Source organism: Ursus maritimus, unplaced genomic scaffold, assembly GCF_017311325.1.
Source record: "Ursus maritimus isolate PB19 unplaced genomic scaffold, ASM1731132v1 scaffold_19, whole genome shotgun sequence".
NCBI lineage: Eukaryota > Metazoa > Chordata > Mammalia > Carnivora > Ursidae > Ursus > Ursus maritimus.
Genome location: NW_024424341.1, coordinates 27,212,514 through 27,267,760, shown reverse-complemented (window position 1 = coordinate 27,267,760; position 55,247 = coordinate 27,212,514). Strand labels below are relative to the sequence as shown.

Sequence of the window (55,247 nt, the reverse complement as noted above, 5' to 3'; positions counted from 1 at the left end):
AAGGGGGGGGGGGGGGGGGGGGGGGGTGGGAATGTGGGTGGGTTTTCTTCTTTTTGTTTAGCAACATTTACTACAGTGAATATAAATTATTTTTATGAAGAGAAAGTTTACACACACACACACACACACACACACACACACACACACAAAAGCCCAGAAGGCTTCCTGGCTGCTAGAATCACGTGCGGGTTGGAGACCCTTATAAAGGAAGCAGCTCCCTGGCCTGCGCCAGAAAATTCGGGGCCTACTGACAGCCTCCGCCTCACTTCCCCACAAAGACCTCAGGGATTCGGGGCTGGGGGGAGGGCCCCAAGCCTCGGCCACGCCGCACGCCGCGGGGGTGCCAGAGCATCGGGGTAATTAACGCTCATCCTGTCAAAGGGCCTGGTGCTATTTTTAAAATCTTTCCAACACGTAGGTTTCGCAAAGGATTCCAGGAGTCCTTCTCAGTGCACCAGTGCTTGAGGAAGGCAAATGAACAGACTGATAATTCAGCGGCCAGAACTTTAGGGAGGGGTGCGTCCCTGCAACCCCGCCCCAAGCACACATTTGCCAGTCTTTCTTCGGGAGGTGGAAGGGAGTGAAGCCAACAAGAACTTTCTCCCCTGCCACTCCTTTTTCTTACCTCCCTGTTAGACTCCCGGAGCCGTTCGCTTACTAGACCTCGGCTGCAGGGACCAGCTCCACAGGCCCTGCCTCTGTGTGACCCGCACGCGACACTGGACAGGCTACTTAGCTTCTCTGTACCTCAATTTTCTCATCTGCAAGGATGGGACAGAGGACTAAGCTTCTAGGGCTGTTGTCTTTAGCCAGAGCTGAGCAAACCATGGTCCCCAGACTAAATTTGGCCCCCCTCCTCTTGCTGTCAGTAAAGTTTTATTGGAACACAGCCATGCCTATTCATTTACATATTGTCTATGGCTGCTTTCCTGTTACAATGGCAGAGTTGAGTACTTAGGACAGAGACTATCTGGCCCACGAAGCCTGAAATATTTATGAAATGTTTATTATCTGGCCCTTTGCAGGAAAAGTTTGCCAACCCCGTCTTGTATCAGACTCTCCCAGAAGCAGAACTTGAGACAAGGATTTGGGGGCACGTGATTTACCAAGGAAATGCTGCCACAGGAGGAACAAGGAAAGGGGCAGAGGGAGCAGGACAGAGGGGAAGGAGGCCAAGCCAGGGTGTGACATCAAGTAAAGTCTTGGCCTCTGCCTGACCCTATATGAGCACTTCCTGTTCCCTTGCAGGTGAAGCAGCTCAGGGGACCCTGAAGAAGGGAGCAGGTGTGAGCTGGGAGAAGCAAAGCCTGTAGAACGGGATGAACCGCCCCTCTCCCACTGGGACTGCCCTTCGATCCAGGCCCACGTCACTGTGCCCGCACTTCAGGTACATTATAATATTTACTACTCGCTGCAGAATTAGAAGCTGGAAAGTGCAGGATGCCCGCTTTACAGTTGGAAGGTAAATGAGATCATGCAGATGAAGACTCAGCCCAGCACTGAGCTCCGACAACCCACTCACCAAGAGGAGCCACGCATATCACGGGTCTGGCCGCGTGTGAGTTCCAGGGCCACTGAGATCCATGAGGAGCAGATTTTGTCCTCCAGGAGCACCTGGACTGGCCGCTGGGGAATCCGGCCCTGGAACATCCATCAGAGCCCCACCTGGCATTCCCCTCGGGGAGGCCGGAAGAGGAGGTGCACCGGGAAGGAATCTTGAAGGAGGGAGGGATTTGCCCGGTTGGGGAAAGAGCTTTCCAACACAAGGCACAGCATATGATAGAGAGTCAAGGATTTTAGACAGAGAGGTAAGCTGGTGTCTGTCTTCTGGGGCTGCCATAAGCTATATTGCTTCAACAACAGAAATTTACTTTCACACAATCCAGAGGCTGGAAGTCCAAGATCAAGGTGTCAGCAGGGTTGGTTTCCCTCTGACACCTCTCTCAGGCTTGCAAGTGGGGACCCTCTCACTCCATGTGTACACCCCGGTATCTCTCTAGGGGTTTCCACTCCTCAGGACACCAGATTGGATTAGGGCTCACCCCAACAGCCTCATTGTCACTTAATGACATCTTTAAAGGACCTATCCCCAAACACAGTCATACCTGACTTCAACATATGAGCTTGTGGGGGACACAATCCAGCCCACAACAGCTGGCATTTCAGAACCCTCGCCCTGGTTCTGGTAAGGGAGGGCAAGTTGGAGAATGCACAGCAGGGGAGGCAGGCCGGGCAGAACCCCACTGCAGCCATCCAGCCAATGAGAGCCTGCAGTCAGGAGGCTCAGGCCGCAGTCGGCGGGATGGCCGAGCAGCAGTAGGCCAGCTGACCCGCCCTCTCGCACTGGGACTGCCCTTCAGATCCAGGCCACGAGGAGAAGAGAAGTGCCGCACAAAGGCACACCAAAGGCCTGCAGAGCAAGTGTGGAGGCCAACAAAGGCACAAAGCCAGCTCTCACCTGTCCCCTGGCCAAGCCATCGGGGGTTGAATTCCTGGGCAAAGCCTGGGGGGATAGGTGATAACCCCATTGTCCCAACTTGTTCTCAGATTCCACGTCCTCCCAGCTCCTCTGGCCTTCAAAGGAGCCTTGAACTAGGCAGGTTTAGAGCTCACATCAGAAGAGGCCGCACCTGCTCTAACCTGGCCTCCGAGGGTCCCGGAGCTGCTAACATGAGCTCCTCCTGCTCGTTCCCAGGAGGTTCATTCCCAAAGAATCTCTTTGGCCATTTCCTTTGGGCCAGGACTCAGCGGCTTCTACCCTCTNCGCACGCGCGCGCACACACACACACACACACACACACACACGCAGCCCACAGTTCCCAAAATTCCACCACACCAACATGTATTCCTTTAGTCCAATCTCCTGGGAAAGGAAGGGTGCAAGGCATTAAGTCACCAACACCTTAGTGTGAGTTAGTCAGTTCCTTCGCTCTGCATCAGCCAGGCGTTAGGAAAGCACGAGCATTGGAAGGGAAAGGTTACTGAAGAGAGGAAGCAAAGGAAAATCAAATGTGAGCAGGGGAGAAGCAGCGTACTTTCCGCTTCTCTTACTTTCTGACCTTTCGGGATCAGCCTGGTGCTCTAAGTCAGGGCCCGGCCAGCTTGTCCTGGGAAGGGCCCGACAGCAAGCGTTTTCGGCTTTGCAGGCCACAGGGGCTCTGTGGGAGCGCTGCACTGTACCATCGCCGCACGTAAGCAGCCACAGACAGCGATGAAAACTACTGTGAAGCTACTATGGACAATGAAATGGGAACTTCACATAATTTTCATAAAAATATTATTTTTCTTTGCACTGTTTCCAAGCCCTTACGAATGAAAAAGGCCACCGTTGGCTTGCAGGCCTTGCAGACACAGGAGGTGGCTGGATGCGCCTGAAAGCCACCCTTCGCGGACCCCCGCTCCTCGTGAGAGGCAGAACTAGCACCTTTCCCACCAAACCGTCCTCTCTGCAAGAACAAGCCCTTGGTCACCCTTTGCTATTCGCCATCCTTGCTTCTCCTTCTCCAGACCTAGAGAAGAAAGTGGCTCCTTGTTCTGCGTGCTCGGCCCACAATCCCCGGGAATTTGCTCTCAAGTGTGGAGGAGATGACGGGGTGATGAATGGGCTGGCATGCAGAACCATGGCCTCGGGGTTCGTGGGCTGACTGAGAAGTCAGCCAGGAGGGGTTCTATCCACCTATCCTTCCCAGCCCACACCCCATGCATCAGGCCCCAAGGGTCCCACGTGCCACACTCTGAGGAGATAAGGTCTTGGTCCAAGTTCAAGCAGCTAATGAGTGGTGGTGCTAGAGCTCTGTGTTAGAACCAATGACACACCGAGATTCTGGAAACCACCTTGCCCTCACGTGAAAACGCACATTTCTAGACACCGTCAGAAACTGGGGTCCTGACGGCGGAGCTGGGCTTCCCAGCAAATGGAAGAGAGATTTTAGTCTGAGACTATGTCTTAGGTTCGATCTGAGAGCAGAGCCCGAGACTGGGATTCTTATGCAGGTGAGTTATTGAGGGAGGGGGGACGGGGCCCAGGAGGAACCTGGAAGGAGCAAGGAGGAAGGACGGGACAAGGGGAAAAGCCAGGCAATGGTGCAGGTTCAGCGGGTCTGGTCTTGCCAGATCCCACAGGGAGTTCTGGAGCATGAATGGTACCTCAGTGTTCTCTCACCTAGAGGCAAGGGGCCAGCCCATGATGCCATCAGTCATGGGCTGTGGCTCGTCTCATGCGGGGTTGTGGGGAGCATCTCTGGACGAGGTGGCAATTCTCCAGAGGACGATGCCCTAGCAGTCAACACTCACAGCTGCTGGAGAATGCTGTCCCGTTGTTAGAAGGACCTTGGCAGGGCGCCATTGGCATCTACTATAAGCGGGTGACCCTGGAGGCCCAGACCTCACTAACTGGCTCTGCAACTTCTGGAAAACCACATTCCCTTCTCTAACCTTCTCCCTCTCTTCCTCTCTTCCTTCTGGACCTCTTCCTTTGTCACCCTCCAGCCCCAGCTGGGCTGGGCTTGGCCTGGGCTTCTGGCACCTGTCTCAGATCATTGGCAATCCCAGCCGGAGCTGAAGGTTCCAGGAAGTGTCCCACTGTGGTCTCTTCCAGCCTAGACCTGCTCCCCACAAGCCCCATCCTGTGGCCTGCCTCTGAGGGGATTCCCAGTGATGTGATCAGGAAGGGAGGGCAGGGCAAGAGCCCTGAGCCAGGCCTGGGGATTAGTGAATGAGGGGAGAGGCTGAGAGCCAGCCCGCTCCTCCCCACCAGCCGGTGCTGCAGCCCCCAGCAGGGCGAGCAGCTGCCCTGGCCCTTGATTGCCAGGAGTGGAACTGGCCAGGTCAGTGCCTGGGGTCATTTCTAGAGCCTCCAGAGGGTCCTGATTCTATACACAGAAACACTCTGTGTTTCTTCCACTCTGCTGCCCCTCATTCATTCATTCATTCATTCATTCATTCATTCATTCATTCCACAATTATTTACTGAGTGCCTATGAGAGCTGGGAAAATAGGAACAAAACAGACGGCTCCCTACTTCCATTTCAGTGGGGGTGACAAAGAACTGAGTGTAGCAGGGTCCCAGATCAGTCAGACAGATGCACAAGGAATATGCAGGTTTTTTGTTTCCCACACTTGATGTAATCACCCTCCAGTTGCTCCCGCCCTGCTGGGAAGCAGGGTCAGGAGTGGCAGAACACAATTTAAACCTGCCCATTTCTGGCACCACCATGCCATTTTGCTTAGAAGGAAACTTTTGGAGGAGCTAGTTTCTTTGGGATAAATGCTGTCTCTTCCATCTTTTTCTTGCCTCTGTCTCCAGGACAGTGTCTGAGGGTGAGGGAGGGCAGGGACTACCAGATAACTAGTGGTGGAGTGGGGGGTGGAGGTCACCTGGAGAAACACTGGGTCCCCCCCACTGGCCACTGGCCCACGATGACTGGCCTTGCCTCTTCCCACCTGGACCGCCCAGGTGCTTCCGGTCATCTCAGGGGCAGCAACTATCGCTGGACACCCCCATCCCCTTCCCTGGCCACGGGTCCCACCTCGGTGTGGATGAGTTAAATCTGAAATGAACTCATTCATGAATGGAATGCAGCCCTTATCTTTGAACACTTCATTCCAACATCTCTGCAGCATCCTGGGAAATCCTGGAAGTGGGACACTGCTCCTTCAGGGACCCTTTTCCCAGCCTTGGTGAAACGTTCCAAAGCCCTGGCCACCAGGAAGTCCCACGCTGGCAGGAAACAGAGCAGGTTTGTTTGCAAATGGAGCCCAGGGCTCCCTGCCAGTTTCCTGAGCAGAGGCCAAGCCAGCCTCTCATGGAGGCCACACAGATCTGGATTCATCGCAGCCATACTTGCTCTTGCCCTCCTTGCCTGAGTCTTGCCTTTCTCCAGTTCCTCCCACCCTTTCTTTAGTAATCTCGTTCCACCTTCTGAAAAGAGGAGATGACCAGCTCCTAGCTCGGCCCAGAGAATAAGAAGGGACTCTTCTAGATTCACAGAGCAAACTGGTGGATCTACAATCCAGTTATTCTGCAATCCCAGCCCACGATAAAGAGAATGAAAGCAGCCCTATCTATCACTCTCTGCCAAACACTGGGCTAAATAATTTCCATATGTCATTTTACTGATGTGTTACAATGGTCCTTCTACACAGGTTCTACTACGGTCCCTAGTTCATAGAAGAAACTGAGACTTGGAGAGGTTAGAGAGAGCCTAGAACTCTTTCTACTAGATCAGACATCAGTAAACTATGTCTCATTGGCCAAATCCAGCTCACCACATGTTTCTGTAAATAAAGTTTTATTGAAACAGAGTGATGTTCATTTGTTTGCATATTGTCTGTAGCTGCTTTCGTGCTACAATGGCAGAGTTGAGTAGTTGAGACAGAGACCTCCCTGCCCTGTCCTGGCTCCCTGCCCCCAGCCACAGCTGACTGGATCATGGGGTGGGTGCCACGCACAGCAGGACAGCAACCTAGGATCCGAATGGCCCGACACAAAAAGATGACCTACACCAATCACATTCTTCCCTTGGGAATTTGAAATAGGGGAACAGAGAGGCCAAGGCTGTGGGGAGAAATGGAAGCTATGACTCTGGAGGACAAAATGACGCTGGGTGGCTATGGGTAGGGAGGAAAAGGCAGGGTTTGAGGACACTTGCTGTGTAAGAGAAGAAAATGGATGAAGGATCCAGATGGAGACAGAATCTATGAAAGAGGAGCCATGCTACCCCAAGAAAACAGGAAAGAGAGCAGCCTTGATTCCAAAAGGTTTCCCAAGTCCAGCTTCCATTAGAACAACTGCCCTCTTCTTGGGCTAGGAGTTAGAACTTTGGTTGCCAATGAAACAAAATCCAACATAAACAGACTTAAACACTAATGGGTATATATTGATTCATATAACAGAGAAGTCCAAAGGTACTTCAGGCTTGGCTTGATCCAACAGCTCAAATGATGTCAAAGGCCAGAGAAATTTAAAAATATTAATTAAAATCTCCTTACAACTTGCAGCCCATTGACAGGTACTTCCGACAGGCAGAGTGACCTCCCTCAAGGAACTCAACTGCCTTAATATTAATACTTTGCTAGATGCAAAAAGCAGCCTTACCTTGACATTAGCCTGACCTCCAGGATCCTGTAAGTCTTCTTTGAAAATCCCTTTAGAGGGGCACCTGGGTGGCTCAGTCGGTTAACCATCTGACTCTTGATTTTGGCTCAGGTCATGATCTCAGGGTCTGAGATCGAGCCCAGTATTGGGCTCCACACTCAGCAGGGAGTCTGCTTGAGATTCTCTCTCTCCTTCTCCCTAAAAAAAATTTAAAATAAAAATAAATTAATTAATTAATAAATAAATATCCCTTTGGAAATTTCCCTTATCTCTACCCCCCCCAAGATATATGTTAGCAATCACCCTCCAAACACATGGCCCACAGATATACATCTGAAGGGTCTCATGAATCTTATTTAACAGTGGCTAGCCCCTCAAGGTCCTGGAAGCCTTGCTCCAAATTCCTTAGAGACTTACGCTTACCCTAATCCCCAATAACTAAAAATTACATAATTAGTCACTCCTCACATCCCAGTACAGCTCTTCTTGTCCATGACTCCTGTCCCTGTGCTATAATAAAACCACCTTTTTTGTACCAAAAATGTCTTAAGAATTCTTTCTTGACTATTGCTCCGGGACCCCAATATCACATCAACCCAATTTCTTACAGTCTCTCTGCCCCACCTTTTGCAATATGGGCTTCATCCTCAGTGTCTACTCTGTGCCCTTCCCCATCTTAGGCCACTCTAGAGTCTTCACTCATGGTGTCAAGATGGCTGCAGCAATGCCAGACCTCACAGCTTCATTCTAGAACATCTGCAAGTGGAGAGGAGCCCTTTCTGTAGCTCCTTCACATTCTGAAATACAATCTCTCATTACCTATCCCTGAACCCATCGTGTTGGCCAGGGGGATGGACTACACGGATTGGATAAGACTTATCAACTGCCATCAGTTTCCCCATCTATAATAACATTTGAGTGCTTATGATGTTCCAGGACCTACCTCACCCTTTACATGTGTTACCATGTTTAACCCTCACAAAAGCCATACAAGGAAGTTACTAGAATTATCCTCATTTTACCAATGAGAAAATGAAAGCTCAGAGAGGGTAGACACCTTGCCCAGGGTCACACAGCCATCACTTGGCAGAACTGCTGATTAGCAGCAGAAGCAAAAGCTGAAAGGGACCTATGGGATTCCGGAGCCTAAGCTCTCAGCCCCCTGCCCTCCCTGTAGGGGGAGGGCATCACTCACCAGCCCCAGCTATTGTCATTCCACATCCCATTGCTATCCTGGTGACCCAAATCCCTTCCTCAGAGGCAACTATTTTGTCCATAGATTCTCAGGCTTCAGACCGAGTTTACTCAAAAGTCCTGCTCCCACCTCTGGGTTCCTCTCGACTCTATTCTCCTCCACCTGATCCGTTTCCATGGAAACTGCTGGGCTCCTGCATCCCTTTTAGCCTCCATCCCAGGAAGTAAGGCCAGCTTTCTGGCACCCGGGTAGCCAGGCCTGACCATTATAAAGACTAAAGAAGCAATATCTGGAAGAAATAGTTCCAGGCAGAGGGAGGAACCGGATAGGGCTTCTGGTTTTCTCTTTGATGTGCTCCAAACTAACACCAGGTGCTCTGAGGAGCCCTGCCAATTATCCGGGCCCAGTGGGTGCTGGCTGCAAAGTTGTCATCTGCTCTCCAGCCTCTCACCACCTCACCGGCAGCAGGCCCCCCTCCCTTCGGGAAGCGACTCTGGGCTCCGAGGCAGAGGGCAAGTCGGGCAAGCCTCCTTGCCGATCCTTGGCATCGGGTTGCAGCACTCGGGGTGCAGCTGGTGGGCTGGGGGAGCAAAAAGGAGAATGGCACCCAATTTCCCCCTCCTGGGGAAGGGGGGAGCCAGCCAGCAGCTTGAACTCATAGGCATCCTGGAAACAGTGGACATGGCATCACTCCTGCGTTGCACACACTTGGGGGGGTGGGAGGCTTAGCACCTGGTCCCCAAGGACTCCATATACCCTGGGAACTGGAAACCACGGGAGCCAGAGTGTTGTTGGTATCCCACCCCTGCTGGGTCTTGCTTGGGTTGGGTGTTAATCTCTCTGAGCTTTGGTAGCCTTATCTTTAAAATGGGCATTGCTCAGCTGATAGGCTAGTTGTGAGGCCTAAAAGAAACAAGACACATCAAAGCCTTCTGTAAAAGCATTTATGGGTATCCTCAGGGTCATCATCCTTATTAGTGTTATAAAATGTGAGAGGGAGGTCCTGGGAGAGTAGCAAAATCTCAGACATCTGAATGAATGACAAGAATCTCCACGCGTGGAGATACAGGCAGCATCACTGCTTTCAAATACGCTCCTCAAATCTCTTTCCCACCCCTTAGCGATTTCCTGTACTGAGTCCACGGGTTTCTCCTCATGTTTAGTTATTTAAACTTGGACCAGTCCAGCCTAAAACTCCAGTCTTTTCTCTGATTCAATGCTTCCCATTCCCCCCACTGCAGCCAGACAAGGGCCTCAGCTCCTGCCTGGGCTAAGCGTGACGGGGAGGTGGGGAGCTGGCTCTGAGACACCCCCTCCCCGGGAGAGGAAGGGGAGGAGGAGCTCCTCTCACCTATCTGGTGCCATGGGCTGGAAGAGCTGGTCTGTGGGGAGTCAGGGGGTCCAGCACAGCGGAGTGAAGCTTTTCCTAGAGCAGTTTTCAGCTCCCACCCTGACTTCCTTCAACAGCAAAGGCTGACCAGCAGTTCTGGCTTCTGCTCCCCACCTTAAACTCCATATACCTTTCTAGGCGCCGGGTGGGACAGTGTGGGCCTTCAGACAACTCTAAGTCCAAAACAGCACCACTTCTGTCTTCACATGGGGCCAAGACTCCAGAATTCTGCTGCCGGACTGGCTGGGCTGGTCAGAGTCCCCTCACGGCAGGCATTCCCTCATGACCTGCAAAGGTCTTCTGGAGACACCTCAACAAAATTTGGCTTCAGAGGAGCTGCACTCCCCAAAGGCTAACTCTCCCTCCATATACCCCCACCCCCACCCCACAGCCTTCTCTCTATCCAGCCATGGCCTTGGTTGGAAGCGAAGGGCAGGCTTCGTGAGCCCGCAGACAGGAGGTGCCCGGCTTCTGTGGAGCAGCTTTACAAGTGAGGTACTTGGCCCCTTTGCAGAACAAGAAAAACTCCCCCTAACATCTTATGTTCGTATAATAATGACATTTTAGGGGCGGCTGAGTGGCTCAGTCATTAGCGGCTGCCTTCAGCTCGGGTCATGATCCCAGGGTCTTGAGATCAAGCCTCGCATCGGGCTCCTTGCTCAGTGGAGAGCCTGCTTCTCCCTCTCCCTCTGCCTGCTGCTCCCCCTACTTGTGCCCTCTCTGTCAAATAAATAAATACAATCTTAAAAAAAAAAAAACCAACAAACTACGTTTTAATTAAGCACATACTACTGCCAGGATTCTTGCTGGCTAACTCCTGAACTACGTTATGTTTGGTCCTTACACTGACTTTGTGTGACCAATATGACTTCTATTACCTCTATTTTTTCCTACGGGTCAAAGAGGTTAAAGAGGCTGCTCACGGCCTCAAAACTACTACGTGGGTTTTGAACCTGCAGTTTTCCGACCCCTGAGCAGAGTTTGTAACTCCTGAACACGCCTGCTTCTGCAGCGTTTGGCTTGGGGATAAAGGACAAAGGGATGTGCTCGGGCTCTGCGGCCCTCTGTGTCTGAGACGGGCCCAGGGTCGGGCCTCCCAGAAAGACCCCAATCGCACATCTAAAACGAACGCTGCAAGGTTGTCCGAAGGCAGAGTTGGAGGTCACTGTGGCCACACTGCAATCATACCCAGGACCTCCCCCAGGCAAGCCAACATCTCCCCCCACACACATCCAACCCCCATCTCAGCAGCTCTGGAAAGTAGGAAGCAGCAGCTTGACTCTCTCTTCCTCACTAGGAAAACCAAAGCAGCAAGGAAGTACTGGCTTCGGTCCTTGGAGAACCAGGGATGAGCTCAGTGGCCCCACAGATCTGGGCCAGGGGAGGGGCAGGAGGTGAGACAGAGGAGCCCAGATGACAGTGTCAGAGCTGGAAGGGGCTGAGCCTGGCCCCTGAGGGGCTCCGCAGCACTTCGGTGAAGAGCTTGTGTTTAGACTTCCCTTTGGCCTCCCTCTGGGATGGGCCCCTTCGGGAGCCATCGCTACCCCGGGGGGATGGAGGCTGGCCAAGGAATCACTTGCCAAGCTAATCACTGCTGATCTCTGGCTCCATGAAGGGCAGTGGGAACATCAATTCATTTAAACCTCAGAACAATCGTAAGAGATAAATACCCATGTTCCCATTTTGCAGAAGAGAACATTGGAGACACAGATAGGTTATATAATCTGCCCAAGGTCACACAGCTTATTCTGGGATTCAAACCTGATTCTTGACTGTCCACCCTTAACCACTGAGCAATGCATTCTGCTCCCCCAGAGGCAGTGCAAGAGAAACCCGGCAGCTCCAGCTCTGGTGAATTTCCCAGCCCAGGGCTCTCCTCTGGCACAAGGGGGAGGGGAATGAATTCGGGCTTCTGGCTTTTTAGGATTCCTTCTCTCCCCTAGTGTGTTCCTGCCAGAACCTCTAAACACATTTGCTCTAAGCAAAATCAAGTGGTTTTGGAGCCTTCGCTCTGTACTGCCCCTTTGAGTCTCACTCTAGGCTCGTCCCTCCCTCTGAGGGACAACCTTCCCCCTCTGTCTCCTGCCGGCTCTTCTGCCCCAGCGACCTTCTTTTGATTCTCACTTACCTCCTTCCCTTTCACTCTCCCTTCAGAAGGCAGTTCAGCTAACACTCATTAGCACGTGTTAATGAGCATCAATTCGTTTCTCAGCCGCTCCGCAGGAGAGGGGAGAAAGGAGGGCTGCTCCTGGGGTAATGGGTGCACATGGCCTGGAGCTCCTGGAGAGAATGGGGAGGGAGCCCAGAGCCCAGTTTGGGGAGGGCAGTCTGCTGTCCTCAGGACTGTGCCCTCAGTGGCTACTTCTGTTTTCTCTGAGACCACCACCGAACATTCCTAGGTCAGCGGTGGATGTTCTCTGACCACTGGCGGAAACAGATTCCCATGATGTTCTTCAGTGGGTGCGGTTAAGCCCGGGTAGGGGAGGTAGTTCAGGCACTCCTTGAACAACTGTCTAAAAGCCCCCAGAGCCCAACCAGGGGGAGGCAGGTAACGAGACCACAGAGGGACATAGTCAGGGGAGGGCAACAACCAAGACCCAAGGGGACCGTGGAAGCCCCTCCTCCACTCCATCTGGACCCTCCCCGGGTGTCTCTGATACCAGCCGCACCCACCCCCCAACAAAGCCTGGAGAACTCTTGGCTTCTCCCCAAGTATGGGCTGCACTGAGGGACCATGAGAGCATGGGGAAGAGCTGGGTTCAAATCCTAGCTCTGCCCCTCTTTGCTGGGCTAGTCAAGTCATCATTTGAAATCTCAAGTCCCCTCCTCAGAAAAGTGGTCCCTGCTCTTCCTGCTGTGGAAGGCTCAGACGAGAGGAGGCCTGAGAGGGACCTAGTGAACCACGAAGTACAGGTGCTAACTACCTATCAAGCTCGTATTATTACTACTATTCCTGGCGTTGCCGTTACTAGTGTTATTACTACTGCCCCTGCTAGTAACAATACCGGGTGGCTGCACTCACGAAGGTCAGAGAGAGGCAAGAGCAGCCTCCCGCCATCTCCGCACCCAGGGGCGTCTGCTTCCCTGCCCGCGCGCCAAGCGGTCTCCGTGCCCATGTGTGCCCCCCCTCCCCGGCGCCCCCTGGTCGAAAGCCCGCGCGGCCGCCGCCGCCCAGCCGAGACCCGGGCTGATTCCCTGAGCGCGCGCGCCCCCTGCCGGCGGCTGGGCGCCGGCGCAGCCTCCGGACCGTATATAAAGGCAGCGTGGCGCGCAGGACCTGGCCGAGTGCGGGAGCCGAGCTGGGCGCAGGGACAACGCTGTGCGCCTGAGGTCCTCGAGCCGCTCGCCATGGCTAGCTCACAGCAGCAGCCCCCTTACCTGCACCTGGCCGAGCTGACGGCGTCCCAGTTCCTGGAAATCTGGAAGCACTTTGACGCAGACGGTCAGTAGATCTCTCAACTTCTGTGCCTGTTCGCCCCTAGGGAACCTGCGGTGGAGGGGAAGGGGACAGCGCTGATAGGCAGGTGTACGTTTGCCCCAGGGGGTGTTGGGGTCACAAAGCCTGGCGAGGTCGGGGTCTGGAGTTTGGGAGACACCCGGCTGCTCAGGTGACAACTGTCAGCAACTTTTCTTCTCTGACATAGACGGCAGAAGCCCGCCAGCTTTTGCAGCCTCATTCTGGGCAAGTTGGAGCTTTCCCAGAGAGGAGGCCTGGGCGGGCAAGGCTCCCCATGATTCCCCCTGCCATCTTACCTTCCCCACCTTTCTCTTCAAGGTAGTGGCCTGCTTTCAGCTGCAGCAGCCACAGGTCTTCTTTCTTGGGGTTCTCCTTTTGTTTAAAACCAGCTTAGCCCCCCCCCTCCACTGTCCTGGAGTTTGGGGCAAGCTGGGGGATACTGAAGGGAAAGCCTGGGCCTCCCCAGATGAATTGGCTGGGAGCGGGAGTGGAGTGTGACCCCGGGGCCCTGAACACCCCTTGGGCTTCCTTCGCCCATTTCCCATCCTCCCTAGGTAAATGGGTCCCATACACAGCAGCGGTGGGTGTGGTGGGGGCAGGGTTGGGGGACCAGCCTGACATATTCCCTCACAGTGATAGTCCTGGGTGCTTTGGGTGACATCTCTGGGTGGAGGGAGGCGCAATCTTAAATGCCTACTGAGACACTGACTCACCCAAAAATCGAGGGTCGGACTGAGTGACCTTAGGAGGTGTCTCCCAATACTGGCATTCCAAGAGTCTACGATGGTCTGAATCAGGCATAAAGGGAGGCCCCCCTTTAGGAGCTTCTGATATCGTTCGAGACGTTTTCCCCACCCCTCCAAAAAAAACAAAGTGCTCTGATTCCCTTCTCTGAGGTCCTGGCTGGGATGGGCATCTCAAATGTTCGGGCATCTCAGACCACTGGCAGGGTGATGGCTTCGGGTGTTTATCCTGGGATTGACAGTGAGGGGGATGGGAACCAGAGGGAGCATCAGGGGTGGCTCACTTAATTCTTCTCTCCTCCTTTCCTCACCTCCTCAGGGCATGCAAGTGGCTAAACAGAGGCCCTCTGCCCAGAGTGCTTGGAGAGGCAAGGGTTAATGTCCAGTAAAGTTAATGAGTCAAGTTTTGTTCCCTTGGAGCCACCTGAGAAAGCTGGGTTGGGAGCCAGGCAGAGGACTGGGCAGGTAACCCCCGGGCTGGGACAGTGATCTGCCTGTGAATTACTGAAGGAGGTGGGTAGGTTGTTAAATCTGTAAAATGGGGCTAAGGAGGGGTTGTACTGCCGATCCCCAGCTTGTGCCATGAAACTGCCTTGGTGAAAAGGGCCGTAAGGTGCAGCCTCTTAGCATTCCAGATGACGTGCACATTCCCTAAGGATGCTTCTGCCCGTTTATCTGCACCAGAGACTTGCAGGATTCAAGGAAAGTTACCAAGTGGCCAAGGTTATACCACCGGCCTCCTGCCAGATGAGTCAGCTATAATAAACAGAGGACTCCATAGTTTCTGCTTTCCCCCTGTCCTCGTGGGGACAACCAAGAGCACTCTCAATAATCATGCAAATCCTTACATTTATCTGAGACCACATGCTGTTCCAAACACAATCACACCTTCTAGAGTCCCTGTGAGGCTGCTGGGCAGGCCAGCTGCTCCTTGCGCAGATGAGGACAGAGGCCCAAGCGGCGAGTTCTCTGAGGCTGTAGAGCACGGTAGTAGTGGAGCTGGTTCCTGGCCAGTGTTTATTCCCTGGTTTGGAGACATACGTTTGGGTTGGAAGAGGGGTTTTTCCGTGATGATTGGCACCATTTTCCCTCCCACTTGCCCACAGAAGAGCCTCTACCAGCCCCAGCATTGGAGGTGATGAGCCGTTCCTTTAATCTCAGAAAGGGGTCCTTGTGTTGGCTGGAGCACAGCTAAGCTAGCACTAGACTCAAGAGTCCAAAAAGCACCCCTGAAGCCATTGTGCCCCTGGCTCCCTCCTGCTCTCATGTGAAAGAGGAGCTGAATGCTTGCTCCTTGGTTCCTTGTCTACCAGATACCCCGTTGCCCTCTCTGGCCAATGCCTCAAGGAGGTCCTAAGGTCCTAAGACCTAACAGAGAAAGAAGACAAAGGGGCTTAACGATGCCAGAGATGGCACAGAGGCGATTTAGGAAAATGAGGATACAGACAAACTGGAACTCGATTGAAGGACCCGGAATTAGGCTGTGGACTGTCTTGCTCTGTACGTTCCCTACCCAACCCCTCCCACACACCCAAAGGCTGCTGGGGAGCTCACCCCTCTCCCCTGAGGCACTCCCTGCCCTACTGGGCCTCCCCCTTACTAACTCTGGCTTCTGTGTTCATCTGGGGGATTTCTTCCAGATACAGAGGCCCCCTGCCGCCTACAAATTTAAAGAGCTCTGGGAGGACTCTCCTTTGCAGCCCTCCAGGTCCCTGGAGCCCAGTTAGGCACAGCCCCCTGGGGAGGGAGCCACTGCCCCACTCCTCCTGGACACTCTAGGAAATAAAGACAAGGCAACCTTAGGAGAAGCTGGATGCCAAAGAGAGTGAAGATGGGACCGGGGTGGGGGTGGGGGGCTCTGATCCTTGTTCAGCCTGTTCCTAACCAGGAGGAAGAGTCATCCCGGTGACTTTGCCCTAAGAGTTAGATTCTTTTCAAAAATCCTCATCAGTCTTGTGGAGAAAGGAAAAAGTGGGGGTTTGGAGAGAGAGAAACTGCGACTCAGAGAGGCAAAGTTCTTTTGACAAGATCACACAGCAAAATGGGAGGGGGGGCACCCAGGAATCCTATCTCCTAGTGCCCTGTTCCATCCCTGGACTCTCCCTCAGCAGTGAGCGGAGGTCACACATCTGGGAGGGTTCAGATGTCATCTCTCAAAGGCAGAGGTAGGGAAGACAGGAGCCAAGCCCATGCTATGACCCACGTACCACCTCCATGCTCGGAGTGACCCTTGCATGGCTCTCCATGTCTGAGTCTGCTGTCCAGTGTTGCCTGGTCACTTCTGTCTCAGGAATGTCCTCACTCTGCAAGACCTGAGCAGCTGAGGGATGCCCAGCTCAGAGCCCACACTGGCCTGTCCGTGTGGTTCTGATCAGACGGGCCACCAGGCTCCTGTCCCACTGACGACCAGTAGGAATTTCCGTGGAGAGCCAAGGTGTGGCTCAAAAGGGAAAAAAACACCTTAGCCTTTAGAAGCCACTGAAATCACAGGTATAAGATGGGTTCTCTCCCAGAGGCCAGCAGACATTCTGGATCCAAACAGGGAATGCCACTCACCCCCAGAATCTATCTGACATACGTATGCCCTTACGTGTACAAAAAGTTAGATGAACAAGGGCGTCTATTACCGAGTTCTTGGGAATACTGAATATTTGAAGGGAAACATGCTTCACCAGGCAGGAGAAAAATGAATTGTACCAATCTCTCCAGGGGAATATTACACAACCAAGCAGAGTGAGGTGGAGCTTTTCCACTAATGTGGGAAAATATCCAAGATGTACTATTAAGATATTTTTTTAAATGGTACCAGCACACTATTACCGTACGAACCCATTTTCATTATTCACAAAGAGCGTACGCTGGAAGATATTTGAAAGAATACCACATGTTATAGGGAATAGACAATGGTGGTTCTCTCTACAGAGGGGATGAGGTAAAAATTAAAAGGTATTTGCTTTGACTAAGTTAATTCCTGGAGTGTTTGAAAATTTTATAAGAGCTTATGTTTCTTGGGTGAATCTGCAAAACAGTAAAGATGTGAAAAGATGTATATCTCCAGGTGTGGGAATCTGCACAGACTCTTCTGGGCATTTACCTGCCTCCAGATGGCCCTGGTGACGTGGGGGGTTCTCAAAGCCTCTTGCAGGGAGTGAGCCTCTTTCCCTATCCATAGCGGGCCTCGAGACCTTTGAAAGTTAGTGAGAAGAAGGCCCCGCCCTGTCTTCCCTCGTCTGTCCTCCTACACCCGATGGTAGTAACAGAAGCATCCCCCCAACCCTCGCACGATGAACACCTGCCAGACCTGAGCACCCAGGCAGGCCTGCCAGGGCCTCACTGCTAAGTCCGTGTGCCTGCAGGGAGAGGGGAGGAGAGCAAAGCCATAGGGCCTCTCCAAGGTGGAGAGACATCCGGGCAGCTTGCACTGGGATCCTATGTGAAGGCTCTTGGAACAGGAAAAAAGACTTTCCCAAACAGGGTCACAGAATACCTGGTGTATATTAAGTATTTACACAAACACTACAACATGCACAATGCACTATCACTGTGCTAGTCCCTAAGATGATTATAGGACTCCTAAAAACAATCACTTCTTGGCACAAGAAAGTCCGAGGGGTCCGGTGCGGGTAGTCGAGGTCAGAGCTGTCTTTTAACGTTGTCAGTGAGTCTCTGTGCGGTCTGTGTGTCTCATCTGGGACAGCAAGGGATGGGCTTGGGGGTCGTGATGGCAGGATGTGGGGTTCTTGGGGAGAAGCCTCCTGCCCCACCCAGGGTGAGCCCTAGGAATCAGTCCCTCCACTCCGTGTTCACCCCTAAACCCCCAGATGCTTTGCTAATGGTGCCCTTTGGTGTGGTGTGTCTGCAGCGTGCTGGGTGGCCCTGCGCCGGTAGCCTGCGTGTGCGCCCTGGGCCCCGCAGCCTGCCTCTGGGGGGATTGCACCAGCCAGGGAGGCGCTGTGTCTGTGAGGAGCTGGGGCTCCCCAGGGAGGCAGCCCTGGGACCAGTTTTCACAAACAAGACGCGTATGCCCGCCTCACCAGGGCAGCCACCAGCCCAGGGAGCCGACCTCCCTCCCCTCTCACCTTGTTTGTTCCCCTCCAGACATGAGCGGCTGTCCTGGCTGAACCCCGGAGGGAGGTTTCCAAGGCTAGGAAGACCCCTCAGGGAAATCTCTTCCAACACCTGGGGAGCCCGGATTACTAGAGCAGGCGTGAGGCTCTTCAAAAATAGTGCCTCTCCTGGCAGCTCTCCTGGCCCGTGGCATCCCATGCCCGCCTTGGCCCAGCCGGGCCCATCTGGGGCCTCTGGCCTTGCTTGGCCCTCCCCCGCTCCTCCTGGGCTCTCTGCTGTCCAATCTGCCCCAGCCTTCTGGCCTCCCCCAAGCCTGGGAACCGGCCCAGCGTTGGGCTGCCAGATGTCCACAGGCCCAGGGCCACAACCACTGTGTCTGAAGCAGCATGGCCCAGAAACACAGACTAAAAGTCAGGTTTGAACATTCTGTGTTTTTTCAGCCCTGGAAGCCACTGGGAGAAGAGTGTGCAGGAGTGTGTGTGTGTGTGTGTGTTCATATGACTGACAAAGAGAGCCACGACAAATGCAGGTGTGGGCAGAGGTCAGCCATGGGATGAACAGGACACCAGGCTGTGGGCTGTGCCTAATCTCTTTTCCCCTCAAACTCCTCCTCTCCAGCATCCTCACCGGTCTGCTTACCTGACCAAGTCCTGGAGACCAGATGGGGTGGGGAGGGGACGCTCCTTGTAAACGGTGCGTACCCCGGAAAGTAATATGAATATCAGGGCGGCAATCTGAGGAAGCCAATTTCTTGCCCCAGAGGGTGGGGTTTGACTGTCCAGAACAGCGCTCAGCCTTGGGGGGTAGAGGGCTATTCACCTTTCCATACATTTGAACTCGGATAGACAACTAGGTGGCTTGGTCTCAGGAACACTTTCTTAACGAGAAGTCTGAAACCTGGCAACTCCTGTCCTGGATTTCTCTAACCTGTGCATCGCGGGGAAACACGGACTGCTGTGTGCTACTGCGGCGAGGCCCATAGTTCTCAAACTTGAACGTGTAGGAGGCCTTCTGAAAACACAGACTTCAGGGTCTCACTCCCAGCGCTTCTGCCTCGGGAGTTCTTGGGTAAGGGCTGGGATTCTGCATTTCTAGCAAGCTCCCAGGTAATTCCAATGCTGCTGTTCCACAGACCACGCTTGAAACAGCAAGCCCTTATCCTCCAGACCTACTAAATTAGACTCTCCACTTTAATAAGATCCCCAGGTAATTCTTGGACACCTTAACACTTGAGACTCACCATAAAACGGTCCTTAACCCTGACTGCACGTTAGAATCACCTAGAGAGCTTTGAAAACAGGCCCACAAGAAGTCCCCACCCCATCAATTAAATCAGAAGTTCTAAGGGTGGGGCCCAGGCAATGGTGTTCTAAAAGCTTCCAGGTGCCCCTCGTAGACAGGCTGGGCTGAACACCAGTGCTCTCTACTCTTTGAGCTGAAGAGTTTACAGCCACGGACTGGGTCAGAGGACAGAGGTTAAAAATGATGCTTTCCATTCATGTGAGTTCTACATTTTCCAGAATGTTCTTACAACATTACCTCGTGTGGCTCTCACAACAGCTCCATAAAGTAGAAAGGGCATAAACGGTTTTCCCATTTTAGAGGTCAAGAAATAGAGGCTCAGAGAGATTGACTTGCTAGCAGAATTATACCTCTTACTCAGGTTTCTCTTACCTGCTCAATTGTCAGAAAATCTGTACACACGAATCTCAGTGTCTCCAGCGGGGGTGGGGGTGGGGGGCAGAGCATCCTTCGATCAAGGCTTTCCAGGTGCCTGTGATCAGCAGACTTCCCGCTAAGCTTGCACAAAGAAGATAGACAAAGGGCTCAATTCCAGGACCCTAAGATCCTGACCTGAGCCAAAATCAGACACTTAACCAACTGAGCCACCTGGGCACCCGCAAGAAGTGTTGTCTCAGTTTCAACTGAGGGAAACTGAGGCACAGTGGTGGTGAAGAATGGTAGCAAGAGTACAATAAGGAAAGACACAGGGTCCCTGACTCCCACCCAGCCCCCTCTTCCTAATGTTCTCAGGATGTGGTTTGATAGGAAGGTAAGGAGTGGTGGTTGCTATGGTAACCACATTCTTATCAGTGCCCGTCCACAGGAGATTTGCTTGGTGGCCAGTCACCCCACGCCCTGATACAAGGGTCAGAGAAAAAGCAATCCATTTGTCTAGTGCTGAAGTCCGCTCTGGAAGGATGTAGGTCAACCCATCCTCCACCCCAGACGGGGATAGCAGCTACTGCCTGGGGGATGGATGGGGTGGCTCTGAGGGAGACCAAGTAGCAACGGCCTTTCCCCCCAGTGATGGAGAATGCCTTTTCTGGGCCCCACAGCCCCTGGCTCCCTATCCGATCTCTGCCCCTCTCCCTCTGCCTTCAGCCGGTAGCTCCCGGTAATTCTTGTTAGGCTGCTGTGCCCCACTAGACCATGAAATGCTCCTGGGGAATAAGCCCACATCTAGGACTTGTCTATCGCTCCCCGAGCACCGGGCACAGAGTCGAACTGTTGTTTACTTCCAACAGTATAGGTCTGTTGAATTGAGCCACCTTTTGTCTCTTTGTTGGGAGCACGGAGAGGAAGTGGTGGTGGGATTCCTAGCAGGGTGCGAGGGGCTTGCCTGCCTCTGGGATGCTCCCACTGTCTAGGCTGTGCAAGGTGGGTTCAGGGAGGGGAACTCTTTCTACCGTGGCACCCTCCTTGCTCCTCCCCTCCCCCCGCCCCCCTGCTATTCATTCCTCCCTTTCTGCTCCTCTGCCCAGTAGCTGGGGCTTCTCAGAGAGGCCTTCCCTGCCCACCCCATCCCCACCCAATTAGAACATAAGCCCCATCCTGGCAGACCTTGTCTAGCTCACTTTTACACCCCTGGTGCCTAGCATAGCATAGAGCAAAGTGGATGCTCAAGAAATGTTGAGTGAATAAACGAATGAATGAATGAAACCTACATCAGGAATTAGGATACTCCAATTCTGGTCCTGCCTTGCTGTGTGTTCCTGAATCGATTGCTTACCTTCTCTGTGCCTCAAGTTTCTTTGTCACAGGAAGAGGATTCTCCTCTGCCCTGTTGTGATCCTGTGTGTCTGGAAGGATTGTGACAACTTGGAAGACGGGAGCTCGATCTTGTACGTTGTCATATCCCCCCTCCGTGGCAACCTACACAGGGCCTGACACATAGCTTTCAAATTATCGCCTGAAACAAAGAAAGAAGCAAATATGCTTTGAAAAATTGAAAGTGTTGTATCTGTGAGCCGCTACTGATGTTCACAAGTGTCCATGCTCTCCTGCTGGGCAAGGCGCTGGCTGATTGTCTGGTTTGGGAGGTTATTAAACCACCTTAAAACCCTTCTAGAACAAGAATAAACATAAATACGTTTATTCTTTGTAAGTTTCAGAGAAACCCCAAGGAAAAGTTGGGTCATACAGGTCTGTACTTTTCTCCTTTTCCTCTTCCTGTTCATATTGCTGGGGCATGGCTCAGTGCTGGCCTCACCTGCTTTGGCCTCCTTCTGCACCCCACATCTTCCCGGCCTAAGGCAAGCAGCTCAAGGCCAAGGTGTTCCCCGGCCTGGGCGGCCGGCAGAAACACCAGCCATGGTGGTAATGACCGCTGGCATTTTGGAGGCTCACCGTGGGCCAGCACAGTCCATGTGTTCTTACCCCCATGGAGTCTTCACTGCCAACCATAGGAGGAAGGCACCCTCATTATCCCTGTTTCATAGGTGAGGAAACAGTTCCAGAGAGGTGACATCCCAGAGCGAAGCAGTGAGTAATAGAGGCAGGAGAGGAACTGGGTGTGGGTGCCTCTGCAAGAACTGTGGGTAGCCCGCCCCCACCCCCCTCCATAGCAGGTGCCAGAGCTGGTGGGGAAGTGGCAGAGCAGGGCCGGCTCTGAGGGTGGGGAGCGGGGACGGTCAGAGCTGAGTGCTGGCCTGCTCCCTCGAACCCATCCTCCCAGATCACTGCAGGGAGTGACGAGGAAGAGAAAAAGCACTTGTTCCTTCAACTCAGAGGCATCATCAACTAGACTGCCTTCTGCCTAGAAAGCCCTTGGCGCTTCCCCTCACGCCCCCTCTCCAGCTGACCTCACAGGCCATTAGACACACGCTCGTGAAATTCCAACGATCCCAAGAATGGTGACCACCCTATGCCAGGGAAAAAAGGGGAGCTCAAGTCCCCTTTCCCCGTCCCCTAAATATAAGCACATCTTTTACCTGCAGACAAAAATACATCATTTATCTCACGGGCGTCTCGCCATGCAATGTTTATTGTCGCATCTTCTCCACTAGGGGGCGCCTGTGCGGTTGTTTATTGGGAATCTAAATTCTCAGGGGGTGCTGGGGGAGAGGGTGGGAAAAACCCCCACCCCATCCCACCCCCAAAGGCCCCGATAAATGCTCCTTTTTTATTTTCTTTGTTTCGTTTGTAATTCCATTTGCCCTTGAAGGAAGCTACCAGTTGACTAGTCTCTACAGCAGCCTTGCTCAATCATTTTAAATCAGATTTGAAACTTGACTTTAGGCCAGTGGTTTCCAAACAGGCTGCACATGGAAATCACCTGGGGAGATTAAAAAAAAAAAAAAAATCATGACGTTTAGTTCACACCCCAAACCAATTACATCAGCGTGTCTGGGGGTGGGAGCCAGACATCCATCTTTTTTTTTTTTTTTTTTAAAGATCCCAGGAGATTCTAGTTTGGGGGAGCACTGCCTTCGGCCTGTCTGATTTCCCACCCACAAATGCCTCCTCTCAATCACAGCAGGGACCAGTGACCTTGGCCATGGGCTCAGCTCACCCAGTCTCTAGGCCTTCTGGGTTCAAGACTTGAGAACTTAAAGGCCCTCTCACCACTTATGTGATCTTCAGAGTCAGGCACTGGCCTTGGGGCCCGGTCCTGATCATTGCAGTTTTCATGCGGATTCATTCCATCTTCTACACAGGTTCTGGTCAATGAACTGGAAACAACAGCCACATTTACGGTCCACTCATAATGGGCGCGACGTGGTGAGCTTTACATACAAAGTCCCATTTAAGTGTCTAACTCATTTTGCAGCTGACACAGGTTAAATGACTTTCCCAAAGTCCTACAGGCGGTGAGTGAGCAGAACAGGGTTTTACTCTGCGTTCACAGACCTCGCCTCCTCTGTTCATGGCCACGAAGCAGGTCACCTCCCTTCCTCATAATCCCGTGACCGACACTCGCAGGTGCCCCCAGACCGAAGGACAGACACCCTGCCTTTATCTTCCCACTCTTCCCTTCTGTTAGTTTCCCAGAGCTGCTCTAAGTGCCACAGACCGGGTAGCTTAGAACAACAGAGGTTTTTCTCTTACTGTTCTGGAGGCTGGAAGTCCAAAACTAAGGTAGCATTGCTTCCTTCCGGAGGCTCTCGGGGACAGTCCTTCCGGGTCTCTCTGCTAGCTCCTAGCGGTTGCCAGCAGTGCATGGCATTCCTTAGCTTGGAGATACATCACTCCAATCTTTCTCTTTACATCGTCTTCTCCCCTATGTGTCTCTCTGTGTCTCCACGTGGCCTTCTTACAAGGACACAAGTCATTGGATTAGGGCCTTCCCTAATCTCATATGGCCTCATCTTAACTAATTACTCTATTTCCAAGTGAGGTCACATCCTGAGGTTCTAGGTGGACATGGACGGGGGAGCCGGGGGGACACTCTTTTTTTTTTTTTTTTAAAGATTTTATTTATTTATGTGACAGAGAGACAGCCAGCGACGAGAGAGGGAACACAGCAGGGGAGTGGGAGAGGAAGAAGCAGGCTCCCAGCGGAGGAGCCCGATGTGGGACTCGATCCTGGAACGCCGGGATCACGCCCTGAGCCGAAGGCAGACGCTTTAACGACTGCGCTACCCAGGAGCCCGGGGGGACACTCTTAACTCAATATACTCTCCCACTCCAGAGACCCAAATTCTGTCTCGGGCCTCATTCGCTCCTGTGACCAGGGCCTGCCACCTGCTGGCAAGCCCGGATGCTGATGACGTGTTGCCCCCTGTTGCATTTCAGCTCCTGCTCCTTGCCCAGCCAGTTGCGGACAGTTCCGGCTCTGCCCACTTCTACCAGCTTGGCCCAGATGCTGGTCCCTCCCAGTGTTCTGACTACTGAAAGCATACCCCAAAGACATGCGGTTACTAATCTCGCAGCTATACAGTTGCAAACACCCTGACAGCAGGACCCACATCCCTAACACTGCACGGTCCGAGGCCAACCCACACACCTGCTTGTTGACCAGTGAGGAGAAGTTCTCCATAAAGCCCCTGACTTCCCCGTCCCCTCCCCCCCCAATCAGTCTTACTATTCAGCTCTGAGGTCAATTTTTTTTTTTTTTTTTTTTTTTTTTTTTTTTTTTTTGCTTTGCTTTCTTCACAGGAAATGGGTATATTGAAGGTAAAGAGCTAGAAAACTTTTTCCAAGAGCTGGAGAAGGCAAGAAAAGGCTCTGGCATGGTAAGCCCAGTACTCTGTCCCATTGTTTGCTTTTTCTATCATCCTGATCATGGCTTTCGTCAACATTGTCTGTCCCAAGCTGTGCGTCTCCTAAGCTAGCCTGACATCTCTGGTCTTGACCTTCGAAGTTTTTCTTTTACTCGTAAGGATTTTTTTAGTTGGACTAATCCCTTAAAAAGAGAACCTTCCTGCAATATCTTTGGGTGTCTGGGATTGAGAGGAGTTCACGAATGGATACCAGGGGTGACTGAACCCCCCCAAACTACAAAGCTTTGTGTCTGTGTATATGCATATAAAAGCTTTTTTTTTTTTTCCCTAAGGAATAGTCCAGAGCCTATCTAAGATTCTCAGGGGGTCATGACTCAATTGGATGCCTCAGGGGTTTGAAGTGTCTTTACCCTAGACCAAAGTTTCTCAGCCTTGGCACTTTTGACAGGGCTGGATAATTCTTTGTTGCTGCGGGGCTGTCCTGCGCGTTATAGGATGCATACCAACACCACTGGCTAAATGTCTCGAGAAATTACCAAACGTCTCCTGTGGGGGGGCACAGAATAATCCCCATCAGAGAACCACTGTTCTAGACCAACTGAGTCTGGAATCCTTAGCGAGGACCCAGAGGAAAACAGGATTGCTCCAAACCAACATCTGAACCAGATGGCACGGACTGGCCTCATTCATGGGGGTGTCAGACTGCCTTTCTTAGCCTGCCTGAAGCAACTCCAAATCACGTCCCAGCCCCTTGATGGCAGGGTCCCTGTGGGGCCTGTAGTCACAAGCTGGCACTATTAAGTTCACTAAAGCCTGGGGAGGACTGTCTGAAATACTGAAAAGCTGAGGTAAAATTGGAGCCAGTTTACTGGGATTCCCACGTCTGGTTCTCAGATACACACAGTCACCCATTATCTTCCCCCAGCTCCCGCTGGTCCTCTGGGGGTCTCCCCACTCTCCCCTGCCGTGTGTCTCTTGGCCAATCCACTGCTTCTTAGCAAGTCCTCGTGGGGCAGTTTGGGAGATGAGTCACAAATCCACTGGCGAGCTCCTGGTCCAGAGCCCCGCAGAGCGCCCCAGCGAGCAGGAGGTCCAACCATGGGCTTAGGCGATGGTGGTGATTCATGGGTTTGTTTATCAACTGTGCCCCCATCACCCCTCATTACTAGGGTAATGAAGCCTGCATCACAGAAAACACAGGCTTCAAAACTGATTCTGGGATCAGGGGGTAGGCGGAGGAATGTGTTTTTATGAAGTGCTTCTAGTCTGAAATTTTAGTCACTCCCTTCCTCAGACGGCATCAGGGGTGATTCTCAAGTCTGTCAACAACAATCTCAACTGACACCATCCAGGATGGGTGTTCAGAGCAGCTGTTATAGGGCAGAAGGAATATTGGCCTTGGAAGCCGAGCCACGAGTTCCAGTTCTAGCTACACCAGCGGGTGACCTCGGGAGAAGACACTTCACCTCAGCCTGCATTGGTGTGTAGAATGGACAGGCCACACACCTCACGGGGGCTGTTGTGAAAGCTACATCGGCTGACCCCATTTGTGATAGGGGCCTAGGATCATTCCGTGCGCACTTGTTAATGTCAGGCAATAAATACTGATGAATCAATCCTGGCAAACTGAAACCGGTTCCCAGGTAGAAAGCAATAGAAGGTATACAGAAAAGACTCCTAACCTGAAGACTTGGTAGAATTGTCCTGGGCCCAGTCCGAGGAAGCGTCCAGCCCACCCAGAAGCCATCAGAGAAGGCAAGAAGAGGCATCAGCGGCTCGAGCAGGCTGACCGTCGGTTAGGGATGAGGAAGAGCGCATTAATGCACAGAGTCATTTAGCAACCCCCAAACAGGCCAAGATTGGAGAATTTCAGAGAGCCTTAGATTTAAGGTAGGCAGTGATGGGCTAAAGGAACTCTTGAACTTCTCTGCCTTTGGAGTAGTCACAATAATCTAACGGATCATTTAAATTACCCCTCAGCTATACGAACACTTTCTCCTCACCTTCCTCCCGGCATAAAATCAGAGTGAAAAATGTCACGAACTGCCTTTAGACCTGAAAGAAGAAAATGTGCAATTTACCTTGCTCGGGGGCAGTGCTAGAACCTACTGGGGGGTCCTGGAATAAGTCAGGTTGTATGAGAAGCTGCCTTGGTAAAATGTTGGGGCCTCAATTCTCGCATCTGAGTGATGGGGATAAGTCCTTGCCGTTCTGATAAGAGCTCTGGTTTATCCCATCTCAAAGGCAGAGGGGCAGTTTAAACGCATGAATTACATGGGAAGGGGGGATATGTCTTCATGTGACCGAGCCTCAAAGGAGAGATCGCTTGGACTTGGAGGGATCTTGGGAAGGAGAAGAGAGCAGCCCTGACCACTCCGAGCGTCGGCGGCCCGGTTCTGTGGCAGCAGATTTGGGGTGCAGAATGATTCGAGCCGCTGGCGCACCGAGTGGGTGAGGGATCTGTGGCTCCCATGGGGCCCGGCAGCACAGTCAGCCCCCCTCTGTCTTTCCCCAGATGTCAAAGAGTGACAACTTTGGGGAGAAGATGAAGGAGTTCATGCAGAAGTATGATGAGAACTCGGACGGCAAAATCGAGATGGCGGAGGTGAGCCCCCGTCCCAGCCAAGAGCTCTTGGTGGGGGGGGTAATCTGTCGTGTCTACTCCACCAAGCACAAGTGTCCTTCTAGGCCTCTAAATGGGGGGTGGTCTGGAAGCCCCACCCCACCTCCAGCACTGAGGCTGACCGACGAGAACAGGTGGGACTTTCTCTTTGTCCCACAAGGAAAGAAGCGACAAACACTGGCCTAAGACAAGGATGGAGACCTTACGTGCTCTCAGGGTCCCAGCAGCTACTGCGAGGCTGGAGAACAGGAGTTTTCATGCCCCCCGAAAGGCATTCCAAAGGCAACAGTTTTACTTACCTGCTTAATGTTTAAACGTGTAATTTACATATATAGCATGTATCATTTATATGAAATATATATACACATACTCATACACTTATATTTGCATAAATACACATTGCTAAGACAGAAATTGAGACATATTAAAAATGTAAAGAGTGTATCTGAGCAAAAATTGATACAAATGGGGCAGTGCCAAACCAGAAGCGGTTAGGAACACCCCGCCAACAGTAGCTGGGGAAAGACTCTTACAGAGAAGAGGCGGGAGCAGAGCAAGGAGATTATTTGATTGGCTATAGTTCAAGCGGTTGCGTTATGTGGGAACGCCTCGTTGGCTGTTCTGACCGCTTCAGCTTGGGTTTGTTCACATAGGCTACTAAGGTATTAGGGCCACCTCTGTTTAATGGCTTCCTGGTTTAATTAAACAACTTATGTATATACACATACACACACATACATTCATACGTACACAGTACATACACGTGTGTGCCAGCCTAACCAAACGCCTCTGGCCATCGGTGTGTGGTGTGTGGTCCAGGGCTCACAAATAACAATAGCAGCCCAGGAATGAGGGCATAGCCCCTCCCAGGGTGGGATGCTGCCTTAGGTCAGTGCCCCGGAAGCAGAGACTGAGACAGAGATTCAAGTGGATGGGGTCTCTTGAAAGAGAACTCTCAGAGAAAGAGAAGAGCGCAGCAGGAAAAGGCAGAGGAAGGAGCTAAAGGAAGGATGTGGTCTGAGCTGGAGCCGGGTCTTGGCCTGATCTCACCAGGAGCTCTGGGGTGTGAATTGTGCCACAGTTGGTCTCACCTTGGGGCAAGGGATGGGGTGGTCCTTTGTACCCCCAGTTCAGTCAGTCATTAGACACAGGCTGCCCCCTCCAGGTCGGGGAGGTGGAGATGGGGGACTGGGGCAGCGGGGGTTTGTTGGAGGGCAGCTCTGAGCCATTAGCAGACATCCTTCACAGCGTCAGGGATGGCCCACCAGCCTAGCTAAGGGGCATCTGGGAAGGGCACCAAGAGCATAGATGTCTAAGCTGCAAATCTCAGAAAATCCTGACTCAAATGGGCTTAAACCAGGGGTCACCAGACTTTTTTCTGGAAAGATCCCGATTATGGTAAATGTTCTAGGATTTGTAGGCCATATAGTTTCTGTCACAATTCTTTCAACTCTACCACGGTGGCACAAAAGCAGCCACAAACGGTATGTGAATGAATGGGCATGGCCATGTTCCAAGACAAGTTCATTTATAGAAACAGGCACTGGGCCAGATTTGGCTCATGGGCCATTGTTTACCTACTCCTGGCTTAATCCATGAGAGGCTCCTAATGAGACAAGCCATGGGAAGGGATGGTTCCAGATGAAGGAGGCCAGGTCCCCAGCCCTGCTTCTCTGGAGTTCTCTACCCACCCACACCCACCCCCCCCTGCCGCCCCAAAACAGCTTCATCCTCGGGCTGGTCTACTGTTCCCTCCATCACATCTGGATACACCCATGTCCTGATGCAGAAAGGATGCACAGCATTTGGCCCCTCCTGGGAGCAAGGAAACCTGGAGTACTTTGAGCAGACCTCCCCTCACATCTCAGTAGCCAGAACTCGATCACATGTGTGCTCGTAAGCCAGTCCTGGGCAAGGGAAATGGGATTAGCACATTTGGCTGACTCAGACCAATCAGGATTTGCCTGTGACCCAAGGAAGCGGGAGGGAGCAAAAGAAGTGGGGGACAGCCAGCAGTGTTTGCTGAACAAGGGTATTTTTGCATTTTCTAAAAATCAGATTTGTTGAGGTGTAATTTACATACAGCAAGCCGCGTTGATTGGAAGAGCAGAGTTCTGTGAGATTAGATGTTGTGCACAGCCATGTAATTACCACCACGATCGAGATACAGCATTTCTTATCACCGTTAGGAATCCCCGGCAACCACTCATCTCAGATTAGTTTGCATTTTTTAGAATTTTATATAAATGGAATCACCTGTTAAGTATTCTTTTGAAGACTGGGTACTTGTATTTTTAAAGTGGCATCACTGTCTGTCCCTCCAGCGGCTCACACCTAAGATGTGGGGCGACCCAGATGCCCTTCTCAGAACATCCTTCTCCCCTTTTGAAGGGCTGTTCCGAGGAAGAAAAGCAAAATGCAGCTCCCACGCTGCCTTGCCGCTGGCCATCCACCACCCTCCCTCTAGGCAAGTCTGCCCCGCTCCCAGGCGGGCCGTCTGTAACGTCTCTGTCACTCTCTGGCCCCCACAGCTGGCGCAGATCCTGCCGACTGAGGAAAACTTCCTTCTGTGCTTTAGGCAGCATGTGGGCTCCAGCACCGAGTTTATGGAGGTGAGGCCAAGGCGCTGCCTTTCTCCCGTATTCGGAGCCAGGTCCATCCCCTCCCACCCCCCCCACCCCCCGCAAATGCCTGGGAGTGGTCCCCTGGGCGATGCTAAACCCCTTAGAGCTCCACTACTCAGTGTGGTCCCTGAGTGCGTGTGAGAAACAAAAAGTCCCTGACCCCCTGACGCACAATCTACACGTCAGCAAGATCTCCAAATGATACGTGCATGTGAGATTGTCCAGGATACGGTGAGAAGTAAGTATGGGCAAGTACACGCTTATCTCCCCTTTGGGAATTGGTCATGGGCATTACATCTTACGTTCTCTGAGAAATCCTGCAGCGAAGAGACCTGTTTCATGTCATTTGGCTTCCAGATCTCACATACTTTGTTCTCAATAACATTGGTGTCCCCTGAAGTCAGGGTTGCAAGGAGCATGTGTGGGGAGCGTGGATTTATGTGCCATCCCAAAACTGGAAAAGCCCGGGGTGGGTGGGGGGACTTCAAGTTTGCAGATTCTTGACTGTGGTCTACATGTCAGTTGCCCCCCCTTTAAAATAGATCTTTGCAACAGAAATTCTTTGAAATCTTCAAGTGAAGGAGACCATCCAAACTCACGTTTCTTTTTTTGAGTAATATTCAACCGATAGATGAAACCATGTGAAATTATTGATATCTGACAATTTTTGATTTACAAAAGTTGGGAATTCCATATGGTTCAACCAAATACATTACTAATCCTGATGCCCAGCAAACTAAATTATTTCTTGGTATTTTTCTGGACTCTGCACCCTAGCTGGTCAATATTATGTGTCCCTCAGAGTGAAACTCAACCCATACCCGCCACACACTGCCTGCTATGATAATGACTGGCCTTCAACTTGACTCGAGTTGCCTGTCCTCCTGTTAAATCCATGTCGAGACACCGGTAATCCCTTCCCCGTGATTTACTGCCTAAAACGAATGGAGAGTTAGCCCAGAACCCCACACGGCTTGGAGTTCCCCACATGGGTAGAAAGTTGGTTAGAAAACCGATTCTCAGGGCAGAAAAGTCATTTTTTAAGTGGCAGCTTGCCTAAGCATCAGATATGGATTTAATTTTATGATGCTTTAAAGGATTTTCTCCAGTTTTTCCCAGATGGCAAGATTCCACAAGCTGGTCATCGACATTCTGGATTCTGTTCTTACTCCTTCTCTTGCCTGTCTGGGGGAAGTCTGCATCTCCTTGTCAGACTGCCGCTTTTGTGAGCCTTGATTTTTCTGTCTGTAGAAAAGGGAGCATTATGCCTGATGGTCCCCACCGTGATGGGGACGGAGGCAGCCAAAGATTGGCCGCTNNCCTCTGATCTGGAAAATAGGGATGACGATAGTTTGTGGGGGTGAGGCAGCTGGAAATGCTTAAAGAGAAGCAAAAAATACCTTTCTCTGTCTCTGTCCCCCTCTCTCCAAGTCATTAGTGGTTTCTCTCTGCGTTGTTGGCATGATTCCACATTCTTATCTGTCTTTATCCTTTAATCCACAGTATAACTGCTGGGCCAACACCCCCATCTGAGTTTCCCGGGACCCCACCATCCCACAGCACCACCCTCCTGGGGTTGGCCATTTGTTCCATTTTTATGAGCTGGAAACATGAATTGGTCCCTCTGCCGCCCTAGAAGGCTAGTGCGGGCAGATAGCTCCATCCCACTGCTAAGCACAACATTGTAATTTCTAATTTTAGTGACGCCTCAGGATTTCTTTGAGATTTCACAAAGCCCAGGTCCCTTGAACTCTTTTCCTTGAATGGGAAGAGAATGACCCACTGATGCAGGAGCACAAAGTGCTGGAGGGAAGAGAAGTGAGCAACGAGAGCCTGGGGTGGGGGTGGGGCCAGGGAGGGCGGGAGGTCAGACCGGCTGGGAGGATCTCTGCCCCCCAAAAAAAGCAAAAAGCAAAGCGATGCTTTGCTCTGAGTGAGGACTGGGGTCCCTTCAGGTTACCCTCCTTTTTAAAAATATATATATTTTATTTATTTGTCAGAAAGAGAGAGCACAAGCAGGGGTACAGCAGGCAGAGGGAGAAGCAGACTTCCAGCTAAGCAAGGAGCCCAGTGCGGGGATGGATCCCAGGACCCTGGGATCATGACTTGAGCCGAAGGCAGACACTCTATGGAGCCACCCAGGCGCCCCAGGTTACCCCCCTTTTAGGCAACTTAGGGAGTATCTGCCTTTTTTCCCAGTCAAGACTCAGATGAACTAAATTCTAAGGCACTAAGTACATGCAGATGGTTGGTAAAGTCATATTTGTAAATTTGCACGTATTAGTACTTTCTCAGGGTTAGGCTTTCTGGGCACAGGAAGGAATATTTGGATGGAACCAAAGCATTTTTCCCCCAGAGAAAAGACACTCCCCTGATCAAATACCATCTATCCAAGTTGTCTGTGGTATAAGTCTACCCTTTTGTTGGGATTTGCTCATGTCTTATAACTTTTTTATAAAATCAGGATCCAAAAAAAAAAAAAAACTACCAAATTTCCTGAGCCACCACTATCTCATGAGAATTACACAGCCTTGCTTGCTGGTATGGAAGAAAGATCCTCGGATATCTATAAACTCACCCTCCGGACAATAAAAGGGAGACATGACATGGAGAAGGGAAGGGACGCAGGGATCCAAATTTGGCAAAACAATGAGTGCTTGCTGATTCTTAGTAAACCAGGTGACACCTGCGTGCGTTGTGCACTTTGGAGCCGAGGGAGAGGAGAGAAAAAGTCAAGGGAAGAAGTCTTGAAAGAAAATAGAAGAAATTTGATCAGGCTGACCAACATAGCTCAAAGATTCGGGGAAATGGGGCCCTCTGGATTGAGTAGAGAGAGGGCTGGTTTCCTTAGAAAACAGAGAAAGGAATGCTTTTTACCACCAGATGGGGAGTAGCCTTGGGATAGTCTAAACAAGCTGAGGACACTACCAATTCTCCCCTTGAGACGTGGATGCTGCGTGCCCCATGATGGAGGGATGGACGAGGGAGCACAGTGACAATGAACCAAAGCCTAAGTCTGCCCCTTCCAGAAGGTTCTTACTCTTGCCCCAGGCCCCACCCAGAGAATGAGAAGCTTCCAGAGCAGTAGAGGAACATGCTGTATACCCACAGCAAAAATCAGATCCACCAGAGCCTAGTGCTAGGTTGGTTAGCACCGTAGAAAGCCAGAACCCTGTCCAAAAAAACAAAAGAAAACCATAACCCTAGTTACAAAATGATTCAAAAAGAGACCCAGGCCAGTTAGAGTAGGGAGACATTCCTTTTCTGTGTGACCTTGGCCAAGACACTTTCCCCCATTTCTTCATCTGTGACACAGAAGGGAATGGGCTAGACCATCTCCATGTCCCCATCCCCCGGTAATACTCTTGAACATCAAGACCCAACCTGGTCCATTAAAGGGAATTGCAAGGAGGCTCATAGATGTCGACAGGTCTTTGCAAATAGGTTGGCGTTCCCGTTGCAGGCTTGGCGGAAGTATGACACAGACAGAAGTGGCTACATTGAAGCCAATGAGCTCAAGGTAGGATGGGCCTTGGGAAGGGTATAGAAGGCACGGAGAATGGGACTGAGGCCAGAGTGGTGGTAGGTTTAGGGAACCTGGGAAGGGAGGAGATGTTGGGTGAGGGACATGGGTTTGTGGTCTGCTCAGGAACACTGAAGCCCGGCTCCGACTCTGTGGACGTGTTCAGGACGGCCATGTGAATCAGTAGCGAGGAGCCGCAGGGCCATGGAGACTGACCAGACTGCACCCCTTCGCACCTCAGTGCCCGGGATAGGCACCTTCAAGGCAACTGCAGCAGATGGGCCTCCTGGCTTGTACAATCTACCCCATCACTCCTCGGGAGCTAGCGATCCCCAGGCACTGCGTAGCCCTGTGTCCTGGGGGCTCTCTGAGGCCCCAGAGCCAGTTTCTACCTGTTGCATCCAGGTGCTACCTCCAGGCCTTCATGGTCATTCCACAAGCCTCAGGGATTAGGGAATTATAAGGGACGTAAGCCATACAAATGGTAGGCCTCCGAAAACAATGTTGACTGATTGAAGGAACAAGTAATGAGGGAGGGGCTGACTGACTGAGTCAGGAGCTCTGAAGGGGCCTTTTGTGTTCTAGGGATTTCTGTCTGACCTGCTGAGGAAGGCGAACCGGCCCTATGATGAACCCAAGCTGCAAGAATACACCCAAACCATTGTGAGTGGGCAGAAGGGTCCCTCCCCCCTCCAGAGGCACAGGACTGGGGCCCCCAGCCAGAGGGATTCGGGGTTCAGGGTCTGTTGTTGGCTGATTCTTCAGGCCCCGGTGAAGTGACTCCCAGTGGCGACTGGCAAAAGGCATGCCGGTCCCTGGCCCCACACACCCTCTGTCTGAGATCCTCATGGAGTGAGGAAGAGACGGAGCATCTGTTTCCATGACAACCTCCCCAGCTCTGGGAGAGGATGGGCTTGGAGACGGGTGTTGGCCTGCCAGGCTTCTGGGGCCCCGGCCCTGATAAGGGGAGGGAGGGGCAGGGACAAATTTAGACCATGCTGGTCTCTGGCCTCCAGGTGACCTCAGAGGGGGCAGAGCACACCCACCCATCTCCCTTCCTCTCCAGTCCAAGGGGATGGCGGGTCAAGGTCCCACATGAGAGGTCAAAGCCAATCACCCAGGCACCTCTGTCTGTCCCCAACAGCTACGGATGTTCGACTTGAACGGGGATGGCAAACTGGGCCTGTCGGAGATGTCCCGGTAAGTGCCCGAGCCCACCCCCAGGGTCACTTTGCCCAGGACCTCTGCAGACCATTCCGTGCCACCCTCCCTGGCTTGAAGACCAGTCGGTGGGGAAAGTGACAGGTCAGGTGTCACGAAGCTCAGGACGAAGCTAGATAGAATCTCTGCACCTCCGTGTCTGCCTCCCTCCTTGTAGAACTTGCCACTAATTCCTCAGTGCTCAGAGACGGTTTCCAGAACTACAGGCTTCCACATCCCCCCACTTCCCCGTTGTTCTTGCCTCTACTCTGTCTCCTAAGCTCTGCTCTAACACTTCCTTTCCAGACTCTTGCCTGTACAGGAAAACTTCCTGCTTAAATTTCAGGTAAAAGAGCCACTCTGCTTTTCTTCAATTCCTTCCTTCCCTCATCCCCACGCACTTCACTCTGCCACCCTCCCGTCCACCCTCCAGCACACACGTGCACACACGCAGACACACACGCTCACTCACACACATGCAGCCACATGTACTCGCCTGTACACGCATGCACACACGCACATACATGTGCACACACTCACACATGCACGCACATATGCGCTCACTCACGTGCACACAGACACATGCGCTCATTCATGCACACACAAGCACATGCACTCACTCGCTACGCACACTTGCACGCGCGCACACACACACTCTTTCTCTCTTTTGCTTCTCTCTTTAATACCTCGGGCCTTACAGGGCATGAAGCTGACTTCAGAGGAGTTCAATGCGATCTTCACATTTTATGACAAGGTAAGAGCGAGAACAGCGTGGGAGGGAAAGGCAGGGGCCCCCTCAGCAGGGGTGCCCCCAGCCACATGGCTTCGCTTTGTCTTTCAGAGTAAGGAGGGGCTCAGGACTGCTCCCTCGCTGCCAGCTCATAAATGTGCTTTGGAGCCAACTGTTTTGCTAGGAAGTTGGGAGGGAGAGGACCTCCTTACCGCCCATCACCCCTTCCTTTGCTGCCCCCACCTGTGTGACTCCGATAGTCTTCCTTATAACCAAAGCGTGGGGACTAAGCTTTACATAGCCCCTGTGTTCATCCTGACATCTTAGGGAGTTAGCTAAATGCTTCTGGAACCTCATAGTTTCAATGCAAATGAAAAACCCCGGAATGCAAATTTGCCCTGACGTGCGCGCGCACCGTTCCTGCCTTGGCTGGGGAAGTCAGCAGTGAGGTGTTACTTTGACACCGCACGGTATGAACGCCTTCTGCACAGAGGAGGGGGAAGGTCAGCCCCTGCAGGCTCCCTGAGAAGAGTTGGGGGACTCAGGAGGCCAGGTCAGGGGTGGTGGGGCCTGATGCTAGAGCTCTGTGCTGCCTCTGCCCCCCCCCCCCCAGGACGGGAGTGGTTACATTGATGAGAATGAGCTGGACGCCCTTCTGAAGGACCTGTATGAGAAAAACAAGAAGGTAAGCTAACTGAGCCCGCAGACCTAGGCAGGTGGCCCTAGGGCAGGAGAGAGGCTCCTGAGGGAGGGGGGAGCTGGAAAGGAATGGAGGGGTGCATTTTGCTCTCCCCTGATCACTCAGAACTGGGCAATGGCAGTTTGGGGGCTGTTGTTTTGTTTCTGGCTGGATGACTGGTGGGTTGGTTGGTTTCTTTTAATTGTAGTAAAATACACACGATACAAAGTTGAGCATCTTCACCATTTTTGAGTGAACCTTGAGCAGTACTGAATACATCCACACTGCTGGGCAGCCACCACCACCACCACGTCCAGAACTCTCTTCCTCTTGCAAAACGGAAACTCTGTGCCCAGTAAACAACCACCCTCCACTCCTCCCTCCCCCGGCCCCCTGGTCCCCACCATTCTACTTTGTCTCAAATTTGACTTCTCTAGATACCTCCTAGAAACAGCGGCCTTCAGGACTTGTCTTTCTGTGACTGGCCTACCTCACTGAGCATAACGTCCTCTGGGTTCGTCCATGCTGTAGCAATGCTGATGTCCTTCCTTTTTAAGGCCGAGTGATATTCCAGTGTTTGTGTCCACCACCTTTTATCTGTTCATCCATCAACAGCCACTCGGGGTGCTCCCACATTTTGGCTCTCTGGAGTGATGCGATGACGAGGCACTGGCAGCCTGACTGCCATCAGAAAAGATTTCTCCGGCAAGGAGAGATTTGGGAGAACCTCTGAAACAAGTAATATTATATATTAACGGAATTTAAATTTTGGGAAAAAAAAAGTTTTGGGAAAGAAGGGGCCGGTGGGAGGTGAAGCTATTTCTCCCTCTGCCTCTCCCCCCACCTGTGCATGCACGCTCACTCACTCTCTCAAATGAATAGATAAAATCTTAAAAAAAATAATAATAAATGCAGAGTCTGGAGGTGGGCAAGAGGCTAAGAGCCACGGAAGCATTTGTTTCCCTCAAAGAAAAGGCAAAAGGTGGAGAACTGAACTATTACTTTGCCTGGTGGCATTTCTTCCCAGATAGACCTCGGGCGGCAGCAGGCTCGTCCGTCTGGGTGCATGGGGTCGGGGCGGGGGGGCCCGCAGGAGGACCAGGAGCCCGCAGTTGTCTTTGCAGCCGCCTTCCTTCACCTCCTGGAAAATGCCTTTTTCTGAGCAAATGGTTTTGCTGTTTTCTTTAATTAGATGATGAATGCTCCATACTTCCTCGAGTTGCCTAACCACTTTGGCTGCCAGGCAAAAGCTAAATTTACTGCTCAATTTCAGGGGAAAGAATTCACTGCAGCCTCTGTCTGCCCTTCCAGCTGCTTTCTGACCACTTCATCTTTGTCCTGAATATCATTCTTCATTTCTTTCATCCCACATTTTTTTTGGTTACCTACAAGTGCTTTTTGAAAGAGGCAGAAAATAAATTGTAAGTAAGCACATACTTCTTAGAAAGAAGGATGTCTTCACCAGGTATTTGAACTTGATAGGCTCTTTCCTGGCACCAAACTAGGAGAAAGTTATCTATGCACCCTTATGTGTCCAGGGAATGTTGGGCATTCTAGTGGAAAATATCTTTAACTGTAATTGTATTAATGAGGCATCATTATTCTCCATATGGCCCTGCTCTGCACCCGAGGCTGATCGACCCTGAAGGCAAGCATAAATCTGGAGAGTGACCTGAATTTTCTGCTTATCACCTAACTAGGCTTTCTTTCTTTCTTTCTTTCTTTCTTTCTTTCTTTCTTTCTTTTTTTAAGATTTTATTAATTTATTTGTGAGAGAGAGCACAAGCAGAGGGGTGGGGGGACGAGCAGAGGGAGAAAGAGAGGGAGAAGCAGACTCTTCGCCAAGCAGGGAGCCCGACACGGGGCTTCATCCCAGGGCCTCGGGATCATGACCTGAGTCGAAGGCAGACGCTTAACTGACTGAGCCATCCAGGAGCCCCCAGGTTCTTTCTTAGTTACCACAAAATACAACTGCTATGGCCGCACAGGTTCCCTCAGATGTGGAGACAGAAACAGTCAGGTGTTGGGGCTAGGAAGCAACTCCGAAGGCTGGAGAACAAGGATATTAATACAGTCGTTTACCTGGGAGTCTTCCACCTGTACTGAGCTCAGGATGAGGCCCCTGGGGATGGAGAGCATGAACCACTAGAGCAAGCCAAGGACTGGAAACAGCAGCACGTGTGCTGGGAAGGGAGCGGCTGTTTTTAGCGGATGCACATGGCAGACGCGCATTCCATTTGGATGGTGCGAGCTCTGTGATACGGATTCTGAGCAGATTCATGTTTGAGGCTCCTGAGGGACAGGCTGGGGAGATCAAACCTCAGTATTTCTCGCCACTCCTGAGGCCACTGCAGCTCACTAAAGCGTTCCTCAGCTTCGAGCAGAACTTCGAGACGTAGAAAGTGAGCAGCCCTCTCCCTTCATGCTGCTAAGATTCTTGATGCCACATTGAATCAGGGTGGGGGCCGCGGTGGTTCTCCAGCTCCAGGATGATCGATGGGGTCCCTTCCTTGGCTCCTAATTAGAATGGTATTACGAACTGGGTGATATTTCCAGGGACTTCACAACTTTAGGGAAGATGCTCCCCAAAGCTAGTGATGCTTGCAGAGTGCCCTCGGGGTGGGTGCTGGCACAAAACCAGGCATCAGTAACATGAGGGGATGTCCTGAGACACAAAAAAGGACTGACCTTTGCGCACCAAAAAAAGAGGTGACTAAGGACAGGTGAGCCAGGCAAAGAATTAGACAGACTTCAGGACTCGGGAGACTAAGGGTACTTGTGGCTGCAGAGTTGGTCCAATCCTCTGGCAAATACCATAGTTTTTGCTTCAGTTTTTTCATTAGCTGAACGGAGATAAAGACCATTAGCCTGAAAGGGGAGGTGAAAAAAAGAAAAAGGGAGGAAGGAAGGAGAAAGCAAGGTCTGCCAACATTTTCAAGACAAGAAGACAAGAGGGAAGGGGCAGGGGAGGGAGTGTGCAAGGGAGGGAGAGAGGAAGGAAAGGAGACAAAAAGATAGTACAAGTGATCGATGGCTTCGCTGTATTTCAGACCTATTATTTGTATCCAAAACAATTACTGTAAAGCATGTATTCAACACAAAGCATATTAGGTATCGAAGTTCTGTTTAATGTTGGCCTCCGTTTTACATGAGATGGTGGCCCTATGTCCGTGGGTCACCTGTCTTTGTGGCCTCTGAAGGGCCACAGAAGCCACTGAACAAGAAGTAGGCAGGTGAGCTTTGCCGCTGGAGGAGGCAGGAGTTAGGATTCCTTGTTTAAATGGGTGAGGTTTAGGGAAGTATGGTCCCTGGGGCCCACAGACAAGACCAGGGAGCTTCCCAAACATTCTCTTCCTCACCTGCAAAGACCCACACCGACTACCGGAGGCCCAGGGAGGTGGGGAGTTGATACAAGTCATGCAGAGATAGGGACTAGCCGATTTTGGAGTGCATGCTATGTGTCAGGGGCTGTGCTACGCCGTGTTCGCATTCATTCCCTCAGCTAACCCTCCTAACACCTCAATGAGGAAGATCCTGTTCGTGTACCCATTTTACAGATGAGGCAGCTGAGATGAGACTCTGAAAGGTTGAATATTTTCCTCCAAAGCAATGCAGCCAGTAAGAGAGAGAGGGTTTCACGCAGGGCTTTCTGACTCCAAAGCCCATGTTTGCTGGGGTGGGAGAAGAGAAAGGTTCTGGCGGGCCTGTTTGTCAATGAGCAGATGGGACGCTCCGCGGGAGCCATCCAGTGAGGGGCTCTAACTCTCTCCCTGTGTCTCCTAGGAAATGAATATCCAACAGCTCACCAACTACAGAAAGAGCGTCATGTCCTTGGCTGAGGCGGGAAAGCTCTACCGCAAAGACCTGGAGATCGTCCTCTGCAGCGAGCCCCCCATGTAAAGGGGGGCCAGGGGCCGTTTCTCCGTCTCCCCCAAACCCTGCCCCCGCTGCCCTGCCACTTCTCCCCGGACCCCGAGATCGTGAGCGCCCCTCCTCCGCCCCTGCCACCTGCACACACCAGCCTGCAGAGCAGGAAAGAAGGGCTGGAGGGTGGGTTGCTGACGGGCCTCCGGGAGCCCGGTCCCAGCTCCCCGGACCTGACCTGACCCGGCACGCAGCTCTGCCCGCAGAAGGGCACCACCCGCGTGGGCGGTGGGCGGGGCATGGGCGGAGCTTCCCTGCCCCTCTTCGCTGTGCTGCATGAGCTCCTCTGCTGTATGATCTAGGCTTCTCTGTCCCACCAAGCCTGACTCTTCCTTCCCACTCGCCTCCCCTCTCTCCCATGCCACCTCCCACCCAAACTCCTGAGTTCCACCCACCACCTTGCTAATGGCGTAGCTGTCTTCTCAAGAGCCCCTGTTCGTGTAGGGTGCTGGCCCTTTGTCTTCTGGACTCAGCGTGCTCCTTTGCTCTGTGGGTTCCTTGTCTCCTTGTTTACCAAAGAAGAGTTTACAGACAATAAAGTGGAAACCTTCTGCGTGGAAGCTCACCCAGTTCTGGTCAAGTGGTCGACTTCTCTCTGCACTTAGCTCTTCTTGACAAGGAAAGAGCCTGTTCTATGGGCGGGGGGTGTTGGGACCACCCGGCTGGGGAGTAACCACAAAAAGCAGAGGCGTAGGACCCCAGTACTCTGGGCTTTCCCTCGCCATTCCCAGCCTGTCTCTTCATCAGCCTGTCCCTTCTTTGCTCCACGTGTGTTTCTCTGCCTAAGAGATAATGACAGCAGTGATCCCTTCACTGAGGCTGACTGAGTGCCAGGTATTACGCTACACAGTTGACCCGAGATATCCCTCACTCCTCGGAGAGGTGCTGTGACCGCCTCCACTGCACAGACAAGGAAACTCAAGATTGCAGAGGTTAAGGGAGAGCCCCACGTCTCAGGGCCAGTGTGGGGCAAAACCAGCGCATGGATCCTACAGACTGGATCGACATTCGCTCTAGTAGGGACACCAGCTGGGTGTGGCAACAGTGGGACCAATTGATGTCCTCCAAGCAGAGGGCCCCTCCAACCAGGAGGTCTAGACCATCACCACAAATGTAACCTCTCCTCCTCAAAATCGAATTAACCCCACCACTCATCAGATGCCCTGTGGCAGAGGACCAGCCTGGCCCATGGGTCCCCAGAGCTGAGATCCTAGAATAGATAGCTAATTTTTTTTTAATGAGATCATTCACTGTCTACAGGATGCGTTTTTGACATTACCTCATTTCCTGCTGCAGCAATCCTATGCGATGGATCCTACTTTCAGCTGAAGAACCTCCTCAGTGAGGCCCACCCTGATTAAACTGTAGCCCATTGCACCCCATCACCCCATAGCTCCTCCCTGGCAGCATTTTCACCTGTGGCACCATGAGCACCTGACCTGGTATGTGTTCTGGCCGCTCCCCCAGCCAGAGCGGGAGTCCCCGAGGGTGGCAAGCTCCCCTGCACAGGTCCTGCCCATGCCTGCTCCACCCACACCCCCCATTCCTCCCAGCTTCCCTACCCAGTGCCCCAACACTCCCCAGCATTATGGGCCCCCAAAGATGTCAGGACATAGTCAACACGTTCTCTTACCTGGCAAAGGGGAATTAAGGTCCTAGAAGGAGTTAAGGTTGCTAATCAGCTGACTTTAGGGAGATTACCCCGGTGCCCCAAGTAATGCACCATGAAAAAGGCTCGGCCAGCCACCGCTGGCTTTCAAGGTGGAAGCAGGACGCAGCTAGAAACTCGGCAAAGCATGAAAACATTCTCCCTTAGAGCCTGCAGAAGCCCCTGATACTTTGATGTTAGTCCATGTTGGACTTCTGGCCTCCAGAGCTGTAAGATAGTAGGTGTGTGCTGTTTTAAGGCACCAAGTCTGTGATACCTGGTTACAGCAGCAATAGCAGATGAATACACCGGCAGAGACACGGGCCACCCACTCACACAAGAAAATGTGGGTAAGGGGCGCCTGGGTGGCACAGCGGTTAAGCGTCTGCCTTCGGCTCAGGGCGTGATCCCTGCGTTCTGGGATCGAGCCCCACATCAGGCTCCTCCGCTATGAGCCTGCTTCTTCCTCTTCCACTCCCCCTGCTTGTGTTCCCTCTCTCTCGCTGGCTGTCTCTATCTCTGTCAAATAAATAAAAATAAAAAAATCTTTAAAAAAAAAAAAAAAGAAAATGTGGGTAAGATCCTATCCTCCTGAGTGTTTCTGGGAGGCCGGGGATAATCCTAGCCGCACACACTCAGCACACTGCCCGGCACCACAGTGTCACCAAATGACAGCGGTGGGATCATAGTTACCACGGTTGCCAGGGCCACAGTGCCAGCGGCTTCCTCTAACTTCCCAACTGGGAGTTCCGTGGCTGCCCCGGGACTCTCAGGGACTCAGCTGGTTCCAAACTTGGAAAGACCTACTCAGCTCTCAGAGAAGGTGCCCACCTGGTGCACTGCCCCCTCATGCAGGGATGGGAGGCCTCCAAACCGGGCAGACACCTCAAGGGGACAACTCTGTCTGCCATGGCTGAGGAGCTGAGCAGTCCACACTGACCCCCTGGCAGAGGCAGGGAAGACACTGAAAAGCGTTTATGAACATCGAACGCACACATAAAAGATTGACGTCATTAGCCATTAGTGAAATGAGATACCCTCACACACCAGTGGAAACCAAGTATCATTTTTAAATGCCTTATTTCTGTTTCCAAAAGCAGATTCTACTAAACTGTGTGGATTACAGGGAGCCCAAGGAAGAGAAAAGGCTTCCCCGTAAAACCAGAAAATAGAGCAATAAAACATTACCAGGAGTTTAAACACAGGACCACAATAAAATTCCCACATCATTTCATGCAGTCCTCCGTAATTCCTTCTTGTTCCCCTGGATCGTGGATCAGCAGTTGGCTTTCATGACGCTGTCTTGCTTCTGGAACGAACAGTGTCCTGGAAATCCTGACGCAGCCCACAGGGCTAGACTGAGAGGTGCTCAAGTGACGTCTGCTCCAAAGCCCACACCCAAGAGTCTATTCTTTAAAGGCAGGATGGTTGGAAGTACCTGGTACAGTCATTCTTCATGAGGCTGTAGGACCGTCCTTTGTCACAGACACACAAACTGCAGCCTGGGGCTTACAGCAGAGCCTCCCAAGGAAGCTTGACACAAAACACCTGTAGGATGATGAAGCCTGCGTAGCTGTGGTTTGTCCATTACTCTCACCAGTATCGCCAGAATGGAGGAGAGGACATGTCTCTATCTGGGGACAGTACAAAACTATTTCCTAAAACTTTAGGTGGGTGCTTCCCCTGAGGGTACACACAGGTTGGCAGTGAGGGCACTGACAAATCTCCAGGGACTTCCCATTACTCACACATACTCACACACACACACCCACACACGGTTTTCCTAAAATACTTACACTCACATTTCATCCGTATAAGCTTAACTTCAGGAAAGCAGAACATGTCTTCTCATCTGACAAGTCCTCTTGTGCAAATCTTACAACAGCAACACATCACCAACCTAATTATTTCTAACGGCTCTCTTTTAATAAGGAGCAAAACCAAATCTTGGTGATTTTCCAGGGCTCCTCTGGGACATCTCTAAGGTCACCATAGGTGTAAAAGATATCCTAAAAAGTTCCCTTTCATGTTTTCCCCCCTACATTTATTAAATTATTTGGGAAGGCAAACATCTAAAGAGTCGTCAGAAGAGATCTGGACACTTGATTAACATATGATCACAGGTGCCTGAGAAACAACCCGGAGCGTGAAGTGCCAACTGTTAAAAGTAAATGGAGCCGGGAGTATTTAGAAGACATTCGTCCCCATAAAAACTTGCACACAGTGTTCACAGCAGCATTATTCATAATAGCCAAAGAGTGGAAGCAAGTCTAATGTCCATCAACCGATGGGTTAACAAAATACATCCCTACAATGGGATTAGTCGCCCACAAATTGCAATGAAGTGCTGACACGTGCTACAACATAGATGAACCTCAAAAACATGACGCTACGTAAAAGAGGCCAGACAAAACAAGGCCACAGCTTGGGTGACTCCAAGTTTACCGAATGGCCACGACAGACAAATTCATTGAGACCGGAAGTAGAGTAATGGTTGCCAGGGGCGGGGGCGGGGGGCGGGGGTTGGGGTACAGTAACGGGGAGCGACCGCTAGTGGGCGCCCGGTTTCATTTTCAAATTAGGAACGGGGGATTAATTAGGGCCTTACCAATGAGGAAGTCCTTAATTAGGAATTAATTCTATCTGGAATCAGGCAGAATTAGATAGTGGGGACGGTTGCACAACCTAATAATATACTAAAAACCACTGACCTGTAGGTGCATATCATCTTCATTTTCTTAAAAAAAGAAAAAGCCTATGCAGGTATGGATTATAAGATAAGTAAAATAAACAGGAAATGCCTGTTTATATACATACACATATAAACATATGGCATGTTCATAAGTGATGAGTATTTGTTCTTTGTGTTTTAAAATCACCTATTCTAGGATAGGACAAATTCAACATAAAGCACCAAAAAGTGTTCTGGTAAGACACAGAGTCTCTGCTATCTAGAATAACCTTCCATACTGCAGGCAATGATCAGTAAGCCAAGGAGGCAAGCCCATCAAACCTGAGCAAACTTTGCTAAAATACAATATATTTCACAGTTTCTCCTCAGATGCAGGTTTTATAAAGCAATACAAATAAAATTCACTTTCCAAACTTTATCCTTCACAGTATCCTTTTGCATTCTGGAACAAACTGACACCAGGACAGGGAGTCTGCAGGGTCAAAACTATTTTCATAATAATGCTAAAATATTATTTATCTTAACTTGCAATGTGTTCACCATTTCTATTTGCAAATGAATCAATACATATTTGTAAACGTCTGTTTTGATTTCTAATGTGGCGAGAATCAATAGTTTTAACCCACATAAACAAAAGCTCTTTGGGTGATCTCAATAGGTTTTAAGAATGGAGAGGGGAAGACCCCATCTAAAAACACAGTGCAGGAGGAAGGAAACAGAGTAAGAACTGGCATAACAACACCATCTATGTGAATTAAAAGTGCTTATACACAAGACAGCAATGGTGTTTCATTAGAGCATTAAAAAAAGAAAAAAAAAAGACACCCATTGAGCATCCCAAATGATTGTCTCTGAGGGAGAGGAATGGCCATGGGAAATCTCATCCAAAGGGATTACAACACCAAGAGAGGGACCCCACATAGATCACTGATAATGACCTGCCAGGAACTGAGAAGTGTGTTTAAACTCACCCTCTGCACAGGGGAGGGAAGTCCCCAAGCCTCCCCCCACCCAAAAGAAAGTACCTGTGGGCTCCCCCACCCAGCTGCAGCTGCCCAGGACAGAGCGGAGACCACACACAAACCCTCTCATAGGCTCCCAGCATCATCTCCTTCCTGGAGACCTCTCAACCGGAGGATTTTTTCCAGCAAATCCAGGCACAGTAAGGAACAGGGGAGCATCTGCACCCATGGCCTGGGAGGGAGCTCCTTGCAGGACAGGGAAGGCAGGTCGGCGTAGGTAGAGAGCTCAGAGGCCACGTGAGCATCTTTTCTTATGTTCAGACCACCTCACTGGTGACCAAATGGTTTGTTCAGTTGCAGGGATGAGGGCGGGAGTGCTGGCTGGGTGGGATACACGTGCAGGAAGGCTCCGTCATCCTATTAAGTGGACATTTTTAAGGTGCATGAGTTAGAGTGCCATGGTGGCCATCCGAGGAGGCAGTGGGGGTTAGGAAAAAGGAACCCAGCAGAGACACAAAGAATCCTGACTGGAGGGCCAGATGCTGAGAGAACAAAGTTCCTCAAAAGGCACAGAGTGGTCCACAAGTTCAGGGCCACCGGGAGGTATGTACCAAAGGGTGCGTGCATGCTCCATCACGTTAAACCAACAAGAAAACCATCAATGATCAACATCAGATGAGGAGCTGGTTTCTGCTTAAACAGTGCCCTGACCAGGAGGAAACTTGCCACTTACCAAAGAAGCACATTCCACTGTCATTAAAATGAGTTACGAAGTCTGTCATTGTCTGACAACTATTCTTTGGAGGGTTAACTACAGGCTCTGAGTTGTGTTGCACCCATGCTGGGGGTCACAGAGCGAAGAAGCCAAGCACATCCATCCCCACCTGCCCGGGGCTCCCAGTCTGATGATATGGCCAATAATCACAGGATGTTCTTGCCTTGAGTCCCATACAAAATGCCTAATCTCATCCTCCCCATCCCAGTGATTTTAAGATGGCTCCTTCCCTTCCCATCCGCACCCAGTCTCTACCCCGCTCCTCAACCCAGCCTCTCTCCAAACCTCCCTCAGTGAGCTGTCCCTTCTTCCCCGCTGCCCTCACCAATATTCCAGGGACACACTCCAGTCTGTGACTGCCCCTCTTCAGGACTAACCAGGTCAGTGATTTGTGGGGCCCAGTGCTAAAAGAAAACACATGGCCTCCTTCTCCCAGAAATTAAGAAGAATTTCAAGACAATGACAGCAGAGCATTAAACCAAGCAGAGGTTGCAAGTTCCTGAAGCCAGCCCCATCCCACCCTACCCCCACCTCTCTGGGACATGGAGAGACTAATGAGCTGCTAACCACCAGCCCAAGACCCAACAGGACAGGCTGGCCTGCAACGCCCAGGCCTGGTCAGTGGGTCAGTGACCCGTCAGCCTGTCCTTCCATGAGCAGGGGATGGGCTCTCACCACTAACCGCTCCAAACAGGACCCAGAATCTCACCAACTCCCCCTTCAAAGGGATCACTAAAACTTGTTAGAGCAGAAATTGCAAACAGAACCTAAACGGTTAAAGGAAAAGCAAGGTTTCCATGGTAATTTTAAAAACCAAAGTGAAGTTTTGAAGAGTTCCTCTTCCCCACAACAAAACCACACTCTAAATCACAAAAGCCCAAGCAGCTGCACCCTGGCTTTGGGGCCCCCCAGGGGTTACTGTCAGCGCACAGAAAGGAGAGGCTGAAGGGGTGCACAGCCTCGAGGACAGAGTCTTTGCCCCACTCTAACGGTGGCCTCTGTCCCTAGAAGGGGGGCTGCTGCTCGGGACTCCCTTTCGGGGGGGGGGGTCACTTTTTCTTGGCCTCTGGTTTCGTGAAAAATCACTAAAGTCAGGAGACACTCCTCAGAAGACAGGATATTTCATCAAAGACGACGCAGCTGAAGCCACAGCTGGATTAAACGGTAAGGAGCTGAAGAGCCACAGGCAAAAGAAATTGGCCCCAAAAGGTAAGGAGGCTCCAAAAGCTCTGGAGAGTTGAGACCTGCACCACATCCCTCCACCAGGGAGACTGGACAGGAGTCCGCTGGTGTAAACACACCCACTTCCTCGGGCCATTTACCACGGCTCACCCCCACCGCCAGCATCCAGTGCGCCACAAGTCAGAAAGCAGTGCAACGCCAAGATGAGAAAATACAAAATTTGAAGATCGTGTCAGATCATGATCATCCCAAGACAAAAATACTGTCCACACGGGCTTGAAAGGAGCTGCCTCCTTCTCTTCCACCAGGAGAGGGGAGAACGTATCACTAGGCCGTAGCAGGAAGAACAAGGAAAGCGTATGGCTCAAACACTACCCAAAAATCGAGAAGAACATCACACAAGCCTTCAGGAGGCCACTGGCAGCAGGTCGTGGCTCTGCAACACAGAGTCGGGAAGAAAGAGAGTGGTTTGAAAAAGATGCGGCCTTCCGGTCCCGCGCAGGAGCGTGCGTCCCACAGGGCAGAACTGGAAGAGGGCGCAAAGCAACGAAGGAGGGGGTGCTCCCTGCCCTGGGTTGATGCCCACCTGGGGCACGAAGGCAGCACCACGCAGGCCCTGAGAAGACCATGGGCAACACATCAGGTTCATGCACAGACAGCCAAGCAGGAAGGGAAAAGAGCAGAAGCTGCGTGAGGAAGGAAAAAGGAACCCGCAGGAAATCCAGGCCCTGGAGAAAGAACTAAAAAAAAGAAAAAAAAAAAAAACCAACAAGAAAGGTCCTATAAAATTTATAGTTGTATTTTAAACAGGAAAGCCACAAACTCTCGTTCACAGCACAGGATGTTAGAAGAGCTCTTGCTACAGAGATGGGGGGGGGGTCTCCTGCCAATCTGAGATATGTTTTAGGACAAACACACCAAGATAGAAAGAGAGCTTCAACAAAGAGTGTCCCTCAAAACAGCTCCAAGAAGCAGTCACTGAAAACTTCCTGGAAGGCGCCCTCAACGACCAGAGAGCACCTCTGGCTGAGCCACCATCACAGGTGGGATCTGGCTCCCGGCATCAGTAATACGCCATCCCGTGGGGTCTTTCTCTTCTTGCTGAAGGAGTGTGACCTGGACTGGGAGCCCCAACACCAATTCCTAGGGGTCATCTGAGGCCCCGAGTGCATGGCAGGCCTCCTCAGTGGCCCAGCTGGGGTCCCACCAATAGAGGCAAGAAATCCTTCTCCTCTAAAGAGCTGGATGTCACAGGCCACCTGTCGTTTCCATCATTTCCACGATTGCCAAGACGGAGATGCCCAGCCGGCTGGGGAGATCACCGCCCCACCCAGAAGGACTTCTTGTCCTTCCACCTATGGTTCTCCATAGACCTACTGAGAAAACACAATGTGCACCTTCCCCTAGTAAGAACTTCCTTTTGCCCAAGAGGGTGCATGCAGACAACAATCTGAGGTTTGGGGGTTTAAAAAACTGTCTGACCACTGTAAAGACCATCGCTCAAAGGCTCTCCTCCCAGCGCCAACAATGAGCCAAACTGTAAGATCCCCCTCATGGTTCAGTGGAGCAGCTTAGCCTCCACCAGACTCCGTGCCTGCGGAGGGAGCCCCCACAGCTTGTCCACGTCTGACGTCTCAGTTCCTGACCTCGGACCTGCGCTTTGCTGAAACCCTTCAGCAGGCAGTCAAGTGCGGGAGAACCACCGTGTCACAGTGTCCAACAGAGAGACCCAACTCGGTGCCCGCAAGGACAGCCGATCCAGGGCCAACCCAGTCCTCACCGCCCCGTCCAATCCTCCCTGGCTCTTCTAAATGAGAGTGAGGACACTGCGGCCCCACCAGTGAGACTGGACACCCTCTAGCATCGGCTCTACTGTTATACCGCAAGCGAGAGGACTCCACGCTGTTAGGACAACGTGCGCCACAACGCTTCAACCCTGATCTCCCCACCCTGTGGCTGCCACGCCCATGTGGGAAACAGAATCTCCAACAGCTCAGGTCTAGGATGACCCACAACATCAACTCGGTCCACACAGTGCTGCATCCAGGCATGTTCTTGAGAAACCCCGGGATAACAGCCACGTTCGCTCTGCAGAGAGCCGGCTCCGGCTGGATGCCTTTCAAACAGCCAGCATCCTGGCCGGGGTGCACACACCTTACCGGACCCCAGACGTCTCGGTGTAGGTTACATCAGTCATGGTGTCACAGGTGCTAGCTGGAATCCAAATCATCGAGCCCACGGGGCCAGCTATGCAGATGGCAGTCCAGGTCATCGAACACAAAGGGAACTCAAATGACCACATTCAGTGCAACTGACACGCGCCTCCACAAGGTGGACACCACACTGCTTCGGACGCCCGGCGTGACTGACAAGACCCCTGCATCCCGCAAGGCAAACACCAGCTGCTTAGTTTAAGGCAATCCGTCACCCAGAGGTGCTCCTGGCTGCAACCCCAGCATTTCCAAAGCCTGCTTCTGCTGCCTGCTCCCAGGCGTCCCAGTCCCAACGACTGGGGGCCGTCGTGCTGGCAAACCCACAACTGAAGGACTGCCCAAAAGCAAGTTCCACGGGCATTCAGAAAAAGCAGCTTCCAGAGTCTGGAGGAACACACTGCACTCCTGGGCAGGGACCCAGGAATCCCTTGGGGACATGTTAGAGAGCAGACCCACAAGGAGTTAAGCAAGAGGACAGTGAACCTTACACATCCCCGGAGGAGGATCAGTCACTTGAAAGGCGGGGAGTCAAAGACCCTCATCGTAGGCAGGATGCCCCACACGAGGGCGCCCACTGCCGGGAACCCTTAGACCACCTCCTAAACAGTGGGGACCTTCAATGCTTCCAATTCTTCTTCCACATCTGTTTCCTGCTGGGTCTTCTCCTTAAAATCCTTCTCTGGCCTTTCCCCTGAATGAAGAACTACCAACGTGAGGTCTGTGGTTTAAAAAAAAAAAAAATGTATTCACCACAAAAGAAGATTACCTCAAGATCTTGTTCTCCACAGAAGTAATTATTTAATTTTCATTGTAGTTCAGGTTTTAATAGTAAAAGACTGAGTGATTTGTGTTGCATTTAATGCTCTAAAAACCCTTTAGGTTTGAGGGAAAAAGAAATACAATGAAAACCTAGTTCCAATTGATCCAGCTGCCCAGCCAGGTTAAGTAACCAGTCATTTATATCAAACAGGGCTGGGGTTTGGAAAGCCTATGGTCCACCAACTTTGAAAAACCCTTTGCCTGGATTTCACTGCACCCTCCAGACCGTGCACAGGAGGAGGCAGACAAACGGAGGCTCAGAAAAGTAAATGATACATGGCCACTTATGGAGGGCTCGCTGCATAGAAAACTGTACAAAGCAGGAGCTCTCCACCAGAGGCAGTCTGTCCCCCTCTCCCCTCCCTGAGGACACTTAGCAACATCTGGAGATATTTTTGATTGTCACAACTAACATCTCGCGGCGAAGAGCTACAGACGCTGCTAACCATCCTACAATGCACAGGACGGCCCCCCACGGCAAAGTGTCATCCAGCCCCAAATGTCAATAGCACCGAGGCTGAGAAACACTGGTCTCGAATAAAGACACTTGAAATCCCCGAGGCATCCAATCTGGAGTCACAACCCCTTCCCCACAGCATCTTAGTATTTGGACCCTCTGCTTGTGGGGGTGAAGTGACGTACACACATATACACAGACACAAGGCTTTGCGGTCTTGGAGGGGGTGGTTCACCAGTCCCTGAAGCCATTCAACCCCTGAGGCCCTTCCACACTCCCCCTTCAGGCACCCAAAGATATTAAGGTCAGGTACTCTTCCTAGGGAGTATTCCAATTTTTTTTTTTTAATCCTTCTAAGTAAAAGAAATCCTGCTCAAAAAATACCCGTGGTCATCGAACATTACCTCGTTTAGACCTCATAGCCAGATAACCAGGTCAGGGCTGTTATGATCACCATGTGACAGAGAAGGACACTGTGGGACAGAGAGGGTTAGAGAACTTTTCCAAGGTGACTCAACCGGCGAGTGGCAGAACCACAGGCGAGGCCCGGGCACTCCAGGTTCACGATCCTAGGAAATACAGGGCACTCTAACTCCAATTTGGCTTTCCATGGGGTTCACATTCCTTGGCCACCCTCCTTGCTGGGAGATAAGTCATCAAAGACTTGTGGCCTTCCATGTGACACCACCCTCTGTGGGGCCAGTGGCTCCCGAGGCTCCCAGCATGGACACCTGGCCTGGAGTGGAGGCAGTGCCCTCCCCAGGCAGCCCGTCTGCGGGGAGAGGGACCCTGCGCCGCCTCCCCCATCTGGCAGGACTGGGCAGGGTCCCCGCCCTGGGCTTGGGCCAGGGAGGGAGCCGAGGTCTGGGTCAGCGCCTTCTCATCTCCGTCCGTGCTCACCTGTGAACGCCACCTGCCCACCGGTGGCTGATTCACGGAGCTAGCGAGTCATCTCCCAGGCACATCACCTGTGCCTCTGTGGTCACCAAAGCTGCCCACCTAGGCTTCCTCCAGGCCCCTCCTGACCTCCTCAGAGGCCTCCCCGCAGCCAGCATCTGGAAAATGATGAGTAACGACGAGTCCCCGAGGAGTCCTCATTCTTCCTCCATTAAACCTCTCCTTGGTCCCCTGAGTCTGTCTGTGTGCTTTTGTTCCATGGCAAGAGGTGGCCAGTGGGCTAGCTGTGGTGCAAAAACCTGGCAGACTCTCCTCCTCCAGCTGAAACCGATGCCCTGGGCTCAGACACCCAGGCCCCAGGACTCCTCCTCTGTCTTCATTTCCGGCCAATGACTCCTCAGTCTCACAAGCAGCTTCCTGTTGAAAAGCCACCCAGCGTGGCACCTTCACATCCCTGGAGGCCTGTGACAAGCAGGAGACTGCATTCGAGCAAACTGTCTTCACAGGCACATTTTTCTGATAATTTGCAAATACGCGTATTCAAATAGAAAATTTTTGTTTCAGAAAACAACAGCCAACCCGATTTGACAGTTACCCATCTGCCATACGTGTAGTACTGCCCACATCTGGCCCTGCCTGGGGCTCCTCTCTGAAGAGGCCCCAGTGCCTTTCCTTGACTGGCTAGCTCATCCCCCTAGTTACGCCTGGGTGGCTTTGGGGAAGGGAAGGGGAAATGCCCAGCGTTGGACCAGTCCCCACAGCAAGAGGAGGCAGATTTTCTGGACTCCAGTCCCCTAAGGGCAATGTCTGAGGCCACACAGCATGGATGGTGCAAACACCACAGCCCAGGACAATGTGGGGGATGCTCTGCACCCTAGAACAGGCTGGAAGATATGAACCCTGCCATTTGATGGAGAAGAAGAAAGAGGCCCAGAGAAGGGAAGTGACTGTGTCAAGATCACACAGTCAGTGTCAGGGTAGGGACCAGACCTGCACTCTGGGCCCCAGGCCTTAGTGTATTCGTGAGCTGGTGACATCATCGGAACCTTCCTACTTTTCATCCCAGAGAATGGGCTGTGAAGACGAGGGTCTCCTTCCTCCACACTCGGCCCAACGAAGAGGAGCCAGCCAAGTGCCGTAAGCTCGGAGCTGCTGCAATGTCACTTGTGGGCATCCTGCCCCTGGGGTCAGCATTTCTGGTCAAGAGGGAGGGACGTCAGAGGCAGGGATCTAGGTGGGGCCAGAGCGCCCCCTCTGTCTAACTGCTAAGCAACCCAAACCTCAGGTCGGCCTCTCAGATTTCTTAGGGTCCCTGCCCAGGAAAGCTGAGGGTCCAGTTCAGGGCCCTTCCCCTCCTAGGTAGTTTCTCCTTTCGCTCTAGACAGCCCCGGAGGAATGGCCAGGATCCCTGTTAATGGGAAACTCATGCCCGCCATCATTTTCTTCCCCCACTCCCCCCGCCTTGCTGCATCCCTCAGTGTGTCCGGTCGGCAGCACATATTGGCTTTCTGCAGCCCAGCCACGGGGTCGGGTACGTTAAGAACCAGAAATGACGATCCACTGTTCCACCCCCCGTGGAGTTTCCGGAGTGAGGCAGATAACCAAGGAAACAGTGAAGCAAAGATTTGATGAGGTGAGTGCAGCGGGATGGGGGAACCAAGTACCAAGCAGGAGGACCAGAGAGCCTCTAGTGGCAGACACGGTGAGCTTTCAAGAGGAAAACTGAGGGAGACAGAACATGGAAAGGCATTTATGGGGGCAGGAAGAGACATAGCCAATGCCCCTCCTCACTCATCCCTTGTCCCAACTGCTTCCTCTTCTTCCCTCCTGCTCTCCCTCCTAACTTACCATGGGTCACAGTGGCTGCCCACCTCAAGAATCCACCCACCTCTCCCGGCTGGCCTCTCTGGCCAGGTCCATGTCTGGTGAGATCCGTCCCTGTTACCTCAGCCCTGCTGATGAACACTTGAGTTTCCTGAATCCTGCACAAACCTGTCCACAATCTGGACACTTGAGAATTCAATAGCTGGGAGATATTTCTTACACAGGGGATTCAGCAAAGTCTAAACCAGCCTTTACCCCCAAGAAAGAGAAATCATCCCAGGGAAGCAGGAAAGGTATAAAGGAGTCATGCTGAGGGAAGATTCTCTACAAGCTCAGAGGAAGGATCAAGTTCTAAGGCCAGAGGAAGTGGGAAGGAAGGGATATGGTCCCTATGGGCAACGGTGGCAGGATTTGCATGAGTGGGACGGAGAGGGAGAGGCAGAGTTAGTAGCAAAGACTTGGAGCAGGAAGGCTCAGGATGAGTCCATAGGACGTCGAAAGGAGTACTTCCCAGGAGGCAGCTGGAAGGTTAGAAGCAGAAAAGGAACATAATTAAAAGTGTGCATCTAGAGATTCCCAGGACAAAGGGGGGCCAGTCTCTCTGCAGAGGCTATGATCAACCTGCACTCCAGCCGGGGAGGGTGGGGACAGCTTGAGGTCACCGGCGTTTAGCAAACGACCATCTCCATATGATGCCAGCCTTCAACCCAAGGGCCATTTAATACTCAAGGTCCAGATCAGAACAGAAAATTTAAGTCATGCTCTTGTACCTTAAGCCTGTTCCAACATAGACTGGAGAGGATGATTAAAAATCCCTCATAAGGTTATAGTGAGGACTGTCTGTGCTAATACAACTTCCCTACCTGGCATCTAGCGGCTGCTTGAAATCATGACGACTCCATTCTACTTCTTAAAACCCGCTCTTCCCAGGGCTTGGGAAGCCTCTGCAGCCCCTTGACTTGCTCCTTCAGTCTCCTCTTGCCCCCTAATTAAACAGTGGCATTTGTGAGTACTGCACATACCTGAAATCACTTTACATATATAAGCCATTTGATCCTACCACAGTACTTTCAAGATAGGCTCTGTTCCTTCCCGATTTAAAGGTGAGAAAACTCAAGGACAGAGCTCCCACATGCACACAATAGGGGTCTGAACAAGGGTTACTGGATCAAACACCCCTCTCCTAAGCCCGTGTGCACAGGGCCCCATCCAGGACCCTGGAGCCACACCTTCTCTTTCCATAACCCCTCCCCTGGCAGCTGTGGGGGCCAATGTCACTTGGTTTTGAGCCCCCATCTTTTCCTTTGATCAACGGACCCACATTTCCAAAGGCCAGTGGATTATATGCACACAGATGTCTCCCTTCCCCTGAAGCCCGATCAGGTCCAAGCACCTGACCCTTTCTCCAGCCTCAGCCTCAGGCACCTCCCCAAGAGCACGGGGTTCACTCTCTCCCGTGCTAGCTCAGTGTGGCTGTGCTGGTCTCCTGCCCCTGATGTGGGGTCCTGGAGAGCAGCAACGTGTCCTCCGGAGCCACTCACAGACCTGTGCACAGTAAATGGAGGACTCACCTATCTCCAACCAGGGAGCCCTCCCAGCTCCCCTATTTTGGCTCACAGCACTACCTTCCATCCAGTCCTCCGAGCCCCGACGACGCTGTCCCCTTGACCCATCCCTCTCCAGCAGCCTTCTCATTTCCCCAACGGTCCTCTCTGCTTGGAACCACCCCCCACCAACTGCCTCTCAGATTGCTCCCTTTCCCCACATTCCAACTGACCAACCGCTCACCTGCAGCGCCCCAGCAGGTTCAGGTCAACTCCAAGCCCCCTTGAGTCTTGACCACATTCTGGTGTCTATTAGTGAACCATAAACTCCTTGGGGACAGAAACTGGCTCTTCCTCCATTTTTCATCCCCATGAAACTGATCGGCCTGGCACCCAAAACCATTGATATCTCTTGAGTAAATGAATTTGGGGATTTAAAGCAGAAAGTGTCTGATTCATGAGGAGCATTTGATTTTTTTTTTTAATTAACTTTTTTTTTTTTTTTTTTTTTTAGTTTTATTTTTTTTTTTTGACAG

At 51.8% G+C, this 55,247-nt stretch overlaps 1 protein-coding gene across 1 annotated transcript; it reads left to right on the top strand.

Moving 5' to 3' along the window:
* The first annotated feature begins 13,029 nt into the window (after nt 1–13,029).
* CALB2 (calbindin 2) lies at nt 13,030–40,263 on the top strand. Its single transcript, XM_008702366.2, has 11 exons — nt 13,030–13,123; nt 24,331–24,407; nt 26,911–27,000; nt 29,550–29,630; nt 33,106–33,162; nt 33,751–33,828; nt 34,310–34,365; nt 34,672–34,711; nt 35,066–35,119; nt 35,709–35,780; nt 39,558–40,263. The coding sequence occupies exons 1-11, from the start codon at nt 13,030–13,032 to the stop codon at nt 39,672–39,674; spliced, it is 816 nt and encodes a 271-aa protein (XP_008700588.1). The 3' UTR covers nt 39,675–40,263.
* Nucleotides 40,264–55,247: the final 14,984 nt, after the last annotated feature.

Bases quoted from the DNA above. Each gene is read 5' to 3' on its own strand.
- CALB2 (XM_008702366.2), top strand. From the start codon at position 13,030: ATGGCTAGCTCACAGCAGCAGCCCCCTTACCTGCACCTGGCCGAGCTG. The intron at 13,124-24,330 runs GTCAGTAGATCT...CTTTCTTCACAG, and splicing joins GAAGCACTTTGACGCAGACG to GAAATGGGTATATTGAAGGT. The intron at 34,366-34,671 runs GTAAGTGCCCGA...CTTCCTTTCCAG, and splicing joins GGCCTGTCGGAGATGTCCCG to ACTCTTGCCTGTACAGGAAA.